The sequence below is a fragment of the Rana temporaria genome, chromosome 13 (genome assembly GCF_905171775.1).
Source record: "Rana temporaria chromosome 13, aRanTem1.1, whole genome shotgun sequence".
NCBI lineage: Eukaryota > Metazoa > Chordata > Amphibia > Anura > Ranidae > Rana > Rana temporaria.
In genome coordinates this window covers 95,577,329-95,638,276 of record NC_053501.1, presented here as the reverse complement: position 1 = coordinate 95,638,276, position 60,948 = coordinate 95,577,329, and the positions used below count along the sequence as shown (strand labels likewise).

General features: G+C 42.5%; 1 protein-coding gene and 1 non-coding gene across 2 annotated transcripts; one reads left to right on the top strand and one right to left on the bottom strand.

The window, feature by feature from the left end:
- Nucleotides 1–1,653: 1,653 nt before the first annotated feature.
- LOC120920324 (NACHT, LRR and PYD domains-containing protein 12-like) lies at nucleotides 1,654–47,261 on the bottom strand. The gene is made up of 12 exons (XM_040332342.1): nucleotides 46,737–47,261; nucleotides 43,329–43,489; nucleotides 35,618–35,795; nucleotides 31,165–31,230; nucleotides 20,191–21,904; nucleotides 19,426–19,512; nucleotides 18,203–18,373; nucleotides 17,321–17,491; nucleotides 12,418–12,591; nucleotides 9,523–9,693; nucleotides 4,876–5,034; nucleotides 1,654–2,138 (listed from the first exon to the last, which is right to left on the bottom strand). The coding sequence occupies exons 1-12, from the start codon at nucleotides 46,750–46,752 to the stop codon at nucleotides 2,069–2,071; spliced, it is 3,138 nt and encodes a 1,045-aa protein (XP_040188276.1). The 5' UTR covers nucleotides 46,753–47,261; the 3' UTR covers nucleotides 1,654–2,068.
- Nucleotides 47,262–48,431: 1,170 nt separating this feature from the next.
- On the top strand, nucleotides 48,432–48,590 carry LOC120921443. Its single transcript, XR_005744877.1, has one exon. It is a non-coding gene; the product is annotated as a U1 spliceosomal RNA (small nuclear RNA).
- The last annotated feature ends 12,358 nt before the right edge of the window (nucleotides 48,591–60,948 follow it).

The following is a 60,948-nucleotide window of genomic DNA, read 5'->3' as shown; positions in this document are numbered from 1 at the left end:
ACATTCTGTGTACTTCAGATCCCTTCCTCCTTTCTTCTCCAGCTTTCCCAGGATTGGCTGCTCCACACCTCAGCATGATTGGGAATGCTGAAGTCATGTGGTGACTTTTCTGGGTTTTGATTGGATGTTAGTGATCATAGCAGAAGTTCAGTGTAAGAAATACACAGGAGAAAATGCATGTTGACAAGGGGAGTGTAGAGGTGGGCGGGGGAGTCTACTGACATCACACCTTTACCCACCGAGCTTCCGGACAGTAGACCCACCCACAGAATCTACAGTTTTTCGGGTCTCATACAGGGGCGGACTGACAACTCATGGGGCCCCCAGGCAATAGGAGATTATGGGGCCCCCAGGCAATAGATTATGGGGCCAAACAGTACACACACACATACATTATACATACACAGTATACACACACAGTATACATACACACACACACACACACACACACACAGTATACACAGTGTCATCTTAAGAGCATTATAGGCCCCCGGGCAATACAGTGCACTGGGGCCCTGTCTACACAATCACGCACGAGAATTTACTGACAAAAATCATAAAATTTACTGGCAGAACCACGTCTTTTACTGCCAGTGCAAAAAAAAGTACCCAAAATTACAGTTTTCAGTGCCGAACAATGCAAATGTCAGTATTTAAACTATAAACATATACAGTAGCTAGTGCTATTAGCAATGTGTTTAAGTTAAACAAAAGGGAAAAAAAAGGAAAAAAAAATGTCTTCATTGACATGAAGGTCAGGTTACTAAAACCCAGCCAGCACAGAGTTTCCTCTTACATCAGAGTCTGCAGGATTCCCCCCTTACAGTGAAAGGGAACTCTTATGTAAAGGGGAACGCTGCAGATCATGATCTAAGGGGGGGAACTCTGATGTGGAGGCGGGCTCTGGTGACCAGAGACCACCTTATATAAGAGTCCACTGCTTTCTCTTTCCCACTTACATCAGGGTCCGCAGACTGAGTTCCCCCTTGCATTGTAAGGGGGAATCCTGCAGACTCTGATGTAAAGGGGAACTCTGATGTGGGGGGCACTCTGGTGACCAGAGACCACCTTCCATAGAGTAAATACACTAAGGTAAAGGCGGTCACTGATATAGGAGGGGGAACCTTTATATCAGTGCCCCCTTACATTTTTGCATTCACTCCCCCATTACATCAGCAACCCCCCGCACTCGTGGAGGATCGGATCTGCTCTGTGATTTCCGCAAACTGGGCATGGGCAGTTCTAACCCGTCACTCTCCACAATTTTTTACTTGCTGGCCCGGTGGGGCCCCCCAGGCAAGCGGGGCCCCCGGGCAACTTCCCAGCGTGCCCAATGGAAAAGATGGCCCTGAGTATACATACACAGAATACACATACACACACTGAAAAGGTATTGGACTGGCGGGCAGCTATAATCTTGGGATTTAAAAAAAAAAAGATTTTTACATACTGTCCCTGGTTTTACTGAGGCTGGCAACCCTAATGGTGCCCCCTAGTGGCATGGGGCCCTCGGGCAGTGACAGACTGCCTGAATGGTCAGTCTGCCCCTGGTCTCATAACAGACAGAGGGGAGACATTTGACAGGAGACGTGTATATCCTTATAGATAACCCGTATGGCAGTAGTTTAGAAAGGATAAGAGTGTATCTGTACGTATCTGAATTTGACCTGGTATCAGCCTCCTGCAGGCTGGAGTGTCGAAGAAAGATGCAGCACAAGGATCCAATCAATGTATGTGCTAACAAAAAGCATGCTGATAGGAGGAGAAAGCAGGGTGATGGAGAGATGAGCTAATTACTTTGCTTTTTCTCCATTCACTGTCCAGTCACAGGGTGGAGGTGAATCCAGGATGACCTGGTCTCAGAGGAAGAGGGTTGGATGATGTTTGCCATCAGACTGGGGACATCTAGTGGCAGACAAAAAAAAATACTGCAGGGGAAATCTCTGGATTGAAGTTGAAAATCGTAACAAAAGTTGGTTTTAATGGGTCATTGTTATCTTTCTATTTTTGGCTGGAGTTCTGCTTTAATGTATTGGCTGCAATAAAGAAAACTGACAGCCTGTCAGTGTTAAAGGAGATCTTCTGTTCCAGTCTGTGGCCTCCCAGCTTTCTTTCCATGCAGTGTACTGAAAGCAATTCTAAAACAGAAAAAAAAAAGCTTGTTATTGTACTTGTTGGGAGAACGAGGTTCATACATGATGGGCACAGCGGCTGCGTTTGATGGGCACATCAGCTGCGTTTGATGGGCACATAGGCTGCGTTTGATGGGCACATCGGCTGCGTTTGATGGGCACATAGGCTGCGTTTGATGGGCACATCGGCTGCGTTTGATGGGCACAGTGGCTGCGTTTGATGGGCACAGCGGCTGCGTTTGATGGGCACAGCGGTTGCGTTTGATGGGCACAGTGGCTGTGTTTGATGGGCACGGCGGCTGCATTTGATGGGCACAGTGGCTGCATTTGATGGGCACATCGGCTGCGTTTGATGGGCACATCGGCTGCATTTGATGGGCACAGCGGCTGCGTTTGATGGGCACAGTGGCTGCGTTTGATGGGCACAGTGGCTGCGTTTGATGGCACAGTGAGACTGCAATTGATGTTTTTTTCCCCAAATTTCTCAGTTTGTTTAGGCCCAATTTAATATATTTTTTTAAATTACAATTTGTTTAGGAGCCCTGTTAGGTATGGGGATCAGGGGTCTAAACAGGGAGAATCTGCACCACACAGGGTGATTAGGGTGTGCCCAGGCACACCTGGCACACCATGTGCGCACGTCTATGATATTATGGTTGCTATGCCGTTCTCTGAGACCACTAGCTACACCAAACATTGCTTCCACTCCTGAAGGTACTAATGTCCAATATGTTGTTTTGTTTTGAAATGTTATATCATATTATTGTTTGCAGGTAAATATGTCTCCCTTGTCACCCCCCCGATGATCAAACGTTACTTGTCTCTCTGTTCGAGCTTGCATTGGGGTTATCAACCACTTGCCAATCGGCGCCTGTATATCTATGTTGGCAGAGTGGCACGGCTCCGAAAGGGACGTACGCAGCGGCACGCGTGCCCCTGTCGCAAGCTCCGTGACCGTGCCCGCAGGACTCAATGTCCACCGGTGTCCCGCGATCGTGTCATGGAGCTGCAGAACGGGGAGATGTTAACAAGGCATTTTCCTGTTCTGCCTAGTGACAGGACAGAGATCTACTGCTCCCTGTCATTGGGAGCAGTGATTAATGTTGTGTCCCTCGTCGCCCATCCCCCCCACAGGTAGAATCACTCCCTAGGACACACTTAACCCCTTCCTCGCCCCCTAGTGGTTAACCCCTCTTCCCTGCCAGTGTAATTTACACAGTAAGCAGTGCATTTTTATAGCACTGATCGCTGTATAAATGACAATGATCCCAAAATTGCATCAAAAGTGTCCGATGTGTCCGCCATAATGTCGCAGTCACGATAAAAATCGCAGATCGCCGATAAAATAATAATAAAAATGCCATAAAACTATCCCCTATTTTGTAGACGCTATAACTTTTGTGAAAAACCAATCAATATACGCTTATTGTAATTTTTTTAACAAATATATGTAAAAGAATACATATCGGTCTAAACTGAGAAAGAAATTAGTTTTTTTATATTTGTTTTGGGGAAATTTATTATAGCAAAAAGTAAAAAATATTGGGCCAGATTCAGAGAGAGAGTACGCCGGCGTATCTACTGATACGCCGGCGTACTTTCAAATTACCCGCGTCGTATCTTTAGTTTGAATCCTCAAACCAAGATACAACGGCATCTGGGTTCGATCCGACAGGCGTACGTCTTCGTATCGTAGATGCAATACTTCGGCGTCCGTTGGGTGGAGTTTGCGTTATTTTCCGCGTCGTGTATGCAAGTGAGCTTTTTCCGACGATCCACGAACGTACGCGTGGCCGTCACATTCTCTTACGTTGTCTGTAGTCGGCTTTTTCCGGCGTAAAGTTAAAGCTGCTATTTTGCGGCGTATAGATAGACTTGCCATGTTAAGTATGGCCATCGTTCCTGCGTCAAAATTTAATTAGTTTTTTTTTTTTGCGTAAGTCGTCCGTGAATAGGGATGGACGTAAGTCACGTCTAAGTTCAAAAAATGACGTCGTTGCGACGTCATTTCGCGCAAAGCACGGCGGGAAATTTCTAAACGGAGCATGCGCAGTACAATTGGCGCGGGGACGCGCTTCATTTAAATGAATCACGCCCCCTAATCGCCAATTTGAATTCCGCCGCCAGAAATGCACTACGCCGCCGTAACTTTCGGCGCTCAATCTCTCAGGATTCGAACCAAAGCCGGAAAAGTTACGGCGGCGTAGCGTATCTCTGATAACGCTGCACCGATCCATTTCTACGCGAATCTGGCCCATTACTTTTTTTTCAAAATTGTCGCTCTATTTTTGTTTATAGCGCAAAAAATAAAAACCGCAGAGGTGATCGAATATCACCAAAAGAAAGCTCTATTTGTGGGAAAAAAGTACGCCAATTTTGTTTGGGAGCCACGTCGCACGACCGCACAATTGTCAGTTAAAGCGACGCAGTGCCGAATCGCAAAAAGGGCCTGGTCCTTTACCTGCATAATGGTCCGGGTCTTAAGTGGTTAAAGATTATTATTTTTTTTTTTTTAGTCAATTTGTTTGGGATCAGTGTCGCACAACCGTGCAATTGTTAGACACAGTGCCGAATCGCAAAAAATGGCCCGGCCATTGGGCAGGCAAATCCTCCGGGGCTGAAGTGGTTAAGCTCTATGCCGGAAAAAAAAAATGTGCAAAAAAACAGACCAATGTGAAGTAATTTATTATAACTGTACACTAAAACAGGTGTGATAGGTCCACTTTAGCGTTGGTCTACCTACCGAAGCTCTTTTAGGTTCCCCAGTAACTGGTCTGCGATTTTGCTGGGCGCATTTTCCCCAAAAGAATTCCGTCCTACGTTCAGGACTGAGAGGCTCTTATTGTTCTTCAGTGAAAGAAGCAATGGGGCGTGTTCATTGGTCATCCCAACCTTCTCCAGCCTATCGGAGAGACACAAATAATCTTTATTCACAAAAGTCAGATATTACCTTATCTTTCAAGCACTAAACCCAAAAGAAAACATTTATTACATAGTACAGTAAGTAACAACAGTAAAATGGGCAAAAATAACCCAAGGTCGGACTTTAGAGGTCCACTGGACAGTAGTAAGTATAACAATTTTTTTATTTATGATACTATATAGTGTACACAGGGCAAAAAAAAAGAAGAATTAAAAACATATAGTACACTTTAAACATACTACAAAATACAAAACATGCATAATATAAATTTAGTTCGAATATTTATTATGTATATTATGCATGTTTTTTTATTATGTTTAGAATTGGGGCCGGATTCAGATACATTGGTGTATCTATCCGTGTGGCGTAACGTATCTCAGATACGTTATGCCGCCGTAAATTAGGGCGCAAGTTCCGTATTCAGAAAGAACTTGCGCCCTTAGTTACGGCGGCGTAACGTCTGTGGTCCGGCGTAAACCCGCCTAATTCAAATTGTGGATGATGTGGGCGTGTTTTATTTAAATTCACTTTGATCCCACGTATTTGAAGTTTTTTACGCATGCGCCGTTCGTGAAAAAATCCCAGTGCGCATGCTCGAAATTACGCCGCAAATCGTCATTGCTTTAGACGTGAACGTAACTTACGTACAGCCCTATTAGCGTATGACTTACGCAAACGACGTAAACTTTTCAAAACTCGACGCGGGAACGACGTCTATACTTAACATAGGATACCCCTCATATAGCAGGGGTAACTTTACGCCGGAAAACGCCCAACGTAAACGACGTAAAAAAATGCGCCGGGCGGACGTACGTTTCTGAATCAGCGTATCTACCTAAATAGCATATTCATCGCGTAAATATACGGAAGCGCCACCTAGCGGCCAGCGTAAATATGCAGCCTAAGACACTTACGCCGGTCGGATCTTAGGGAAATTCTGGGGTATCTAGCTTTCTGAATACAGAAAGAAGATACGCTGGCGCTTTGTAGCACTTACGCGGCGTATCAACAGATACGCCGGCGTAAAGGCTATCTGAATCCGGCCCTTAATGTTTTTCTATTCTTATTCTTCTTATGTATTGTCATAAATAAAATATTTTTTTATACTTAAAACGTGCATAATATACATTTAGTTAGTTAGAATATTTATTGTGATTAATTATGCATGTTTTTCCATGTTATGAATTATGTTTAAAACAAAGTATCATAAATAAAGAACCGTGGTTCAAACGATAAAAACAGCGCTAAAAAAGTTTTAAGGTGATTAGCCCCAGATAAGAGCTTAAAGGAAGAAGCAGGGGTGATGTGTTTGGTGATCAGAAAACAAGGCGTCAGTGCACCCTATACCTTTATTTAAGATTCACCAATAGACGTGATAATGCTCCCTTATGGGGTGCAGGCTTACCACTACCAGCAAGAGAATTAATTATCCCCTTAGGCACATCTTCCACTGTTCTTACACTCTGCGACGGTCATTCATATTGGAGGTGCATGTAAGCAAAATAGAAACACTCAATGGTGAAATATTGTTAACCAATAGTAGCTAAGATGTAAAGGAGAACAATCCCCATATGCAAATGCCCGTACAGAAAATACACAAGGAATGAACAAAAATAGCAAGCCTGTAATTCCTGTCGTCACCGCCGTCCTCTGGACACCAGGGGCCGCACAAGTGCTTGTAACGCTGATGAAGCAATGGATGGCTGTGGAACGCAGGAAGGCTTCCGTGTTGCGCTGTTGTAGCCACGCCCTGACGCGTTTCGTCACTTCCGACTTCGACAGACGCCCTCTGTCGAAGTCGGAAGTGACGAAACGCGTCAGGGCGTGGCTACAACAGCGCAACACGGAAGCCTTCCTGCGTTCCACAGCCATCCATTGCTTCATCAGCGTTACAAGCACTTGTGCGGCCCCTGGTGTCCAGAGGACGGCGGTGACGACAGGAATTACAGGCTTGCTATTTTTGTTCATTCCTTGTGTATTTTCTGTACGGGCATTTGCATATGGGGATTGTTCTCCTTTACATCTTAGCTACTATTGGTTAACAATATTTCACCATTGAGTGTTTCTATTTTGCTTACATGCACCTCCAATATGAATGACCGTCGCAGAGTGTAAGAACAGTGGAAGATGTGCCTAAGGGGATAATTAATTCTCTTGCTGGTAGTGGTAAGCCTGCACCCCATAAGGGAGCATTATCACGTCTATTGGTGAATCTTAAATAAAGGTATAGGGTGCACTGACGCCTTGTTTTCTGATCACCAAACACATCACCCCTGCTTCTTCCTTTAAGCTCTTATCTGGGGCTAATCACCTTAAAACTTTTTTAGCGCTGTTTTTATCGTTTGAACCACGGTTCTTTATTTATGATACTTTGTTTTATATATCTTTTAGTGGGTTTCTTTCCCATTTTTAAAATAGCTGCTTTTTTGGACTTTTTATCAATTTTAATTATTATTGATATTTCCACCACATCCCTTTTACATCTATTTCTTCACTTGGGATCAGTTGATTTATTGATCTCTGGCGCCGGAAGTGCATTTTAGGTTTCGTTTGTCTGGTTTATGCACCTCAAATTTATGAATTATGTTTAGAGTGTACTTTATGTTTTTAATTCTTATTCTTTTTTTGCTCTGTGTACACTATGTACTGTCATAAATAAAATAGTTTTTATACTTACTACTGTCCAATGTGTCTCTAAAGTCCGACCTTGGGTTATTTTTGCCCATTTTTCTGCTGTTACCAAATTTATCATACGGATGTGGCCATAGGAGTGCTTTATTTTGTATTTGACTTGTTATATAGTAGCTTTTCAAGTCTTATGCCCCATACACACGACCGTTATTCATGTCATGGAAAAAAAATAAAAATTCTCGACATGATTCCTCTCAAGCCTGCCTTGCATACACACGCTCGTGAAAAAAAATGCTTGAGCAAAGCGCGGTGACGTACAACGGCACTATAAAGGGGACTGGCGCCACCCTTTGGGCTTCTTTTGCTGATTTTGTGTTACTGTGTGTTAGTAAAAGTTTGGTGAGAGACGATTCGCGCTTTTCAGTCTGTTACAGCGTGACGAATGTGCTATCTCCATTACAAACGCTAGTTTTACCAGAACGAGCGCTCCCGTCTTATAACTTGCTTCTGAGCATGCGCGTTTTTTTCCCCCTCGTTAAAGTGTACACACGACCATTTTTCACGACATGAAAAAAAAACAAAGTGAAAAATGACGAGAAAAAATAGAGCAGGTTCTAAATTTTTAACAAACATTTTTCTTGTTGAGAAAAATGCTCTGGAGCCTACACACGACCATAAAAAATTGTCGTGTGTACGCAGCATGGTGATCCTGCCAGTAAGTTGTTTTTCATAAGAACAAGCTCTCTTGCAGTTACATGAGAAAACCATTTATTACTACTGACAATGACCAGCTTTTATTTATTCATGTAAAATCTGTATCCCAAAAGGAAAGAAAAAGTTTTCTGTAACTGCTTATTAGCTTGAGTTTGGCTTCAAATTGTTAGTGTATTTAACCAGTTCCCTACCGCCATATTGTATAATGACGGCAGCAGGAACCCTCCCTCCCTGCAGGTGGACAACATATGACGTCTTCGTCTTCACGGCATTGTGGAGAGCGCACGTGTGCGCGCTCGCTGCATCACTGGGCACCCGATGCACATGCCCACGGCCGCGATGTCCGCCGGGCACCCGCGATTGCTCATCACAGAGCAGGGACGTGGATCTGTGTGTGTAAACACGCAGATCCATATCCTGTCAGGGGAGAGGAGAACTGATCGTATGTTCCTTGTATATAGTAACACAGATCGGTCTCCTCCCCTCATCAGTCCCCTCCCCCCACAGTTAGAATCACTCCCTGGGCCACACATTTAACACCTCTTGATCGTCTGCTAGTGTTAACCTCTTCCCTGCCAGTCACATTTGCAGAGTAATCAATGCATTTTTATAGCACTGATCACTGAATAGTCCCAAAATAGTGTCAAAAGTGTCCGATATGTCCGCCGCAATGTCACAGTCATGATAAAAATGTTGTTAGTAGTAAAAAAAAAAAAAAAATGCCATAAAACTATCCGCAATTTTGTAGACGCTGTAACTTTTGCGCAAACCAATCAATATGCGCTTATTGAGATTTTTTTACCAACAATATGTAGAAGAATACATACTAAACTGAGGAAAGAAATTTAATAAAAAAAATTGGGCTATTTATTATAGCAAAACGTTATTTTGTTTATAGCGCAAAAAATAAAAAATGCACCAAAAGAAAGCTCTATTTGTGGGGGAAATGACCGCACCATTGTCATTCAAAGTGTGACAGCGCTGAAAGCTGAAAATTGGCCCGCGCAGGAAGGGGGTGAAAATGGCCGGTATTGAAGTGGTTAAATCTGCTAGTATATCTAAAAGTTAATGTAGGAGGTGTGGTACTGGCCAGATCACCCCTATGACTCTAAAATTACTCACTGTAGTTCCTCTATCCTGCATGTCGGACTGGACATAGCTGTTATTAGGTCACTGAAGTGAGGACCAACCAGGTGGTTATAGGACAGGTCAAGTTTCCTGAGAGACTGATTTTGACTTAATGCGGATGCCAGCTGTGAAGAGGACCTGTCTGTTAATTTGCTATCCTTCAATCTGTAAGAAAAAAAAAACATGGTAAGAAAGAAAGGAAAAAAAGAAAAAGAAAGAAAGAAACAAAGAGAGAAAGAAAGAGAGAAAGGGAGGGGGAGAGGCAGGGCCGATCCGCCCTATAGGCTCACTATGCAAGCCGCTTAGGGCCCCGCAAAGCTGCCGAGGGCCCCCCAAATTACTAGAGGCCCCCGCCTGGTGAGAAGTAATTTTCGGCCCCTCTCCCCGCTTCTGCACTGGGGAGAGGGAAGGGAGGAGGAGAGAGAGAGGGGGAGAGCGAGAGAGGGGGGAGAGAGAAGGAAAGAGAGAGAGAGGAGGGAGAAGAGAGAGAGAGAAGGGGAGAAAGAGAGAAGAAAATAAAGAGAGAGAAGAAAAGAGAGGGAGAAGGGGAGAGCAGAGAGAAAGGGAGAGCAGAGAGAGAGGGGGAGAGGGGGGAGAGTGAGAGAGGAGGAGAGGGAGAGATAGAGAAGGAAAGGGAAGGAAAAAGAGAGAGATCGTGAGAGAGAACGAGGAGAGAGAGAGCGTGGGAGAGAACGAGGAGAGAGAGAGCGTGGGAGAGAACGAGGAGAGAGAGAGCGTGGGAGAGAACAAGGAGAGAGAGAGCGTGGGAGAGAACGAGGAGAGAGAGAGTGTGGGAGAGAACAAGGAGAGAGAGAGAGAGCGTGGGAGAGAACGAGGAGAGAGAGCGTGGGAGAGAATGAGGAGAGAGAGAAGGAAAGAGAAAAAGAGGAGAGAGAAAGAGAAGGAAAGAGAGAGGGAGAGAAAGAGAGAGGGAGAGGAGAGAGGGAAAAAAGGGGAGAGAGAGAGGGGGGAGGGGGGAGAGAGAGCAAGAGAGAGAAGGAGAGAGAGAGAAAGAGAAGGAGAGAGAGAGAATATTATGAGTGACAATACCATTGTTTGAACACAAGAGGGCAGTAAAACATTAGAATCACAGTGCAGCTGCGGAGGGCCCCCCAAATTACTAGAGGCCCCGTCTGGTGAGAAGTCATTTTCGGCCCCTCTCCCCGCTTCTCAACTCGCTGGCTGCATGGGAGAAGAGGTAAGAAGTCAGAACCCCCCACTTCTCAATTTAATGTTAAATGTAATTTCCGACAGCAGCAGAACACCCCCTCCATGTCTTTAATGTGACATGTCACTGTACGTAGCGCCCGCCAAGCTTCTCAACTTTTATGTGACATGTCATTTTCGGTAGCCCCCCCCCCCCGCTTCTCTCAACTTTAATGTGACATGTCATTTTGCTTAGGGTCCCAGGGAGGTCAGGATCTGCACTGGGGAGAGGGAGGGGAGGAGGAGAGAGAGAGAGAGAGAGAGGGGAGAGCGAGAGAGGGGGGGAGAGCGAGAGAGAGAAGGAAAGAGAGAGAGAGGAGGGAGGAGAGAGTAAGAGAGAGAGAAGGGGAGAAAGAGAGAAGAAAAGAAAGAGAGAGAAGAAAAGAGAGAGAGAAGGGGAGAGCAGAGAGAGAGAGAGAAAGGGAGAGCAGAGAGAGAGAGGGGGGAGAGGGAGAGAGAGGAGGAGAGGGAGAGATAGAGAAGGAAAGGGAAGGAAAAAGATAAAGATCGTGGGAGAGAACGAGGAGAGAGAGAGCGTGGGAGAGAACAAGGAGAGAGAGAGAGCGTGGGAGAGAACGAGGAGAGAGAGCGTGGGAGAGAATGAGGAGAGAGAGAAGGAGAGAGAGAAAGAGAAGGAGAGAGAAAGAGAAGGAAAGAGGGGGGGAAAGAAAGAGAAGGAAAGGGGGGGGGAGAGGAGGGGGGAAAAAAAGGGGAGGGAGAGGGGGGGGGAGGGGGGAGAGAGAGCAAGAGAGAGAACGAGGAGAAGGAGAGAGAGAAAGAAAGAGAAGGAGAGAGAGAGAGAATATTATGAGTGACAATACCATTGTTTGAACACAAGAGGGCAGTAAAACATTAGAATCACAGTGCAATCATTACATTATTACATTGGTTTCTCTGCATCCAATTCCCATGACAGGAGAGTGTAATCGACTCACAATGGAGTCGGTTTACACATCTCTGGGGCGGCGATCTCCATTGGGAAAGGGTCCTGTGCGTCTTTTGACTCTGATGGGGACACCTTGTGTTAGGTGATTTTTTCGTTTTTTTTCCGAAGACAGAAGTAGATGACAGGCAGGAAGGAGGGGGAGAGGAGAGCAGAGCAATGTATGATGCAGGGACATACTCTGACCACAGTGATCAGGGCTGAGCAGCCCTAATTTTTGTGGTCAGCACAGACAGGGCATACAGGAAGTAGCAGATTCCGTTTTTTCTTTACAGTTTAGAGGGGGGAAAATTACACAGGACAAGCACTGTGATGTGTAATCTGCTTTAAGGGACCAGGATCTGTATTTTTTGGGGTTAACGAACACTTTAATGGCACAACCACACACACCTTGCGTTTGCGCTCATTCATCTGTGGCAAAACTTATGGTAACAAAATACCACACAATTTGGTGCAGCACAATATTTAAAAAGGTTCTACTGCTTTTATATCTATTTGCACTGCCGTGCACCGCTAAAGTGTTTGGGTTTGGCTTGCAGAAAAGGTGGCAACCCTACCAGAGACAAATTATCATACTATGCACAATCACCTGGGGGTGTGGTCACCAGGACTGGAAGTGAAGGGAAATCTCCCCAGGTGCGCTAAAGGCACCATTAAAAAAAAAAAAAAAACACTGAGGGTCAAACTTTTTCCCCTATTTAATATTGAAATAACTCTACAATTGCAACTTTTGCACTTACATTAATTCTTGGAGTTTACACGACGGGCTGGAAAGAGCTTTCATTAAGCTAGTGAACAGAGGACCAATCAGACAGCTTCCTGACAAATTCAGAGACCTCAGAGATTGGCTGGAACATATGGCAGAGTCCAGTTGGATGCAGGAACTGTCCATTTTTTTGCCATCACAGCTCAAACTGCGGAAAAAAACACATAATAATAATAATAATAATAATAATAATAATAATAATAATAATAAAGTGTGAGGTTAGGAAGATTGCCTTGATGCGCATGTCAAGCCAAATCGAAGAAGGGTTAGAACCTCAATCAGGAATTACTCTCACTTTGCCAAGTTAACCTTTGGTAGTGGTTTTGCTTCATACCCCCCATTTGCTTTACTGACCCTAGTTCTTTCATATGGTAGTAACCATCATGCATTACTTTAAATTACTTCAGACCAGGTTTAGAACAGCTGATATAACTTTAATTTGGCATTTTGAGGTACAGTTCAACATGAACAATTTCAGTGGACCATCCCCTTACTAACTCGACTAGGCTGCCCAGGCATACCTCAGCAAGTTGGTAGTCCATAATGGATTTTTTCCCAAAGTCTGGCAAGTCTCCAGCTCCCTGTAATGGATTGCTGGGTGCAGTGTCCCTTGAGAGTCACAACATCTTATTGTGAAGGCAAAACGAGTGTCAAACCCTGCCTTCTCCCTCCTTTATATAACAGGGTGGATAGGCAGCATCCAAATAGCCTGGGAACTGAAGCGAAGAACATTAACCCTTAATCCAACTTGGGTGAGTTACTGCCTAACTAACAAACTGTAGGCAATCTGCCTACACATCGACGCCAGACATTTTTTCCTCCCGTTGACCAACACCAGGCATTTATGTTTTCTGTTGACAACTGAGCTCAATTTTTTTTTACGCCTGCTGACTATAAATCCAAGGCGTTTTTCCTCCACTGACCAGCAGTAGAAGGGGCACTATGACTCATGACTGTTGCACTATATACTGTAGATTGTGTTTTACATTAAATCGTGCTAACTACTCTGCTGTAGACATGTGCATTCGTTTTCGTCCAAATTTATTTTTGTCCGTATTTCAGGGATTTTCGCGTTCGTTTTAACAAACGATAACTAATGTACAGAATCCGAAATACGACATAAAAAATGCTTTATTTTCGTTTTGTTGCGACAACAGTTCGATATAGATGGATCGAAGACTTGACATGACTTTGACAACAGCGATCTGTGTCTATCAAACCTGCGGTTGAATGTGCCTAACCTAACTATTAGTCCAAGATTATTCGACATTGATCGAAAAGATTCGACATAGATCGAAAAGATTCGACATTATAGAGACATGAAGATTTGACGAAGCAGCTAAAAACATACGATCACCGTAAGCGGACATTTACGGTCAAATGCTCTGCCCATAGGCTATAGAAGAATTCTAATGTTGGTTGACTAGTAATAATACCGTATATACTCGAGTATAAGCCGAGTTTTTCAGCACATTGTTTTGTGCTAAAAATGCCCCCCTCGGCTTATACTCAAGATACCTTTTGCGCCTGATCTCCTGGACTTTGGGGACCCGGTACCGGCCGGCCTTAGGTTCCCTGGACCCCAAACTTGGCACACATGTAGCCCCACTCTTCTGTGTAAAGTTTGTTGTCTGGGGGACCTACGGCCAGGGAGCATCGATTTTTCAAAGCCGGGCACCCCTTCCATAGACTCCCATGTTAAACGTCAGTCTAGTCATGGACACAGTGAGGCATGGGCACAGTGAGGCATGGGCACAGGGAGGCAAAGTGAGGCACAGTGAGGCATGCAGATGGACACCCTAGGCTTATACTCGAGTCAATAAGTTTTCCCAGTTTTTTGTGGTAAAATTAGGTGCCTCGGCTTATATTCGGGTCGGCTTATACTCGAGTATATACGGTAATTAATAAATATAATTATCACTAGTCATACAACATTCAAATTCTACTATAGCTTGTGGGCGGAGCTTTCGACCGTAAATGTATGACTGTGGCGTTGTACAGTTTAGCTGCTTCGTCAAATCTTCTTAGAACATTCGACAGACACTATAAGCCTTCAATTTTCAGATTCGACCTCAATTAATTTGGATTTTCAGACAAATGCATTATTTAACGAAACAAAATAAATAAAAACGAATTTCGGGAGTAACTAAATTAATACATTTTTCGGACGAAAACAAAATTACGAAACAAAATATTTCAGTGTGCACATGTCTAATCTACTCTACATTATTCGCCGTGCATTACAATAATGCTGACTATTCTCCGCTTACATGGGCTTTTTGGATGCACAGCAAAAAAAGTCATCCCCGGTATTCTTGGGAAATGTTGCTAACTACAGAATGTAACAGGTGAATATCTTTGCTTTGAAAAATAAATAGATTTGCTGCACATCAAGACAATAAGTAGCATAGTAAAAAGGTGGCTACAATCCTCAGCTCTTGCTCTTTCTCAGTACTTGTTGAGAACCACAAGACAAGATTGGCTGTCAGCTTTGCCAGCTTGCTGATATGATAGCTCAGGTGGGTTTGGTTAAGTATCCAAACATGCCTGAACTCATCCCTACTGACAACCATTGAATCCCTCCCTATCATTTTGGTTATGGGATAGGAAGAGTTGTACCTCTCCCCCCTTACTCTATTCCAAAAAAAAATTGCCTCTAGTTCTACATTAAATACTGCCTTCTGCACCACCAGGTCATTGCTCTGCAGTCACAGAGGGTGTATATTGACCAGTCCTGTTAATGATTGCTGATTACTAATTACATTGGGTCTATAACCTTATGGACTGCACAGTCATTTATATATACCCGGAAACTACTGTCAAGTGGAGATAAGACTTTAAAGATAGAAGTTGTTAGAACAATGTCTATTTCACTGCTTACTGTATCTATTTCTCTGACTGCAATAGGGCTTTAACAAAAGTGGAGTTTTCCTTTAAATCAACTAACAATGCTTTCCATTCAGCACAGCAAAAGAAAATTAACTCAACTTGCCTTTAGGGTTTTAAGCAGCCCATAGAAGATTGTTTTTTCTGTTGAACCAGCATTGATGAAGTTTATTCAATGTAGTTGGCTTCCGACATGGCCCCAGCCCTAAGCCATGGCATGCTGATGCATTTCACAACTGGACTTATTGCTCTTATACCTCTATATAAGCCCAATTTGGATGAAATGCATCAGAGGGGTGTGGCATAGGGTGTGGACTGTGTCGGAAACCAACTAAATTGATTAAACCTTATAGTGTTACTGTAATGGAGTGGGGCTTCTAACAGCCAGTGGAGAACCAAGGAGTATACCGTAACGTGGAACAGTGCAGCTCGTTTTTGCTTCTATTGGGAAGCTGTCAGGGAAACGGGGACCGGGGCAATAACACAAATCTGATACAAATGTTAACCCACCAGGCACCATTCAGAGAACAATTTGCATTTTCTTAACAAATGCAAAGTGCTCTCTAATTGGACAAGGTGGAGAGGTGGCATGGTAACTTCACAATCTCTTCCTCATCCAATCAGACAGTGCTGTGCATTCATTGAGTTAATGCAAAGCGTTCCCTTAAAGAGGAAGTAAACCCTGATGGGTTTTAGTGGAAAAAGATAACTGCGCTTATTCAAAATAAAATTACATATATAAAGCCGCAACCAATTTTTTTATACAACATTAAACATAATAGACAAAAAAGAAAAGCTGCGCTAATAAACGTGATATAAAGATGCACTGAAAACAGAGCAAATAGTGCAAAAAAGTAATGACAAAAAGTGGTCAAAATGTGATCAATAAATAGATTTAATGTGTATGGTGAGCAATCAATAATTGGCCACAATCCACCATAAAGTCCCAATATTGAAGACAGAAAATAATTGATTCCAGTATTCTCCCAGGTGCACATTGATCCACAGCATCCAAGAAGGGGTGATAGTAGAAATACCTCCACCACAATCACACACTGCCTCTTACCAAAGAGCCGTGATCTCTTAATTACAGGAGATCGCGAATGGCATGTAGTAATGATATCCTCAAAGGTGTCTTCAGCGAGGGACAGTCACGATAATGGGTTGCCTTAAGCAATATACCAATGCGGGATGTACCATAAAGGAAAGGAGAACTCGCATAGCATAAAATCCTCAGGGTTTAAAGAATAATAAAAAGATGTGCACTTACATCAATACAGCAAATGCAGACATAAAATCAACAAAAGTCGAGCCGGCCGGCTCCTCGAATATGCAGCCCGTATCTTCCGGGTCTGATCACTTGAGGCAGTGATATTAGAACGTCGGCTCCCAATGTTTCATCTCGATGGGGACGTGGTCACGGGTTTTTACTTCATTTTTAGTTCCCCGCACAGTAAATGCATAATGGGCTTGTGCCACTTACCTGCAAACAAAGCCTGCAATGTCCCCTCTGTCCCTGCTGATGGCTGTGTCCATCTTCACCCCTCTTCTTTCCGGTGCCGTGGACTCTGGCTCTGACTGGCCGGAGTCAAGTGACATCACTCCAGCGCATGCGCCGGGGAGCCGACGGTCACGGCGCGCTGATGAAGAAACGACACGGCCGTGCCCTTTCTTCAGTGCACATGCGCTGATGACATCAGCGCATGTGTATATGGCAAATATCTCCTAAACCGTGCAGGTTTAGGAGATATTTTCAGTACCTACAGATAAGCCTTATTATAGGCTTACCTGTAGGTAAAAGTGGTATGTAAGGGTCTACAACCACTTTAATGGTGCCCAAACTGAGTGAGCAGCCTCCTGGAAGCAAGTGGAGATCACAGTAGTAGCGGTGCCTATACCAATGTAATTACTGTATGTAAAAATTGCCATATATAAACTTAAACTTCAAGTATTTTTTATAATGGAACATGACAAATGTCTATAATACTCACACCAATTCTTCTATCCTGCAGGTGGGACTGGACAGCGCTGTCATCAGGTCTGAGAAATGAGGACCCTCCAATCTGTTATCAGTCAGGTCAAGTTTCCTCAACGATTGGCTTTCTTTTATTGCTGATGCCAGCTGAGAGCATGAAGTGTGAGTTAGGTTGGCACAATTCAGTCTATAAGAAATAAAGCCATTAGTAGATCATATGCAACACATAAAATATAGATGAATGGCTTGAGGTACCTAGAAATTTGTAACCAAACCAATTTTATATCCTAAACCCCATAGAAGCCATCATTTCCATGCACTATATTGATGATAGCCAACAAGCCTAAAAACAACTGTACACAGATTGCAATAAAAAAAGTTATATCTCTACTGTAGCGCTTGGTATACTGTTGACCACTGGGGCATATAGAAATTATCTGCATGCTTCCATCCACCCTATTGTGCTTAGTCTTAGAGTAATGAGGAGACTACGAGGGAGATTTAAATGCTTACACGGTCATTAATGTAACATGGGGATGCCATTTGTCCCTATTTGCCAGGGACGGTCCCTGTTTCCCAAAGTCTTTCGCCTGCATCCTGGCAGCCCTCAGTATAGAATATGCAGCAGGGATGCATGGTCAGCAACCCCTTTGTATAATCCTTCTGCTCCAAATTACAAAATAGTGCCAGAAGTGCCGTCTGCACAAACCACATGGGCCACGAATGCGCATACAGTAAAAGTGGTGCCATTTTCCAATATGGATTAAAGGTTGCACAGGGTGATTGCTAAATGGACACCTGTGCTGTGCATTTGTTTACTGTGGGCTGCTGGGATTCCACGGACTGTTGAGCTAGTCAGGGAGATTGTGAGATAGAAGGAAAGGCCTCTTATACTTACAGTAACTCTTCTATCCTGCAAGATCCACTGGAGAGAGCTGTCATCAGGTCACTGAGTTGAGGTCCATCCATATTGTTATAAGACAGGTCAAGTGACCTCAGGGACTGGTTAATACAGATGGTAGGTGCCAGATGGTCAAAAGAATTCTGTGTTAGGCCATTGCTACTAAGACTGTGGAAGAAATGATTATCATACACTATTTACGTAAATAGCAGTTTCAGGAAAAATAAATGAATGTTCCTTTGAAAATATTAGTTCCCTGGCTGTCAAATTAATGGCTTCAGATCCTTTTGATGTGCTTTCCAGGCTATCCATAACTGCTTTGCTGAAAAGATCTATTGTTAACAGGATACAATAGCTTAAACTCTAATTTAAACAGACAGACAGGTGAATGAGTCAGAGCTCATTTCCCTCTTTGCCTGCCTGTTTAGATGTCTCTATATATAATGTTTCACAAAGAGAGTCTCAAAGAAAACAGCTTCTGCTTTGCTTCCTTTTCAAATGTCAACCATATGTCTTCAGTTTTCCCATTACTTTATATCCCTTTTGTTAACAATCCACAAGGCCTAGATAATGCACTTGCACTGACAATTGTTTATCTTTGTAATTTTTTATTTATTTTTTCACTTGTCATTTTGCAGTTATTTATGTGTTTTCCTTCATTCAGGATGGAGAATGTGGGTCTTTGAACATACTATGAAGTCAAGATGGAGGATGTGTGGTCATCAAGTTCCTTCCTTCCCTGCCTTGGGTGGTACTCTCTTTGGGAGAGCCTCTAAAGTAGTACTCTTTGGCTGGCTTTGGCTGACCACGAGGAGCTGGGCCCTCTGGGCTTTTTGGATAGATAGACCTTAGTGTACCTAACCCCTGCCAGGAGTCTTGTGCCCCGAAGGGTCAGGGAGGGGTCCTTCCTCTTCGGAAGGGGACCCAAAACACACCCTAAGAGCACTTTTTTGTGTGTTCACATGCACTTTTTTTGTTCACTTTTGGTGTTTAACTTTTGTGCAACATACCACGGGGTCAAAACAAAATATAAATTTCACCTTTCTCCAGGAAAAATAAGCATAGTAAAACTCCCCAGATATCAATAAACACCTGATAGGGGTTCTAAGTATTCGCTACTCTATCCAATACTAGAAAACACTTTGCTAGAAATATATAAGTCTGTGTAGCACTAAAAGCTGTGTTGAATAACTAGGTCCATTGAGTAATTTGCTACTTACCATAACTTCTGTATCCTACAACAAGGGTGTTTTAATACTTTGCAGACTGTCCTAATGCCCTCATCCTTCAAATTATTGTCTCGTAGGCTGCAAATATAAAATGTTAAAGGGAACATTATTTGTAACCCTAATACAATCTACAATGATTCAAAAATCTTAAGAACTGGCTCACACCAGTGCGGCTTAGAAATCATGCTACTTAAGCATGATTTCAAAGCCGCAGATCAGTGCGATTTGCCCCTCCGAATTCATTGCGGCTTGCAACTTAATTTAACAGAAGTCGACGCAGGTCACAGTGGAATTGAATGAAATGAAAATGAAAAGTAGTGTAAGAACCTGTTTCAAAGTCGCTGCGTCTTGAGCCGCAACAATTTGAATGGCTCCATTGCCAGAAAACTGTTGAATTTGGGACATGTGAGATTTTCTGTCAACAAACCATTGAGGTTAATTTAAAAAACTGAAAGTTCAGCAGCTCCACTCCTGCACCTACATTAAATTAGTTATTGCATTGAAAGTCCCATGAATAATTAATCACATTGACAGGGACAAAAAGTGGAGAGCATACAAGCAATGAGTGAGCTAACAGTTTTGGCTTTATCTCAGAAAAGACAGAACATAGGTAAGTGTAATTAATGATTAATTAATTGTAATTTACATCTACCTAATGCTGTCCTTTCCAGATATAACTACTGGAGTTTCCTGTTGATAAAAAAAATGTGGGTGAGTTTTGATAATGAAAAAACATGGTTGTGTTATAGCCTTTACCTCAGGTCTTCCACTGTATGTAGAGCTTGCTCAAGTCTCTCCAAACCCTCCTTTTGAATACCACTTGACTCCAGATTAAGCCTTTTTGTTTCTTTGCATGATTCCAAAATGAATGGAAACACGCTACAATCCAAAGGACTAAGCGGGAGATAGGAAAAGTCAAAACTTTTGTTTGATCCAAGAGATTCCAACACAAGAGCTCTATTCCGGGTCTCAGAAAGATACACAAAAGCAGTGAGAAGTTGTCGGTTATCGTCTTTGTACTCATCTAACATCCAAACCTCACGAATGGAATTCTGGAGCCAGTTGATGATCACCTTTGGAGTTGCAGAAGATAGTTCCCCCAGATACGGCTTGAAAATCTTACTAGTGGAGAAGTCCGAAAGACCACAGAGCAAACGAAGAAAAAGGTCAGCGCGGTTGTCCTCAAATGATTTGGCCTCTCTAAGGGATTTCTGTAACTTCTCTGGAGAATGGTCAATATAATGAACCAGAGCAGCAAAAAATTCCTGAATTGTGAGGTGTAAGAAGGAAAATGTCACTCCTGGATGTTGACCAGCTTCTGCCATAAAACTTGATAAAAGTTTTGAGTGGATGTCCACAGAAAATGACTTCAGATGTTTTTCATCAAAAATGACGATGTGGTTCATAACACCGTATTCTGCCATCCGTCCAATGGATGATAAGAGTTGGCGAGCACCACTCCACTCCTGGCTGTGATTGAACAGAATGTTTGCAATATAAGTTACAAAGAGTTGCGTCACGGTTCTGGGCATTGAGGACATGATCTGGTCATTAGCAGCCAGCTTCTTGCCCTTAAAGCAAGCTGATAATACTGTGCAAATAATCCAGCAGTAGGATGGAATGTAACAGAAAGTGTATAGATTGTCATTCTCCTTGACGTATTGAAACATCTTATTGGCTACATTCTTGTCTACACAGAAACGTTCAAAGTACAATTGCCTTTCTTTGGAAAAGAACCCCATGATCTCAGATACTCGCTGAAAAGCCTCCAGATCTATTGAGGCCAGTTTGGTCGGCCGACTAGTCATTAAGACAGAGCAACCCTTGAGAAGTGACTGCCTTACCAGGCTGACCACAAGTACTCCGAGACTTCTGTCAAGTTTTGTGTTGGAGCAAAGTGGAATTGACCTGAAATCCATTTGGTGGACACTCTCATCCAACCCGTCAAAGATAAACAATACATGTTCTGGGTTTTGTAAGATGTTCTCAAGCTGTGGTTGCAGATATGGATATTCATGTAGGATCAGACTTTCCAAGCTGATCTTAGTCATTTCGTTGAGCTCTCGGAATTTGAAAAAGAAGACAAAAGAAAACCTCTGGTAGTGTTTTCCATTTACCCAGTCGTAAACAAATTTCTGCATCAGTGTGGTTTTACCTACTCCCGGTACTCCGCTTATCATTACCATACGAGGCACGCATCCTGACCGATGACACCATCGGAAGAGTCTGTTTGGAGAAATATGCTCTAATCTACATGATGCTGTATACAAACATCTCTCATGCCTTATCCCTGTCTCAATTAGCTCATTCTTGGAATGTTGTCTGAACTGATTGCTGGAGACCACAACTAGGTTTACAAAACGTTCTGAAAAGTTGAAACTTTGCTGCTCAAAAGTAGACCTGGGGGGTTGCTTTTCCACAAGATTCTGATTTGTCCTCAGTAAGCGTTCCTTGTGACATTCATGAATCTCTAAAAAGGAATTAATAACATAATTAAAGGACCAGCACAATGGCACGGCTGGGCAGATGGATGTACCTGTATGTCCCCTTTAAGATGTGGCATTGTGGGCAGGCGCGAGCTCCACGAGTCTGACCGCGGTTCCCGCGGACATCGAATCCCGCGATCATCTCACGGAGAGGAAGAACGGGAAAATGGTAATGTAAACAAGCATTTCCCCATTCTTCCTAGTTACAGGACACTGATCAGTGTCGTGTCACACATAGCCCATCCCCCTACAGTTAAAAGCACTACCTAGGACACACTTAACCCCTTCAGTGCCCCCTACTGGTTAACCCCTTTACTGCCATTTCATTTTTTTACAGTAATCAGTGCATTTTTATAGCACTGATCGGTGTATCAATGACAATGATCCCAAAAACGGCATCAAAAGTGTCCGTCATAATGTCGCCGTCACGATAAAAATCGCTGATCACCGCCATTACTAGTAAAAAAAAAAATGATTACTAAAAATGCATAAAACTACCCCCTATTATCCCCGCTTATTGTGATTTTTTTTAACAAAAAATATGCAGAAGAATACGTATTGGCCTAAACTGAGGAAAAAAATATATTTTTTGGGGATATTTATTATAGCAAAAAGTAAAAAAATATTGCTTTGTTTTTCGAAATTGTTGCTCTATTTTTGTTTATAGCGCAAAAAATAAAAACCGCAGAGGTAATCACATACCACCAAAAGAAAGCTCTATTTGTGGGGGAAAAAGGACGCCAATTTTGTTTGGGAGCCACGTCGCACGACCGCGCAATTGTCAGTTAAAGCGACACAGTGCCGAATCGCAAAAAGTGCTCTGGTCTTTGGCCAAATGGTCCGGGGATTAAGTGGTCAAAGCTGAACTTCAGCCATACCTCCAGCCTAGTATAGTTGTACAAGCTCCTCTTCTGTACTGCATGCTCTAATTTTAATGTACACTGTGACCTGAAGCAAAGTCAGATAGAGCCCACCCGGGTTAAAGCGTAGCTCCACCCTAAAGGGGAACTCCCACTGATCGGAACCCTCCCCCCCTCCGGTGTCACATTTGACACCTTTCAGGGGGGGGGTGCATATACCTGTCTAAAGACAGGTATTTGCACCCACTTCCGGCCACAGCCTGCGGGCAGGACGTCACCCCCCCCCCCCTGTTGTGTTCTGGGAAACACTCGGCTCCCAGAGCACAGCGGGAGCCAGTCAGCAGGCGCAGCGCGACTCACGCATGCGCCGTAGGGAACCGGGCAGTGAAGCCGGAGCGCTTCACTTCCTGGTTCCCTCACCGAGGATGGCGGGGGGCAGCAGAGTGACGATCGATCGCTCGTCCTCTGCTGCAGGCGGCGCTGGACTCCAGGACAGGTAGGTGTGCCGATATTAAAAGTCAGCAGCTGCAGTATTTTTTTTTCAGTGAACATCCGCTTTAAGGACATACAACAACAACAACAACCACAATCACAAAAACAACAACAACCACAATTACAACAACAACAACAACAACCTTTCCCTCCCCTACCTAATTGTCCCTGGCCTACCCCTTTCATTCATTAGGTTTCAGTTCTTTCAGTCATGGAGGCCCAGTATTACATGTGGGTGTTACCAAGGGCAGTCCACATGCAAATGCAGTCAAATAGAGCCCACCCTGGCTTGAGGACATACAACAACAACCCTTCCCTCTCCTACCTTATTGTCCCTGGCCTACCCCTTTCATTCATTAGTTTTCAATTCTTTCAATCTTTCAATCATCAAAGTATTACATGTGGGTGTTACCAAGGGCAGTCCACATGCAAATGCAGTCTGTCCAGGAACACCCACCCATCCAGACTGATATCCACCCATAAAGGCATTTTAAAATTTACATAACATCTACCAAGAACGAGCCCGTTGACAGGACAAAGGATTGTTCAGAGGAGTACAGAAGCAGTCTGTGATGTTTTCAGGAAGCTATGTAAAGCACCCTGCCAGCTTTTCCCACTAGCCATAATCTGCCTGCATTGCATTGAAGGGTACCAAGACTCAGTGATGAGATCATTGGGTATTAAAAAAAAAAAAGTTGCAACAAAAGTGTGAAAGTTTTATTTAAAAATTTCATTTGCATGTTGAGGAGGGTCAGGGAGGGCAAAATAAAAAACTAAAAGTGGGGGTGCGAATACCCAAGCAACAATAGCCAATGAGTAATAGACTTTTCCTTCATTAGGTTTTTTTAACAAATTATGAGAAACAAGTGTGTTTTAGTGTGTATAGTTTTAGGCACCCAGGGCCGTCTTTAATATGGTTTGGGCCCTGGGCAAACATTTTTTTGGGCCCCCCTCCAGCTTATTTTGGGCCTGGCTGGTTCACATGTATGTGTTTTGGCGGTCCTCATTTGTGCAGGCACAGCAGCCCATTGATTTAAATGGGCTGCCATGCCTTTGTTTCCTGCAGAAAAAAGGTGCATTCAGCATTTTAAAAATACAGTTGCCTTGAAATCCATTCTGCTTTTGCACCATGCTACTTACCTGCAGTTCTTGCACACACAAACGCACTGTGTTTTTAAAAGCGTGACCTAAACGTCTAAAAATGCAGCAAGTTTGACAGTGCGGGAACTGCAGATAAGTCACAGCAGACAGCAGAATGGACAGACAGTGCTGTATTTCAGTGCTTGATGGGCATAGGTGTGCCATGTGCGCAGCCTATTACATGAGGCATGCGCTTTTCTCTGCAGGAAACGCAGGCATGGCGGCCCATTCAAATGAATGGGCAGCTGTGCCTGCGCAAATGTGGCCCGCCAAAACACATACATGTGAACCAGCCAGGCCCAAAATAAGCCCATCAAGCAGTTAAATACAGACAGTAATGCCATGTGCTCTGAGGCCTTACTCAGCCTGGACTGCAGGTCTGGTCTGTGATTTAAAGAGTTCCTCTATTTTACACATGGCATGGCATGGGGTCCCATGGTGCTAAAGCAGAATGGACAGACGGTGCTGTGACCCCCATGCCATGCCATGTGTAAAATAGAGGAACTTTTTAAAACACTGACCAGACCTGCAGTGAATCATCAAATATTATAAAGACTTTGGGCACACTCTACAGAAAACTTATATTTACAATATAGATTAGCAAACAGTGACATACCTTGAGGAGCAGGACATGAAGAAGTCAGCCTCGGGAAGAGCAAACTGGGGATGTTATAAAATCACATTCTAATTCACTTTTATATACAAGCAGCACCCAGTGGCAGGAAGGGAGAAGTGCACGTCTAAAGGGAAGCCAGGGGTGCTGTACATTTTAAAACACTGGGAAGGGAAGCAGTACTGTCACTGGCTGCGTGCCGCTGATGATTTTCAGCCTGATTTGTGGGCAGCACAGAAGCTTAACGGGCGGCAGGGATCAGGAATTATGGGGCCACTTACACAGCTTCAGGCATATGGGCCCCCTGGAGCAGAGAACCGGGGGGGGGGGTGCTGCCGCCTGAAATTGAAAAGCAGGGGGGGGGGGGTTCCGCGAATTTAGGAGCGGGGGGTCCTTTACAAAAAAGAAATAAAAAATAAAGAAAAATATATATAAAAAAAGGGGTGTCATTGTATTTGCAATCGTTACGACTACATAGATCACCTACAGGGATTAGAACCCCACATATTCCATTTACCGCTCAATTTGAGCACTTGCCTACGCATTTTTACGTTTTCCCTTTGAAATCTTTACATACCTTTATTTTGATTCTCTGAACACTTTTGCTATGTGCTATGTTCCACCCATGTTTTTGAGACTACTCTATATGGGAGTCTCTATTTTCATAAAAGGGTGTTTGCCACATGGGGCCCTCTGAGCCCTTTAATAATAAAATTTATATTTATATATATATATATATATATATATATATATATATATATATATATATATATATATATATATATATATATATATATATATATATAAGAAATAAAATAATATGAAAAAATATATATAAAAAAAGGGGGGTTGCCATCCGGGGCCCTGGGGACCTCTGGGTCCTTTAATAATAATAATAATAATAATAATAATAATAATGATATATTATATACATATATATATATATATATATATATATATATATATATATATATATATATTATACATATATATATATATATATATATATATATATATATATATATATATATATATACACACACATGTGTATATATATATATATATATATATATATATATATATATATATATATAAAAGAAAGAAAGAAATATATAAAAAAATATGTTTTTTATAAAAAAGGGGGGTTGTCATCAGGGGCCCTGGGGAACTATGGGCCCCTGGGGACCCCCAGACCTCTAAAAAAAATGGCTCTTTAATAAAAAATAAAATAAAAATATATTAAAAAAATATATATTTTTTTTATGTAAAAATAAATAAAAAAAGGGGGGTTGCCATCTGGGGCCCTGGGGACCCCCTAAAAAAATGGTCCCTTTAATAAAAAAAACTCTAAAAAAAAAATTGGCCCTTTAATAAAAAATAAAATAAAAATATATTAAAAAAATATATTTTTTTTTATAAAGAAAAAAAAAAAAGGGGGGGTTGCCATCTGGGGCCCTAGGGGCCTCCGGGCCCCTGGGGACCTCCGGGCCCCTAAAAAAAAAAAAAAAATACAAAAAAAATGTTTGTTTTTTTTTTTTTAAAGGGGGTTGCTTTGGGCCCCCAACAGTGACAGGGCCCTGGGCAGCTGCTCCATTTGCCCTGTGGTAAAGACGGCCCTGGATAGGTGACATGTGCATTAAAGAAAAAATAATTGATGAATAATTTTATCTCCACTACTACAAGGATGGAGGTGGAGATCCAACCCAGAAGGAAGTTCCCTCTCCACAATGTTACAAAGACAGTGGAAGTTACTAGCACTGTCCAACCATAAACAGCATGACCACCTACTATAAAGTAACAACAATGTATGGACTGGCCAATGGCCTGTAATAATGTGCTAGACGTGTATATATTTTCTTTGATCAAAGTCCATAATGATACTGTGAGGCCGCGTACACACGATCGGTCCAAACCGATGAAAAAGGACTGAAGTTCAGTTTCATCTGTCCAAACCGCCCGTGTGTACCCCCCATCGGTCTGTTGTCCTTTGTTCAAAAAAAGAGAACTTGCTTTAAAATCGAACCGATGGTTAGTACGCAAAAGCATTGGTTCAAAACCCGCGCATGCTCAGAATCAAGTCGACGCATGCTTGGAAGCATTTAACTTCGTTTTTTTCAGCAAGTCGTGTGTTTTACGTCACCGCGTTCTGACCCGATCGGTTTTGAAAACGATGGTTTGTACGCACATCAGACTATCAGTCTGCTTCAGCTGTGAACCGATGAAAACGGTCCATTGGACCTTTCTCATCGGATGGACTGATCGTGTGTACGCGGCCTAAGAGAGAGAAGGGGGGAATTAAAGGTAAACTCAAAATATATCCTAAATCTACCTTCCTACTGCAATTTGTAACTATGCAATTGACTGACCAGTCCCTATAATGTAAAGTTGTCTACCAGGTGCCTCCTTGGTCTATGTCTACAATTATGTCACGCATTTAAGCCACTAGTTGGTCTCTGTCAAAAATGCATCAAATCAAACTCCAATACCGTCATTGTAAAATGCTACTCAGTCCCCATCCTTGTAAAACCATGCTTTACCCCAAATTAAAGTAAAAATAAAATAAATAAGGTGCAGTGAACTAACTCAACTCAACATGTTTTGCTGATAAAACATAGTTACATAGTCGTTAAGGTTGAGAATTCCACATCCTTACCGCTCTGACAGTAAAGAACCCTCTACGAAGATTAAGGTTAAACCGCTTCTCTTCCAATTTCACTGAATGCCCGCTTGTCTTTTTAAACTTCCTTTCACTGAAAAGTTTTTTCTCTATGCTAGGATCCCCAGTAAGGTATTTGTATATCACTATCATGTCCACTCTCAAGCTTCATATCACCAGAGAGAATAAGTTCAATGCTTGTAGAGATCCTCTAGTCCAGGGGTGTCAAACTCAATTTCATTGTGGGCCGCATCAGCATTATGATTGCCATTATGATTGCCCTCAAGAGCCACCCCACTGTCAAAAGTTGAGTCCCCCACTCTCCCTTACATCACAATGTACCCCCCCTTTCCTTATGCTGCTGCTAAAAAAAAAGGATGCATTGCTTGAAAGCATAAAGTAAGGGTCTGGAGTAGGACCAGAGGAAGGCTGGAGCTCTCCTGCAGCTGCGGCAGAGGTGCGAGGGCCACATGAAATGGCCTGGAGGGCCGGATTCGGCTCGCGGGCCTTGTGTTTGACACCTGTGCTCTAGTCCCTTTATTAGCTTTGTTGTCCTTCTCTGAACGCTTTCCAGTTCTAGTACATCCTTCTTGAGGACTGGTGCCCAAAACTGGACAGCGTACTCAAGATGCAGCCAGACCAGAGCCTTGTAGAGTGGGATAACTATCATTTTATCTTGGGAGTAAATTCCCTTTTTAATGCATGCCAATATTCTGCTGGCTTTGTTAGCACCAGATTGGGCATTGCATACCATTGTTGAGCCTGTCATCTACTTGGACCCCCAGGTCCTTTTCCATTCTAGATTCTCACAAATGTTCTCCCCTTAGTGAGTAATGCCTCGTACACACGATCAGTCCATCCGATGAGAACGGACCGATGGACCGTTTTCATCAGTTAACCGATGAATCTGACTGATGGTCCGTCGCGCCTACACACCATCGGTTAAAAAAAGATTGTGTCAGAACGCGGTGACGTAAAACACACGACGTGCTGAAAAAAACGAAGTTCAATGCTTCCAAGCATGCGTCGACTTGATTCTGAGCATGCGCGGGTTTTTAACCGATGGTTGTGCTTACTAACGATCGGTTTTGTTCTATCAGTTAGGAATCCATTGGTTAAATTTAAAACAAGTTGGCTTTTTTTTAACCGATGGTTAAATAACCGATGGCGCCCACACACGATCGGTTTTGACCGATGAAAACGGTTCATCAGACCATTCTCATCGGTTTAACCGATCGTGTGTACGCGGCATAACTTGCATTCATATTTTTAGCACCCAAATGCATTATTTTACATTTTTAAACATTAAACCTCATTTGCCATGTAGTTGCCCACCCCATTATTTTATTTAGGTCTTCTTGTAAGGTTACCACATCCTGCGCAGAAGTTATTGCCCTGCTTAGCTTTGTATCATCCTGAGATAAATACTGAGATTGAGCTACTTATACCAACTTCTATATCATTTATGAATAAATTAAACAGAATTGGTCCCAGGAAATATCACAGGGGGACCCCCATTTACTACACTGAACCATTCCGAGTACTCTCTATTTATCACCACCCTTTGGACCAGCCCCTGTAGCCAGTTTTAAACCCAGGTACTTACCCTGTGGTCCATGCCAAAAGACTTCAGTTTGTAAAGTAAACGTTTGTCGCGAATTGTATCAAATGCCTTTGCAAAATCCAGATACACCACATCCACAGGCCTTCCTTTATCTAGATGGCAGCTCACTTCCTCATAGAAGGTTAATAGATTGGTCTGGAAAGAACGATCCTTTATGAATCACTGCTAATTACTACTAATGATACCGTTTTCATTACTAAAATCTTGGCTATACTATAGTCCCTTATCATTTCCTCCAATAGCTTACAGACTATTGATGTTAGGCTGACTGGACTGAAGTTTCCAGGGACATATCTCTGCCACTACATTGGCTTTTCTCCAATCAGCTGGTACCATTCCAGTCAGTAAACTGGCCATAAAATAAGCAATGGTCTAGCCCAGGGGTGGCCAACCAGTGGCCCGGGGGCCATATGTGGCCCGCGGAGCCCTCTGATGTGGCCCCCGACCTCCTGCTCTGGAATAGCGGGTTGGCAAGGCCAAATCGCAGGTTGCCGATCTGCCATACCACAGCATCAGTGTTGTGAATGAAGCTGGTGGTAGAGGAAGAAAGCGAGTCTGGACCAGAGCCCCATAAGCTGATGTTTCCTCTACAGCGCCGGCTTTGCCACAGAAGGAGTCAATGGCAATGTTCAGCTAACCCGCAGGATAGACACAGGTGCACTACGCTGCACCCGTGGTGTGGGTAAACCATCAGTTGAAAACAGTCTTAGGCCCTTTTCACATCATCAGCCCGACTAAATGGAAACCTCATTTCACCTTTACAGAGCAGCAGATGTCCATTTACACTCGCCTACCTCCAATCCCAAAAAAAGATGGGAATTCGTCCCCTTCCATCTTGGCAGATCGGAGGGGCCATAGAGCAGCCGTGACCTGTCATCCGCCCGCTCCGCTCATTGTGGCCCACGACTGGTTACCAAGTTGCTTAAATGGCCCTTGCTATTCAAAAGGTTGGGCATTCCTGGTCTAGCCATTACCTGAGCTTCGTCAGGAGTACAAAAAACAATTTGTGCACCAAGTCAAACTAGCTAACATAATGCATGGTCTACATTTTACAATGGATGTATTGGAGTTTAATCTGATCCACTTTTGACTGAGACCAACGAGTGGCTTGGATGCATCACACCATACCACAGTAATTGGCCAGTCAAATTGATACTGTTATGCCGCGTACACACGGTAATTTTTCGGCATGAAAAAAAAAAAGTTTTTAAAAAAATGTCATTTAAAATGATAGTGTGTGGTCTTCACATCATTTTTTGGGTTCTGAAAAACGACAACATTTTTTTTTCCGAACATGCTGCATTTTTTAACAACGTTTTTCGGGTTGTAAAAAATGATCATGGGTGGGCTAAAACGACGTTAAAAACCCGCGGGCATTACAGTAACATTGTGGACTTGGATCAATGAATGGATCTAGAAGTCTGGCACATTATTACAGGCCCTTGGCCAGTCCATCCATTTTTGTTACTTTATAGTAGGTGGTCATATTGTTTATGGTTGGATGTTGCTAGTAGCTTCCACTGTGTTTGTAACATTGTAGAGTGGAAACTCTCTTGACAAACATACTGTATAGATACCTTTCGGATTGGATCTTCATCTCCATCCCAGTAGTGGAGATACATTATTCATCAATTATTGCCTCACGTCCCCTATCCTAAAAGTATACACACACTTGTTTCCCATCATTTATTAAAAAAAATTAAAAATAAAGTTGAAGTCTTTTACTCTCTCATTGGCCATTGGTGCGTGGGTATACGCACCCCTGTTTTTAGTCTTTTAGAGTTTTTGCTTGCCAGTTTAGGAGAGTTGGTGTAATATAGAAGCCAGTCTATTAAGTACAAATTCAGTTAACTATTTACCTCTAATTTCCGGAATAAAGGTGTGGCCACACTCATCCAATAATATTTGCTGTACCAGATTTTCACCTAAACACAAAATATCAATCTATGATGCAAACATTAACCTTTAGTGGTTGCTAAGTTCATAATATATTTATGTGGCAATTACCGTACATGTATGTCACATATTTTTTCAGAAACATAAGGTTAGGAAAATATTGCTATGCATTTTTACACATCGTATTGGAACATTAAAGGAAATCTATAATCACAGCGTACATTTTCATTTTATAATATCAGCATTGTAATTGCAGTACAAAACAACAGGTATATTTGACACTCCAATATAAGCTTACATAATAAATACAATTTCATGTTGTGAGTGCTGCCTGTCTGCTGGCCATCTCTTTCCACAACTTCTTGTATTTTCTGCATGCTTTGGAGCTTCTCCTCTGCTATTACTTTCAATTTCTAGGACTATATATCCCATGGTACCTTGTGCCTTCAAGCAGTGGTTTCTTTACTGACACCGCCTCCTGAAACTCCTCCTCTCAGCACCTCTGTAGTTCAGTAGGCAGGCTCTAGTAAATGTGTGACACAGCAGGGCCTACTCACATGGTATAGTGCAGTGGCAGATGGTGTTTTTTTTGGGGGGGGGGGGGGGTAGAAAGCAACCACCCATCTAGGTAGTGGGCGGGCAGCACTCCTACACTTTGATAATGCACCACCATGCAATGTGCTAACTTTTAATTGAGTGGGTAAAAATATCAGAACGTCTGTGAGGGTATTCTTGTTGTCTGTGCTCTCATTTGGGAAAATTCCCATTACCTTCCTGATGACTCCATGACAAAAATATAAAGGGCCAGATTCAGAAAGATCAGCGGATCTTTCTGCTGGCGTAACATATCTTATTTACGTTACGCCGCCGCAAGTTTTTCAGGCAAGTGCTTTATTCACAAAGCACTTGCCTGTAAAGTTGCGGCGGCGTAGCGTAAATCGCCCGGCGGAATCCAAATTTGGCGGGTAGGGGGCGTGTATCATTTAAATGATGCGTGTCCCCGCGCCGAACGAACTGCGCATGCACCGGCCGCGACTGAATCCCAGTGCGCATGCTCCAAATGACGTCGGCAATTCGTCATGCTTTCGACGTGTACGTAAATTACGTCCATCCGTATTCGCAAACGACTTACGCAAACAACGTAAAAAATTCAAATTTTGTCGCCGGAACGACGACCATACTTAACATTGCTCTACTCCAGCGGCATATAGTGTTGTTTATCTTTTTCAGGTAAATCCTTGTTCACCTTTTTTATTCAATTTGGGTTGGTCTCTGTTTTGGTTGGGGTGTCTTTCTCTCCCTCTGCCCTCTAAGCTTTAGCTGGTGCTGCTAGCTTGGTGTCAAAATTGAAAGTCACACCATGTCACAACATTATAAATATGCAGCTTTTTATTTTATTTTATTTTAATTTATTCTATTTTGTTATCACTAGCTCTTTTGGCTCAGGGAGGTTTTATTGCTGCCCCCTCCACTAAGACCTTTTCCCATAAGGGACCAGCTGTACTGACACAAGATATTAGCCGGGCTACTCTACCAATATAAATTGAATTCCATTCTAATTATTCACCTTAACCAAATTATCCACCATTATATTATTTTTGCCATCTTTTGATTTTCTTTTTCTTGTTCTGCATAGTCCCATGCACAGGATTTTCTTGCCAGTGTGTATATTTTTATCATGAGTACTACTTTGGGTATTTTTTCCTTTCCCTACAGTACCAGTGGTCCCCCCTAGGTTAATCCAGGATTGGTCCGAAGGGTGCCATTGGCGCTTGCCACATAGGATCCCTTATCCGTGTTTTGACCCGGCTGGGTCATTCAGGAGGTGGATTCCTCCGCAGGGCGGTGCCTCTATACATAAAGCTCCTCATTTGAACTATCAACCATTTTATATGGTGAGTAAATTTTACGTGGAACACGTTATGTCCTGTCCAGATATCCTGGTTTTTGGACACTCAGTGTTCTGGTTTAATACAATGTTAATTGATGTAATTTATGATTCATTTATTTCTTATGTTGCAGTTCCAAGCTCCCGATGAAGCGGAATTTATCCGTGAAACTAGTAGAGCACTATCTGGAACTATTATACACGGTTTAAGGATTGAACAAAGAGTGGACCAACGTGCCAATTGAAGGCCTTCAGAGTTTCATACCAAGAGAATCACTCAGCACGGCCCACTCCTTTTGTATTTCAATACCCTATACTGTGTTCAATATTAATCTAATCTTTTTTCTTTATTTGTATTTAATTTCTATGTACTATTAAATTTTTGTATTTTTATAAATAAGTGCCTATAAAGTCCATTCTTTCATTCCCCCCTCTCTTCCATACTTAACATTGGCTGCGCCTCATAGACCCAGGGGTAACTATACGCCGGAAAAAGCCGAACGCAAACGACGTAAAAAAAAAAACGTCGGGCGGTCGTTCGTTTCTGAATCCGCGTAAATCCTCATTTGCATATTCCTTGCGTAAAAATACGGAAGCGCCACCTAGCGACCAGCCTGAAATTGCAGCCTAAGATCCGACGGTGTAAGTTACTTACACCTGTCGGATCTTAGGGATATCTATGCGTATCTATGAATCAGGCGCATAGATACGACCGGCCGAACTCAGAGATACGAAGGCGTATCAGGAGATATGCCGTCGTATCTCTTTCTGAATCTGGCCCAGAGTGTTTGGGTGTCAGAGAAATATCCTACAACATTCTGTTTTTGAGACCCCTGTTGACTGGGACAGGAAGTTACAGCAAATCTCTCCCCAGGGCCAGCAATAAAAATCTCAAAGATGTTTAAAAAAAAATTATTGTCGGATTCTGAACTCTCCTTTCATCCCCACATCCAATCACTGTGCAAAGCTTGCTGTCTCAACCTCCGCAAAATCTCTAAAATACGCCCCTTCCTAACCAATGACACCACAAATAAATCCACTCTCTGGTCATCACTTACCTTGACTACTGCAACTCCCTCCTCTTTGGATTAACCTTGCATAGGCTATCCCTCCTTCAGTCCATTATGAATGCTGCTGCCAGGTTCATCCACCTTACCAACCGTTCCGTGTCTAGTACTTCTCTCTGCCAATCCCTCCACTGGCTTCCACTCACCCAACATATTAAATTCAAAATACTAATAACTTACAAAGCCATCCTCAAATCTGCCCCCAGCTACATCACTAACCTAGTCTCAAAATACCAACCAAATCGATCTTTTCGTTCCTCCCAAGACCCCCTGCTCTCTAGTTCCCCTTTCACCTCCCCTCTTGCTCACCTGTGGGACTTTTCCTGAGCCCCTCACATCCTATGGAACTCACTACCCCAATCTGTCCAACTATCTCACACTCTGCTTTTAGACGATCCCTGAAAACCCATCTCTTCATAGAAGCCTATCCAGCCTCCACCTAAAAACTGTGGCCCGGATTCAGAGAGCAATTGCGCCTGCGTAACCATAGTTACGCAGCGCAATTGCTGACTTGCTCCGGCGTTACGAATGCTCCTGATTCAGGAACATCGTAACGCCGACTGCAGCCTAAAATCTGCATGGCATAAGGCTCTTATGCCACGCAGATTTTAGGCTGCATTCTTGCGATGACCGCTAGGGGGCGCTCCCATTGTGCTCAGTGTATAGTATGCAAATTGCATACTAACACCGATTCACAATGTTGCGCGGGCCCTGCGTACGCAAGTTACGGAGTTTCCGTACGGCGTCTTTAGCGTAAAGGCTGCCCCTTCTAATAGTAGGGGCAGCCAATGCTAAAGTATACCCGCCGTTCCCGCGTCGTGAAATTTAAATTTCACATCATTTGCGTAAGTGATTTGTGAATGGCGCTGGACACCATTCACGTTCACTTGGAAGCAAATAACGTCCTTGCGACATCATTTGCCGCAATGCACGTCGGGAAAGTTTCCCGACGGAGCATGCGCTCTACGCTCTGCACGGGAGCGCGCCTAATTTAAATGATTCCCGCCCCCTACGGGATCATTTACATTAGGCGCTCTTACGCAGGGCAATTTTAAAGAGCGCACACGCAATTTACGGAGCTACTGCTCCGTGAATCGCGGGGGAGCAGGGCAAAAACGCTGCCCTGTGCTTCCGTAAAAAAGGGGCAAATTCTACCTGAATCTGGGCCCGTATTTCCACTATCTCCATCAGCCCCCCCCCCCCCTCCCTGTTATTACCTTTTGTTTCACTTGACCCTCCCTTTTAGATTGTAAGCTCTAACGGGCAAGGCCCTCTGATTGAATTGTATTGTACTTCTAGTATCTGCCCCAATGTTGTAAAGTGCTTTGCTAACTGTTGGTGCTGTATAAATCCTGTATAATAATAATAATAATGTTGCAGTTGGTCAAGTCAGTGAGGCTATTATATAAATCATGAATTTTACAGGTACGCTGCTGCTAGACAAAGATCTCTCTACATTACCTGTCTTAATGATCTCATCCAGTACTGAGGATAAATTAGGGGATGGAGAGTCAGTGCATAGTACATGGAGACTTTCCCAGAATCCCAGTATAGCCTCTTTTCCTGCATGAAGAATGTCCTGAACTAACTTCACCGAGAATTCAGAAGCTCCAATATCTTCTTTCATTTTCACATAATCCTAAAGAAGAGTTATAGTAGACCATTAAAAATAATTATTATATACTGTATATATATATATATATATATATATATATATATATATATATATATATATATATATATATATATACACACATACATACATAGTGCCGATCCGCCCTATAGGCTCACTATGCAAGCCGCTTAGGGCCCCGCAAAGCTGCGGAGGGCCCCCCAAATTACTAGAGACCCCGCCTGGTGAGAAGTCTTTCTCGGCCCCTCATCCCACTTCTCAACTCGCTGGCTGTATGGGAGGAGAAGTAATAAGTCAGCACCCCCCACTTCTCACTTTAATGTAAGATGTAATTTCCGACAGCAGAATACTCCCTCCCCCCCGCTTCTCAACTTTAATCTTTAATGTGACATGTCACTGTCGGCTGCGCCCCCCCTTCTCAACTTTAATGTGACATGTAATTTTGCTTAGGGCCCCAGGGAGGTCAGGATCGGCACTATATATATATATATATATATATATATATATATATATATATATATATATATATATATATATATATATATATATATATATATATATATATATATATACACACACACACACACAGGTGATACTCGAAAAATTAGAATATCGTGCGAAAGTTCATTTATTACACTAATGCAACTTAAAAGGGGAGACTTATATATGAGAGAGACTCATTACATGCAAGATAGTTCAAGCCGTGATTTGTCACATTGTGATGATTTTGGCTTATAGCGCATGAAAACCCCAAATCCACAATCTCAGAAAATTAGAATATTTCATGTAATCAATAAAACAAGGTTTGCACATAGAACAATATCAAACCTCTGAAAAGTATAAGGCCGCGTACACACGATTGGTCAAAACCGATGAAAACGGACTGAAGGACCGTTTCATCGGTTAACCGATGAAGCTGACTGATGGTCTGATGTGCCTACACACCATCGGTTAAAAAAACGATCGTGTCAGAATGCGGTGACGTAAAACACACAACGTGCTGAAAAAAACTAAGTTCAATGCTAACAAGCATGCGTCGACTTGATTCTGAGCATGCGCTGCTTTTTGACCGATGCTTTTGCATACTAACGATCGTTTTTGACCTATCGGTTAGGCGTCCATCGGTTAAATTTTAAAGCAAGTTCTCTTTTTTTTGACCGAAGGATAACTGACCAATAGGGCCCACACACGATCGGTTTGGACCGATGAAATGGTCCTTCAGTCCGTTTTCATCGGTTTTGACCGATCGTGTGTACGCGGCCTGAGTATGCATAAGTACTCAGTACTTGGTTTGGGCCCCTTTTGCAGCAATTACTGGCTCAATGTGGCGTGGCATGGAAGCTATCAGCCTTTGGCACTGCTGAGGTGTTATGGAAGACCAGGATGCTTCAATAGCGGTCTTCAGCTCTTCTGCATTGTTGGGTCTCATGAAAACAAAAAGCGGCGCCCTCTAAGCGTAGTATGGAGTTTAATAAAAAGGACAAACAACAATAATTCTTATGAGAGGTTACTCACAAGAATGCGGGGGGTACAGGTATTGAAATACTGATGTCATCTGTGGCTGGCGTCTGGAGTGCATAGACTCTGCTGGGAAGATCTTCTCACAGGCTTCAGGCAGCGTGATGGTTAATCCACAAGGTAAGGGCCGAGTGCGGTGTCTCTGGAGGTCCCTAGATGGTAACACAGCGCTGGTACGGGGGGAAGCAGGAACGCCACATTCGGCGTGGTGGAACGCAGCCGTGGAGCGCAAGCAGCAGAGCGTCACTTCCGGATTCAGTCTCAGGGCGGTGCACGCGTTCGAGACATGCGTGTCTCTTCGTCAGGCTCTATGGGGGCCATCTTGGATGAGGGACAGAAGAACAGCTCAAGCGGAGCTGATTGGTTCATGCTACAAAACCCGGAAATCAACTTAACATAGCGGGGAATCGAAAAGCAATGAGGAGATACATTCTAGCGAATCTCACAAGGGACTAATAAAGAAGGGCATAAAGCTACAAATGTTAATCAATAAAAATTATACGTATTACACGATTATTGCACAACCAATAGAGTGTATATATATGGGATTTATAATGTTAAAACAAACAAAGGGAACATTTAATATGTGACTAACAGAGTCATTTTTGTTGATGATAAAATCAAGAAGGGATTATAATAAAGTTAAAAGTTTGATTGGACAAAAGTGATGTTCTTAATCGACAATAGTTTCAACACTAGTTTTAGGAGGATAGGTATATGGGGTAGACTACCATTAGGTAGATTAATGCTGAGAACAGAAAAGTCTATTCAGTGGGTACAAAAAATGGAATGGATATGAGATGTGCACGGCTAGCATATGCCTCTACCATATGGTAAGCGCACATGTAAAAGGCACAAGTAGATGCGTACGCATATACAAAACTTGCTGATGGATAAATATCAATATGTATAATACACTGAAAAATGTGAAAATTAATGGAATATGTAGTCTAGAATAAGAGAAAGAAAGAAAGAATTGCTATAATCCAGACCTGGTTTTAAGGGGATTATTACATCAGAATGAGATCATATATTGGTCAGGAACTACAGTGAATTATCAAATTGCAGTGAGATACTACAATAGAATAAAGTACTATATTACATTGTTAAAATGATGAAAAAGATTAAAATGTATATTATTATAATATAATAATATAATATAATATACATTTTAATCTTTTTCATGAGCCGTGCACATCTCACATTTTTCAGTGTATTATACATATTGATATTTATCCATCAGCAAGTTTTGTATATGCGTACGCATCTACTTGTGCCTTTTACATGTGCGCTTACCATATGGTAGAGGCATATGCTAGCCGTGCACATCTCATATCCATTCCATTTTTTGTACCCACTGAATAGACTTTTCTGTTCTCAGCATTAATCTACCTAATGGTAGTCTACCCCATATACCTATCCTCCTAAAACTAGTGTTGAAACTATTGTCGATTAAGAACATCACTTTTGTCCAATCAAACTTTTAACTTTATTATAATCCCTTCTTGATTTTATCATCAACAAAAATGACTCTGTTAGTCACATATTAAATTTTCCCTTTGTTTGTTTTAACATTATAAATCCCATATATATACACTCTATTGGTTGTGCAATAATCGTGTAATACATATAATTTTTATTGATTAACATTTGTAGCTTTATGCCCTTCTTTATTAGTCCCTTGTGAGATTCGCTAGAATGTATCTCCTCATTGCTTTTCGATTCCCCGCTATGTTAAGTTGATTTCCGGGTTTTGTAGCATGAACCAATCAGCTCCGCTTGAGCTGTTCTTCTGTCCCTCATCCAAGATGGCCCCCATAGAGCCTGACGAAGAATCACGCATGTCTCGAACGCGTGCACCGCCCTGAGACTGAATCCGGAAGTGACGCTCTGCTGCTTGCGCTCCACGGCTGCATTCCACCACGCCGAATGTGGCGTTCCTGCTTCCCCCCGTACCAGCGCTGTGTTACCATCTAGGGACCTCCAGAGACACCGCACTCGGCCCTTACCTTGTGGATTAACCATCACGCTGCCTGAAGCCTGTGAGAAGATCTTCCCAGCAGAGTCTATGCACTCCAGACGCCAGCCACAGATGACATCAGTATTTCAATACCTGTACCCCCCGCATTCCTGTGAGTAACCTCTCATAAGAATTATTGTTGTTTGTCCTTTTTATTAAACTCCATACTACGCTTAGAGGGCGCCGCTTTTTGTTTTCTTGTTGTTGTTTCAGAATTGCTTCTTCTTGACAGCTGCCAGCCCTCCAAGCAAGAGTGTATATTTAATATAATTTGTGTTACTGCTCCATGAACTTTCCATGGACTGAACTTTTACCACAAATAATTTTAATTTTTTGACTATATTTTTAACAACTCTCTCATGGACAGCTGAATTTGATCACCGCCCCACTCCTTATATCCTCCTTTTTCATTTTTTCATATTTTCAGCTATCACATGAATCTCACCTTTCCACCATTCCCTTCCTTTAGCGTGTATTCTTATCTTTTTCATTTCATTTTGGTGAGCGCTTGATTTTATTTGTTTATTGTTGGGTCTCATGTCTCTCATCTTTCTCTTGGCAATGCCCCATAGATTCTTTATGGGGTTCAGGTCAGGCGAGTTTGCTGGCGAATCAAGCACAGTAATCCCACGGTCATTGAACCTGGTGTTGGTGCTTTTGGCAGTGTGGGCAGGTGCCAAATCCTGCTAGAAAATTAAGTCAGCATCCCCATAGACCTCGTCTGTGGAAGGAAACATGAAGTGCTCCAAAATCTCCTGGTAGAAGGCTGCGGTGACCCCGGACTTAATGAATCACATTGGACCATGAAGCATGAGATATGAAAATAATTTCAAGGGTTTCTCTGTGTTAATAAGGTCGAGAAAGGTTGTTCTAATAATGCTTCGACCTGGACTTCAGATCCTGAGAACACAGACCAGCAGTGGACCAGTCTGTCGAACACATCTACAACTCTGCCCAGGAGGCGTGCTGGATCCATCAGGTAACCAAACTGGACTCCGTCAAACAAAGTCTATCCCAAGCTGCACTACACTGTAAATTGACACCCCAACCAGAATCCTGTCTACTATCTTTCTTTATTGCATAAGGCAATAATAAAGTCTATTGGGGAAAGATCCACAGAGCGAGTATGCCGGCGTATCTACTGATACGCCGGCGTACTTTCAAATTACCCGCGTCGTATCGTTGTTTTGAATCCTCAAAGCAAGATACGACGGCATCTGGGTTAGATCCGACAGGTGTACGTCTTCATAAGCCTTCGGATCTAAGATGCAATTCTTCGGCGTCCGCTGGGTGGCGTTCACGTCGTTTTCCACGTCGGGTATGCAAATTAGCTATTTCCAACGATCCACGAACGTACGAGCCGTCGTTCCCGCGTTTAATTTGAATTTTTTTTTTGTTTGCGTAAGTCGTCCGTGAAACGGGATGGACGTAAAGCTCATCTATGTTAAAAAAAATTACGTCCTTGCGACGTCATTTAACGCAATGCACTGCGGGAAATTTAGGGACGGCGCAAGCGCAGTTCTTTCGGCGCGGGGACGCGCTTCATTTAAATGAAACACGCCCCCTAATCGCCGATTTGAATTCCGCACCCTTACGCCGCCAGAGATAGACTACGCCGCCGTAACTTACGGCGCAAAATCTTAAAAAATTTGAACTAAAGCCGGGTAAGTTACGGCGGCATAGCGTATCTCTGATACGCTGCGCGGGTGCAGATCTCTGTGGATCTGCCCCTATATTTGCTAAAGTAGAAGGAACGTCTACACAAAGACCTACCTGTTAAATGTTGCTACCCCATTGCTCTGATACATTTTCTTATAATTCACTATCGTAATACCTTTTTTCTGTGGTCACGTGACGCAAAGCTACAGCTTATTTTATTTTCTCTGCAGTGTTCTTCCTATCCAGCTAACAACACCTTGAAGTTTTGGACACTGACGGGATGGTCACATGACCACATGACCACATAGCAACACTTAAAAAAAGGTATTTAGATAGCAGCAAAAGCAACATTAGGAGTGGGTAATGGTGTAACATTTCTTTCTACTTTAAACAATTGTTCTTTAGCTCCAGTCAAGTTACTTTGCATAGCCATAGACTGAGATGATGCCATTAGTCTGCTGCAGGCAGAAAAAAGCAGTTCCTTAGTCTCCTCTTCCCAAGTGATCTTGCTGCAATTGCATAGCATTGTCTGGCAGAGCAGGAGACCTGATTTTTTATTTATGTTTTGCTGCTGCAGTTAAAGTGATGCTATAGGTTCGATTTAACCACTTGCCGACTGCCTCGCGTAGATATACGTCAGCAGAATGGCACGGGCAGGCAAAGCAACGTACCTGTACGTTGCTTTGAATCTGCCGCCTAGCGGGCACGTGTGGCACAAGCGGCACGCTCATGCGCTCACCGCAAACTCTGTGACCGTGCCCAAGGGACCCGTGGACTTGACATCCGTTGGTGTCGTGTCACGGAGAGGCAGGATGGGAAGATGCCTATGTAAACAAGGCATTTCCCTGTTTTGCCTAGCAACAGGACAGTGATCTATTGCTCCCTGTGATCGGGAGCAGTGATCACTGTTGTGTCACTTGCAGGCCAGCCCCCACACAATTAGAATCACTCCCTAGGACACACTTAACCCCTTCCTTGCCCCCTAGTGGTTAACCCCTTCCCTGACCGTGTCATTTACACAGTAATCAGTGCATTTTTATAGCACTGATCGCTGTATAAATAACAATGGTCCCAAAATAGTGTCAAAAGTGTCCAATGTGTCCAACGCAATATCGCAGTCACGATAAAAATCGCAGATCACCGCCATTACTAGTAAAAAAAAAAAATAATAATAATAAAAGTGCCATAAAACTATCCCCTATTTTGTAGGTGCTATAATTTTTGCGCAATCCAATCAATATACACTTATTGCGATTTTTTTTTTTTACCAAAAATATGTCGAAGAATACATATCAGCCTAAAGTCAGAATTTTTTTAATATGTTTTTTGGGGATATTTATTATAGTAAAAAATTGCTTTTTTCAAAATTGTTGCTCTTTTTTTATTTATAGTACAAAAAATAAAAACCGCAGAGGTGATCAAATACCACCAAAAGAAAGCTCTATTTGTGGGGAAAAAAGGACATCAATTTTGTTTGGGTGCAACGTCGCACGACCGCTCAATTGTCAGTTAAATCGACACAGCGACGAATCGCAAAAAATGGCCCAGTCATTGGGCAGCCAATTCTTCTAGAGCTGAAGTGGTTAAAAAACAAAAAACAAAAAACATATCATACTTACCTCCACTGTGCAGTTCGTTTTGCCCCGAACATCCTCTTCTGGGGTCTCATGGTGGTTGTATTGGCTCCTCCCCTCATCAGATAACCCCCTCTCTCAGAAACGCGCTCCCAGCATTCAGCGTTCATAGCTGCCCACGCACCCGCGTCATTGGATTTGATTGACAGCAGCGGGAGCCAATGGCTGCGCTTCTATCAATCTAACGAATGAAGAGCCAAGAAGTCGTGGAGAGAGCGACGGCGGGATCGCTCCCACGGAAATTCGGGGCTCAGGTAAGTAAAATGGGGGGGGGGGGGGGTTGGACACTGCAAGGTGTTTTTTCATCTTAATGCATAGGATGCATTAAGGTGAAAAAAAAACACAAAGGTTTACAACCCCTTTAACACTTACAGCTCATTCACCTCCCCCACCCACACTGGATAGTGAAAGGAGAAGTAGGAGACTGATAAGCTCATCTCTCTGCCCTTATGTTATCTCCTCTAATCAGCAAGTTCCTTGTTATCAGCAGTGTAGAAGAACTAATTGGGCACTTCTGCTTCTTTCTTCCCCAGTCTGAACTCTGTTGTACAGGGACTGCAAGAGGCTGATTCCAGGTACAATTCAGGGCCTTCCACTGCATGCATTTAACAAAATACATTTAACAATGTATTATTGCATACATGACTACATTACTTTGTGCCTTTTATACCTGCCTGCAGTTCAGCTGTAACTGTTGTGTCCACCTACCTCCCAATTTTGGGGTGTCCGAGACTGCAGTTCAGCAACGAGTTGGGTAATGTTCAACGATTCCACAATGAAATTAAGATCTTCTCTGAAGTACTCATATATCTTACCAAGCTCCCAATCCTCATATGCAGATAACTGCTGACGGAACTCCCACTTGTCACCTGAATAATAGACGCAACCAGAGAAATGTTAAAGTGGATGTAAACCCACTCTCATCCTTTCTAAACTACTGCCATAGTGCTGATCTAAAAGGATATACATTCCTCCTGCATGTATCCTTACCTGTCAAATGTTTCCCCTCTGTCTGTTATAAGAACTGAAAAAAAATGCAGATTATGTGGGTGGATCTGTTGACTGGAGCTCTGTGGGTGGAGTCATGATGTCAGTAGACTCCCCACCCTCCTCTACACTCCCCTTGTCAACATACATTTTTTCCTGTGTATTCCTTACACTAAATTCTGCTATGATCACTAACATCCAGTCAAAATCCAGAAAATTAACCACATGACTACAGAAAAGGAATGGGGGTGGGAATTAAAAAATAATGCCTGTCTCCAGGCTAGTGCATGAGATATGTAAATAAACTGTCACTCAGGCCCCGTACACACGTCCGAGGAACTCGACGTGCCAAACACATCGAGTTCCTCGTCAAGTTCAGTGTTGAAGCCGCCGAGGATCTCGGCGGGCCGACTTTCCTCATTGAACAACGAGGAAATAGAGAACATGTTCTCTATTTGGCCCGACGAGTTCCTCGTCGGCTTCCTCGCTGAAAAGTGTACACACGACCGAGTTTCTCGGCAGAATCCAGCTCCGATCGAGTTTCTGGCTAAATTCTGCCGAGAAACTCGGTCGTGTGTACGGGGCCTCACAGCAATTGGGCGGAACGGACTAAGGTTTTTCTCTGTAAGTCCGTTTTATTTCACTGAACAATAAAATAGGATTGCTCAGAGCTGGATTAACTCTGTGTGGCAAGACTGGGCACAGATGATAGGACATCTCATACTCTACATTGTGACATCAAAAAAATAAAAATAAAAATTTCAGGTTTACATCCACTTTAAGACTGCAGGAAACCAACCATGTATGTTGTCTCCCCACCAAGTCATGAATATACAGAACATTTGATGGCTCTTCTGGACTGGAAGGGCCACAAGGCAGGAAAGAAAATATGAACTGAACAGAAAGGTTGCATATTTTCTTCTGTGGTCTACTGTGATAAGTTACATTTGAGCCATGGACAATATGATGTAGTATACTGCCACTTATTTGCCAAATTGCTCTTCCTTCAAAAAACTCTTTGTAAGAAAAAATATATATTTTTACCATAGGAGAAATAACCAGTCCACTAGAAGTGTGAAAGGCTCTCGTGATGTACTTACAGTGCCAGGAGCTTGCATATTTTATTTATACTGTAAGTGCCTCTGGTTGCAAAAGTGGATTTCCAGTTTAACCCTAACTACTCTTAAAGCTGCCTTCCTCCCCAACACTTATGCTTACTGTCAGGAGCATGTGTGATCCTGCTCCAAAATAGCTGCTGGTCCAGTATCATGGTTATGGCCATGATGCATTTTCCATGTCTGCCTGTCCATCTGCAAGGTGATTAACATAGCCAATCTCTGATTGGAAACCAAACCTGATTTAAGCCAGCCAAACCTGCAGTCCCATGCTTGTGATATTGCGTTTGTAACACATGCTCCAAGCTCTCTGTTTTTCTGGCATGCTCTGCTTTTTGGATTCCCTTGTTGACAACCTCGGATTGGATTGACTATTCTCTGAACTTTGCCTGCCTTTTGACTATGGATTTGACCTTGACTATCCTGAACCTTGGCTTCTTTGTACCTGGACTGTCATTAAACCACTCTGCCTATCTGCCAACCGCAAGTACATTTGCTTTGCTCAGTTTGTGCCTGCCCCGACGTGGTGGCTAAGCACTATAACATTGTGTATAAATCCTGGGAGCAACTGAGTACCGGTAGGCCTACTTGCCTTATTGGAAAGGGGCTGCTATAGGTAAAGAACACAGAAGCTAGCTAATGTATAGTGCCTGAGCACCTGTGTTAGGGGTAAGGGTGACATTAACTTGCATATGAAAGATCTGTACAAGAGGCTGGAACATGCATGAGCACACCCTAATCACCCTTTGTGGTGCAGATTCCCCCTGTTTAAACCCCTGATATTTCACCAAAGCCCCCGAACGGGGCTCCTAAAAAATTGTAAAACAAATAATTAAATAACATTGTAAAAAATAATAAAAAATAAATGATACAAATAAAAACGACTGACACGTCCACTGCCCTACTGACACCAACCTCTACCTGACTGACACCTCCACTGCTCTACTGACTGTCGGTATACAGCATCTTACAAAAGTGAGTACACCCCTCACATTTTTGTAAATATTTTATTATATCTTTTCATGTGACAACACTGAAGAAATGACACTTTGCCACAATGTAAAGTAGTGAGTGAACAGCCTGTATAACAGTGTAAATTTGCTGTTCCCTCAAAATAACTCAACATACAGCCATTAATGTCTAAACCTCTAGTATATCTTTACGTTTCTGTTACAATGTATAGGGAGACAGTAAAGTTACATACAATATATACTGTTAAATACAATTCCATGCATGAGGGTTTGGAGGGCTCATGAGAGCTTGCAATCTAAAGGGAGGGGCAAGTTTTAACAACGGTAATAACTATGAGGGATGAGTTGATGAAGAATGAGGTTTGGCTAGGCTTGCCCGAAGGGATGAGTTTTCAGGCATGGCCTAAAGGCAGACAAAGTAGGAGATAGCCGGACAGAGTGGGGTAGGGAGTTCCAATAGATGGGAGAGGCTCTGAAGAAGATGTTGAGTGAGCTCAAAAGCAGAAGGTCCTGGGAGAAACACAGAGAAAATGAAGGCTGCAACATAGACAGCCAGCCTCCTGCACTCTGTGTAGGCCACCGTTGGCACTCCTGTTAAAGAGTGGGGGGCAAAATGCACGGACAGTGAGGTACAATTGATTATACTAGGAGTTCTGCTCCCTCTGTGTATTCTGCAGGGCTGGGCTATCATGTCTTATGTTAGAAGGAATGTTCTGAGGTGAGCCAGAGGCAGGAGAGGCTCAGTGGCACCCATTTCAGAACCCTAATAAGAAGACTCACTTGGCCATGTGTACACGGGGCAACAAAGACCTAAGATGCCAAGCAAACTATAAAAAATCTAAACTGGAGACATGAAAAGAATGCTGTTTTTTTCCATTCAAAGAAGTGCTAATGACATAAACAAAATCTTTCACAGAATTTGGGAACAAGTATCTTCTAGCTACCAATGACCCTATGATTATTCCATTTGAACAATGATAGAGGAAAGAGACACACTTTCTAGAATGAAGAACATATACCACTGCATTCAGTTCATGACTTACCTGCTAAGGTGTCCATGACTTAGGTTGTACAGAGGATACAACTGGCCTTATCTGCCTCATATCCTGGCAGCCACTCGGAACTGCCTCCTTAGAATCATTGAGTATGATCCAACACTTCTCAACCGATAGTTTTAAGGCAATTTTTTAGCAGTGTAATTGTTTTATTTTTTTCAAAATAAAAGCTTGTTTCACCTGCTGAATACAGTTACAAAAAACAAAGGTCACAAACTGCGGTGATAAGATCTAATTTGGATTCTTCAACTTATTTTCAGTCTCCTCTACACCTTCTGTGGTCTCACTACCGCGACACATTCTAGTTCCAGAAGTCCATTTCCACTAAGTAATAGGCGTATATCAGTTGATCTTCTATGTAATCTTACGTCGATTCCTGTTGGTGTTTTCTGCTACTACAGTCTTTAAGATCACTCTTTGACCTTCGCCTGATTAATGACAGTAATTCATCTTTACGTCAGTGTGAAATATAACAACCTTTGTGCCATGCCTGCAGACAAAGGAATTCCTGCACTTGTGAACACCACTAATAATTAGTGTGAAAGACCCAGGTAGAAATAAAACATAACTGAATTGTTCTATGGACTTCAAAGTACAATTATTAATGTAGTGCCAGGTTTCTAAAGAATAGGCGCTATAATGTAAATTTAGTTGGTTATCTGAATTATAAAAAGTTCAGATAAATTGTGTAAATTTAAGTTCAATTAGCTTCTGTTCCAACTTGGTTGTGTTGTGCGCATTTCCCTATGTTGCCAGTAGGTGTGAGGCCCCGTACACACGACCGAGTTTCTCGGCAGAATTCAGGCAGAAACTCGATCGGAGCTGGATTCTGCCGAGAAACTCGGTCGTGTGTACACTTTTCAGCAAGGAAGCCGACGAGGAACTCGTCGGGCCAAATAGAGAACATGCTCTCTATTTCCTCGTTGTTCAATGAGGAAAGTTGGCCCGCTGAGATCCTCGGCAGCTTCAACACTGAACTCGACGAGGAAATCGATGTGTTTGGCACGTCGAGTTCCTCGGACGTGTGTACGGGGCCTCACTGTTACCACCGGCCAGTGTGAGAAATACAGCAAGCTAAAGTGTATTGGATAATCTTATCCAGAAACAGCCCAATCAGGAGTTTCTTTGTAGCTGGGCATGCTGGGAAGGGATATTTAAGGGGCAGAAGCCTTGTGATCTCTCTCTTCCCTCGTGGCCCTTCTGGCCAGAGGCTGTGCTAGCTTGGCTCTCTTACCTCATGGCCCTGCGGGCCTGGGGATGTGCTAATTCTCTCTTTACCTCAGGGCCTGCTGGCCCGAGGCTGTGTTGCTGCGAGTAGGCCCAGAAGTTTGTCTGGGGTCTACTTAACTGAAGGTGGTCCTGTGCTGTCTTGCCTGCGTAGATTCTGAGTTAGGTCGACTTATCTACTGATAAGTCGGCCTAACTCTTACTGAATCTACCTATAAGTGATTGGCGCTCACACCTGTCTGACATTTCCTAACATAGACTCTAAGTTCTGGGACAGTGAAAGGTGGGGTAACGGCATGACCCGGAAATGTATCCAGCGGCCCTCTAGGGGGTAAAGCTAAATTAATGTATTAAAATTTACAAACTTCCATGGCTCAAGTGCTGAAAGGATACAATAAATCTTGTAAAACTTTCATATCCAAAATGTATTCCAGTAATCCTGAAGGAGTGCAGAATCTACTTACCTGGCAGGGGAGACACCATGATCATGAAGGTGGTTCTCCCAGGGCGAGGCACGGCTATTGCACACTCTAGGCCGTGCTGATCGTGGTTGTCTTCCCTGCCGCTTCTCGGCCTTTTGGCTGGGACTGGGTGTGGTATCTGTCCTCATCAGTTGTCAGCGGAGCGCTGAAGCACCTCCTACATGGGGAGGGTGGATGCAATCCAATGACGTCATTGCACCTGGAAGGATGGTTTCAGCAGGGACTACGCCGTGCTGCCCGACAGAATACTGGGGGCCGGCCCATGGTTGAGTCTGAGCCATCTGGAAGGGTGCTCCTGGTGAGGATGGGTGCTGTGCTTGGTCTTGGTCTTTTTGCCGAGTTCTAGTCTGGCCTTCTGGCTGGCTGGTGTAAGTGCCATCTCTGTCAGCGATCCGGTTGGAGGAGCTGGTAATGCCCTGTGGTAGGACGGGGCAGAGCCATGCAAATTCGCTGGGTTGACGGAGGGTCTGGAGGGGCTAGTATTGGTGGAGGCTGTTACCTGAGCGGCAGTTCTCCCCAAGAAAACCTTGAAGGGCTCTCTAGCTGGCAGGGGTGGAGGGCTGCACTGGCCGGTCGGGGGGTCGGATATGGAACGAAAAGCCTATGGTGCATGTGTCCCTGGAGTGGCAGTCCAGGGGTATCTGAAGATCACTGTGTGTGAGGGACACATTGATCGAAGGATACCACGGTCACTGCACCAGATACACGCTTTTTTTAGCACCTGCCTCCTGGGCCGGGCCTTTTGGCTAGGACCGGAGGAATTTTTTATTCCTGGCCGGAGGGCCTGGTCATTGTTTCACCACAATGGCCACTTCTTTCACTCTCCTCTCCACTATCCCTTCCCCCACTTTATTTTATTTAAGCCTGTGTTTGTCACTTTTTTGTCTTTTTTTGTTGTGCACGTTTTGTCACTGTGTGATTAGTAGGGTGCGGGTCCTCGGGCCAGCCCTGAACGTCTTGGGAGTGGGTGGACATGGCCTTCTGGCTTAGTTCGCCTGCTCTCATGGGGTCTCCCTTCGGGGGAGCCCCACCTAGTACTGGGAGGGTTCTGTTTCGGCAGTCCCTCCGAGGAAGTTGGGTCCGTGTCGGCTTCGGTTGCTCGGACCACAGTACCTCAGTCCCCGTCTGGAGCCTAACGCCCCGGGGGATCAGGGTTATGGGTCCCTCTTCACAGGAGGACCACTTGACGTTGCACCCGTCTGCACGTTTTTGTGAACACTCTTTATGTGTGTGCACATTTTTTCTGCACCGGGTGGAGTTTTTTGGGTGTGTTCACACGCCATAGGCTTTTCAAAAAAATTAAAATAAAATAAAAATGTGCCTTAGTGATCCGTCCTGCCTTCCATGTGCCATAGTGATCCTTACACAAATGATACCTAAAATACCTTGGATGGATTAAATCCAATTGGAACACCTCAATTTGACAACTAAAATAAATTAAATAACATCCTAATAGTTAGAGGAAAAACTAACTAATACCTGCAGGATAGAGCGTATTTAATTCAAAAATCCACTCTGTTTAATTTTTTTTTAATTCTTTGGGAACCCTTTCCTTATTGAGATGCTCATTGATTCCAGTTCCCAAAGTCCTCGTACACCCAACATATTGCAGCCCACAAGGGCAGGTAATCAAATAGGTTACATTAGTTGATTTACATGTAATGAAATTCTCAATACTAAATTCCCTTCCTGTATGGAATGATTTAAATGTATCTATTTTCCTTGTATTCTTCCTTGTGGTTTTACATGCTTTACATTTTCAGCAATAACAGAAACCAGTTTGATCCAAGAAAGTAACTCTTTTGGGGGGTCATAAATTTTGGGGGCTAGTCTGTTCCTTAGGTTAGGTGCTTGGCGATAGATAAATAAATTGGGGATGACTATGGATACATTTAGATAATGTCTTGTGTCTCTTAGTATTATTGCCCAATGTTCGTTAAAGATACGTTACAATGTTTTATAATCTCAATTAAAGTTTGTTAGAAAAGCCAGGTGCTCTTGGGACCTTTTCTTCTTTGGTTTATCCTTCAATAATTTCTTTCAATCCATTTCCATAACTTGTTTTTGTATAGATACCAAAATATGGTCATGATAAACCTTTTCTTATTAACAACAATATCAGGCTGTTGCAGGAAGTCACCTAGGCTATCACAATTGCCTCAAATGAGCATCAGCTGACCTTTTGGGATCCCCCCAGCCACTTAGGATGATGACAACTGCCTGTGGGGATGTAGCTGTTCCTATTGTTTTTCTTTAAAAAAAGGTTTTAGTAGTAATTTGCCCTCTACATTTCATCAAAACCGGGTCCAAGAAGCTAAGTTCTTTCAGGTCCCAAACAGGGCCGCTGATATGGGGGGGACCACCAGTCCTCCTGTAGGGGGGCCCGGTCCACAGGGGGGCACAAACAGAAGGCGGAATTAGTGTGGTTTGGTGGAGGGGCAGTTACAGAAGGATGCCCTGTGCAGCTCTCTGCAGCAGCTGAAAGCCAATTACTCTCCCTCCTGACAGCTTTTTAGCTGTTACAGAAAGAGACATAGGGCATCTTTCCTGTAATTGTTTCCCCAACACTGATTCCCCTCCCTGTTCTGCCTGCTTCTGAAGAAACAAATAAAAAAGGGCTAATTCACACAGGTTCTAACAATGATTTTAGTGTCTTTTTTGTAAAAATATGGTCTTGATATATTGGGAGGGCCCTGCCGGGTAGGCTGTACGGGGCCCCGTGATTTCTAACAGCAGCCCTGGTCCCAACTACCAGTAAACTTGAGTTCATAGCAGTTATTGTTGATGTTAGCTAGAAATGCTCTTAAATTTTCTTCTGTACCATCCCATAATATAATTTTGTCATCATAATATCATTTGTACAAAGATATATCTGGTATGTTTTTCCCAAAAATATTATGTTCTTCCCATTGGCTCATTAGTATGTTGGCCACACTGAAAGCATACTTCGCTCCCATGGCGACTCCCCTGATCTGGTTATAATGAGAGCCCTTGTGTCAGAAATAATTATTTGACATGGCCAGGTGTAAAGCTTCCACCAAAAATTATTTTTGTTCCCTCCTAAGGTCAGACCTAAGATCTAAAGCCTTTCTGGTGGTGGATATAACATCCTGTTGCCCCAAATTTGTGTACTCAACGTCAATCGTAACAATCAACATGTTGGAATTGATTGGGATGTCTCTTTAGATATTCATGAGATGTTTACTATCTTTTAAATAGGATAGATAGGTTTGTACAATGGGTTGTAAGAAACAGTCCACGTATTCGCCTATGTGAAAGAACACAGAATTGATGCTACTTATGATATGTCTCCCAGGTGGACATTCCTTGTTCTGGTGAATTTTGGGTATATGGTATATCACTGGTATTCTAAGGGCATCTGGGACAAGATCCCTAGCTTCTTTTTTTAAGATCCCTTTATGTTGTCTGCTTACCAATTCTTTTCAGAGATACTTTAAGCTTCTTTTGTAGGGTTACCTCTGGGTTTTTTGTATGTATTGGTGTCTCCAACCAATCTATATAACTATTGTATTCCTCTCTCTTAAGTAACACAATTCCTCCCCCTTTGTCGGCCATTGCTATATTCTTCCTTTTCTCCAAAGCCTCTATGCCTGTTTGTATGTTACCCTTTTCTCCTTCCCACCTTGGTTGTAATTAGTTTAATGTCCTGCTCTACCATAGATTTGCAAACTTCCAGAAAATTATTGGACAATTTTATAAGGATGAATGTGGATTAATTCCTCACACCACTATCCTTATAACCACTCTTGTTGACATTTTCAATTATAAAGAGAAAAGATTTGACATAGAGAGAAAAGATTCGACATTATAGAGACATGAAGAAGAGTCGACATAGAGAGAAAAGATTTGACATAGAGAGAAAATATTTGACATAGAGAGAAAAGATTCAACATTATAGAGACATGAAGAAGAGTCGACATAGAGAGAAAAGATTCGACATAGAGAGAAAAGATTTGACATAGAGAGACATGAAGATTCAACATAGAGAGACATGAAGATTCGACATAGAGAGACATGAAGATTCGACATAGAGAGACATGAAGATTCGACATAGAGAGACATGAAGATTCGACAGAGAGAGACATGAAGATTTGACATAGAGAGACCTGAAGAGTCAAATTTTTTTTTTTTTTTTTAAAGATTCTATCGAATCTTCTTCTCTTTTTTTTTCTTAGAACATTTGACAGACACCATAAGCCTTCAATGACAAATTCGACCTTAAGTGTGCCTAACCTTAACTCTATTAGTCCAATATTATTCTACATAAAGAGAAAAGATTCGACATAGAGAGAAAATATTCGACAATATAGAGACATGAAGAAGAGTCGACATAGAGAGAAAAGATTCGACATAGAGAGAAAAGATTTGACATAGAGAGAAAAGATTCGACATAGAGAGACATGAAGATTCGACATAGAGAGACATGAAGATTCGACATAGAGAGACATGAAGAGTCAAAATGTTTTTTTTTTTTTAAGATTCTGTCGAATCTTCTTTTTTTTTTTTTTTTTTAGAACTTTCGACAGACACCATAAGCCTTCAATGACAGATTCGACCTTAATTTGGATTTTCGGAAAGGAATGCATTTTTTTTACGAAAAACCAAATAAATGAAAACGAATTTCGGGAGTAACTAAATAAATGTATTTTTCAGACGAAAACAAAATTACGAAACAAAATATTTCAGTGTGCACATGTCTATTAGTTAGTGATGACGTTTTCATTACTAATGAATTGAAAGTTTTAGAATTGGGCCTTAAATATGCCCAAGATAAAGGGTTCAACAAGTTTGATGCTTTCATTGACACTGAGAAATTTATCAGGAAACTAAACATTAAAAAACATTTTGTACATAAACCCATAATTGAAAATGTCAACATGAGTGGATATAAGGATAGTGGTTTGAGGAATCAATCCACATTCAACCCTTTATAAATCGCTGAATTATATTATTTTGCGCAGGTAAGAGAGTAACAGTAAGTTTGCTTTTCCCCATTTTCCAAATTATACCTCTCCATGTACATACAGTTATTCATAGCATTTCTCGCCTGTCATGTTCAGACAGTTCTTATCACAGCTTTTCTAACAATACACAGGCTGACACATCACTTTGACCCAGGCGTTAGTTTTGTGGTGAACACAAACCTAAACAAGACTTCCATTTTTTTCTATATAAACATCTGTCTCTTACTTGCCAATTCACACTGGGGCGGCACGACTTCGGGGGCGACTCGGCAAGGCGTCCTGAAGACGACTTCAGAGCCGACTTGCAAAATGACTTCTGTATAGAAGTCAATGCAAGTCGCCCCGAGTCGCCCCCAAAGTCGTACAAGAACCTTTTTCTAAGTTGCGCTCCTATTAGAATGGTTCTATTGAATAGAATGGGACGCAACTTGTCAGGCCTGACGAGTCGCCCCAGTGTGAACCGGCTCTAACTTCAGAGCAACAATATATTTAAAGGAGTAATAACCCAAAACAATAAATATATATTAGGGGGGCTCTCAACCACCTCTTTCACCCCATAGATTGTAGATGCGATAACTTTTGCGCAAACCAATCAATATACGCTTATTGGAATGTATTTTACTAAAAATATTTAGCAGAATAAAAATTTGCCTAAATCGATGAAGAAATCTGAGTTTTACATTTCTTATTGGATATGTTTTATATCAGAAAGTTGAAAATATTTTCTTTTTTTTCAAAATTTACGCTTTTTTTTATTTATAGCGCACAAAATAAAAACTGCAGAGGTGATCAAATACCACCAAAAGAAAGCTCTATTTGTGGGAAAACAGGAATACATTTTATTTGGGTAGAGCATCGTACGACCGCTCAATTGTCAGTTAAAGTAACCCAGTGCCGTATCGCAAAAAATAGCCTGGTCATAAGGAAGGAAGTTTAACAAAACACGTGGCCACTCATTAAAATGAGAAGAAAAGAGGATTAACCATAAACTACGTAGAGGGTTCTTTACTGTAATGCCGCATACACACGATCGGAGAATCCGATGGTCTAAAATCTGATGGATTTTTTCATTGAAATTCCGATCAAGCCGTCTTGCATACATACTGTCAGACTAAATTCCGACCGTCCAAAACGCAGTGACATAAAACACTACGACAAGCCGAGAAAAATTGAGTTCAATGCTTCCGATCATGCATCGACTTGATTCTGAGCATGCATGGATTTTTCTCCGACAGAATTCCACACAGACGATCGGAATTTCCCATTGGATTTTTTTCCATCAGAAGAATTTAAAACATGTTCTATTTTTTTACTCCGATGGAAACAAGTCTGATGGGGCCCACACACGATTGGAAATTTCCGATAAAACAAGACATTTTTCATCGGAAAATCCGATCGTGTGTACGTGGCATAAGAGCCGCAAGGATGTGGAATTCCCTTCCACAGGCGGTGGTCTCACTACTATTAAGGGGGAGAGGGTTAAATTTTTCAGGGGTCAAGTGGTAATGGGGTTGTAAAGGTACAAATTTTTTCCTTAAATAGCTTCCTTTACCTTAGTGCAGTCCTCCTTCACTTACCTCATCCTTCCATTTTGATTTTAAATGTCCTTATTTCTTCTGAGAAATCCTCACTTCCTGTTCTTCTGTCTGTAACTCCACACAGTAATGCAAGGCTTTCTCCCTGGTGTGGAGTGTCGTGCTCGCCCCCTTCCTTGGACTACAGGAGAGTCAGGATGCTCTCTACGTTGCAGATAGAGAAAGAAGCTGTGTGTTAGTGGGCGTCCTGACTCTCCTGTAGTCCAAGGGAGGGGGTGAGCACAACACTCCACACCAGGGAGAAAGCCTTGCATTACTGTGTGGAGTTACATACAGAAGAACAGGAAGTGAGGATTTCTCAGAAATAAGGACATTTAAAAGCAAAATGGAAGGATGAGGTAAGTGAAGGAGGACTGCACTAAGGTAAAGGAAGCTATTTAGGAAAAGAAAATTGTACCTTTACAACCCCTTTAAGCTTTATGCCGTGTGTAGGTTCTCTTTAACTGCTCACATTAGAGGTATTACATATAACAGAACTTATATATTAGACAGTATAAAACTAATTGTCAGTTAAGTTAACGTAGTGCTGTGTCACAAAAAATGGCCTGGTCAAAACCTTTCGGAGCTAAAGCGTTTAAAAGGCTTTGGAAGGTATGTGCCTTCAGGTACCCGCACAATGATAATTTTCTCCCCTTTTGCCCGCTTAAAAAATGTCCACACATGTTAAAATTTACTTCCGAAAGCAGAATCCCCTATCTTCTCCCCTCAATCTTCCTTAATGCACATCCCCAACCACCCTCTCCCCCCATCATTTGCCTTTTATCCAGAGGTGGCATGTTCCACCATTAGTAGTCCCATATGGGTCTGATCTGTCAGACCATAACATGACTTAGCTGTGTGCCCATCATATTCTACACACAGATATACCTGCTGGTAGGAGCCAACTACTTGCAGCACAGGACCATTTATGCATAGCTCCTGTCATGACCTTGCACTAATACTTTCATGACCTCTTACCTTGTCTGTGTATCAGCCTTAGGGCTTGCTCTCTCACACCTGCATGGTTAAGTAATCTTCCCTCAGTGTGGCTCCACCCTAGCCTCAACAGGAACCACTATTTAACACCGTGTTCTCCAAGCCTGCCTTGCCGTGCAATATTGTGTGTTTTGTTTCCTGTTTCCTGCTTGCCGTGTGCTCTACATTTGTCTCTGTTACCGAACTTGGAGTGTCCAGGACCATCCCCACCTGCTTGTGACCCTGACCTTTGGCGCATTCTCAACTATCCCTGCCTGCTTGTGACCCTTGACCTTTGGCGCGTTCTCTGTTTATCCTTGTCTGCTAGTCGCCCCGACCTTTAGCTTATCCTCCCATAGCCTACCGTGAGTGTGAGCTGGGAGCCGCGACCTGGAGTCAGCTGCAGCAAAGTCCATCCTCACCACTTGAGGCTCTGATGAACACCTGCTGGCTCCGCGTCCTGGGGAATCTTATGTTCTAGCTCCATGTGGGATCCGTGTTGGTGCTCCAGTAGACCTGCCTTCCTGCACCACCCAGGGTTCCATCTGCAGCAGTCAGCTGTAGAGTCCACTATCATAGCGGTGCACTCCTGACCCCAACGGTGTGCATCTGGCCTCAGGTGACCTGACAGCTCCCAACTGTCCCTGATTTCAAAGGACTGTCCCTGATTTGGAGCAATTTCCCTCTGTCCCTCATTCCTCCTTATTTGTCCCTTATTTTGGTCTGATCCATATAGTTGTATATAAAATGCACTTTTTATCCTCCAAAAAGGTTTCTCAGTGCTAAACCTTTCATCTGATTTCTAAATTGCTGCATTAGTACATTTTAAAAGCCAATATAAAGGAATAGTAATGGTAAAAAATAGTCCTTGTGGATTTAAATAACCTTTTTTTTTGTTAATTCTCCTTCAAGGGGGTGTGGCAGGGGGCGTGTCCTATGCCCACATATGTTTGTTAGTAGGTGTCCCTCATTCCCATCTCAAAATGTTGGGAGGTATGTTCGTGCACCCATTAAACATCCAGAACCTTTACAGGGACCCTCACCTTTCCTCTGTTCATGTGTTTATAAGTTATTGTGTCTGTATGCATTCCTTACCAACAACTGTTCATCTGTAGTACAGTTTTACTAACGCATGTCAAAGCTGCAAAATTGTGTTCAGGTTTTAAGGCCTGGTTCACACCTATGTGTTTTTTGGTGCTTTTTGCATGGCATCATGGCTTCCTATGGGACACGTTCACATCTGTGATTTTTTCAGCCACTGTGTTTTTGGAACGGGTTGGGGATTTTTTATAAACGCAAAACTGTGCTTTTAATTTTTGCGTCTTTAGTTCTATAGACTTCAATGGAGGAGCTGCAGAAAGGCATATAGTGCGTTTTTCCATGACTTTGGTGCGATTTGCATTTAAAGGCTCCATTCACACCAATGCGTTTTTTCATGCTTTTCAGGAGATTTTTAAGTACCGTAGTTTGTCGCCATTCCATGAGTGCGTGCAATTTTAAAACATGACATGTTAAGTATCTATTTACTTGGTGTAACATCATCTTTCACATTCTAGAAAAAAAATCGGGCTAACTTTACTGTTTGTTTGTTTGTTTTTTTATTCATGTTTTCTTTTTTTTTTTAAATGCATTTGAAAGGCAGCTGCGCAAATGCAGCGTGACATAAACAATTGCAACAACTGTCATTTTATTTTCTAGGATCTCTGCTAATATATATATATATATATAAATGTTTGGGGGTTCTAAGTAATTTTCTAGCAAAAAAATACAGATTTTTACTTGTAAATAACTAATGCCAGAAAAAGCCCTGGTCATTAAGTTGTTAATCTGCCCAACAACAAATAAGCCCAAAAAAAGCACTGCTCTTTAATTAGGCGGTCGCCTAAGACCTTGCACTCACAGGGCCCCGCGGCCACCTAACTTGCCCAATGCATGGCCCCGGTTTAGAGGGACAGGGGACCTTAACGCTGCTGTGCTCATGCTGCGTTAAGAGCCCTGACTCAAGAGCGGGGCCGGCAGCATCCCTAACAACCAGTGAATATCGGTGACACCACCCCTTGTGACGTCAATGACCCAGTATTCCCTTCAGTTAACAACGTCACAAGGGGGTGGATTCACCAGGTGACCAAACCAGGTGGCCCCCACCACTTAGTTAATAAAGAGCAGGATCTGGGGGCCGCCTTGTTAAAGGGAGCTTCCAGATTCTGATAAGCCCCCTGCCCGCAGACCCCAACCACCGGCCAGGGTTGTGGGGAAGAGGCTCTTGTCCTTGAATTATTTTTCCCATTATGGGTGCGAGTGGGGGCCCCATGTCAAGTTTTGCCTAAGGCCTCACAAAGCCCAGAGCTGCCTCTGTATGATTTTCTGCCATTTATTTATGCTTTGGAAAGGTTATAATTTGTTTATTTTTTATTTTTTTTAAATTACAGGCAGGAATCAGTGTTCCTTTTCAATCTATGAATCTATCACCACCTAATGGGTATCTCTGGAACTTTTTCTAGCAAATATACTTCATGTTTTTAATACAAAAATAAATAAATAAATTCATATCTTCTTTAAAGTTTTCCAAATAATCATATATTCTGTTAGTACTATCCACCCTCCAAAACTTTGGGGTCTAATTCCAGAACATGACATTTGCCAAATTCCCCTGTATTAATCCAAGAAAAATAGTACAGTACCTATATCGTCAGCTCCATCTAGTGGTCAAAATAGAGTATACATTTCTGAAATGTCTCAATGAAAAGCAGTGCTTTTTTAAACCGACTTAAAATCACTTTAACATTTTGGAATTACATCAGTTCAGATACAGCTCAATTAGCTTCACTGTCTGGCTTTCTCCAGCACTTACACAATAAAACCCATTATAAGTGGACACCTATGTGGGTGCTCGGTGTAGGATTGGTGTATCTGGTAAGGAGTGGTGTGAACACAATTTAAACGCAATTAAACCTCTACCAAATTTTCTTGGACCCCCAGAGTTTTTAGCCATAATGTGCTGGTATGCACAGCATATGAGCACATTATCACAGACTTACCTGGAAAGTGATCCTCTGCACCACTACACTGTCAGTGCCCCAGAACGACGTCAGATTAGTGACGAAACGCACTGGGGGTGCGATGTGCTGACATCACCGCTATTTTCACTGCTATTTTGTGTGTATTACATTTTTAGTTGCAGCTAAATTATTAGGTTTGTTTCCAGCACAGTTTTTTTCTTTACACGTTCAAGGACATTGCCATCTTACCAGCCTTCCTTCTGGGTTCTGACTCTTTGACCTCTTGGTTGACTAGGCTGTGATGGCATCACTTCCATACATGAACAGGGGATTCACAGCATCATGCCACACAGAGTGGTGCTGTAAATGTCGAGATGCGCATGCGTGGCTCAGTGTATGTACAGTACATGCTGACAGACAGGGAAAAAACATTTATGACAGAAGAGACCAAAGGGTCTCTTTTGTCATAAAAATTGTGCCTGTCAGCATGTTTTAATCTTCTTTTCATTTTAAATTCCACTATAAGAACTTAGGTTTGCTATAAGTCTAAGAAACCACAGCCAAGGGACAACAGGGAAAAAAGAAGGTGCAAAAAAAGGGATGAGTGCACATCAATATCTTACATACACATACCTCCCAAATTTTTGAGATGGGAATGAGGGACACCTATCAGCAAAAGTATGTAGGCATAGGACACACCCCTTGCCACACCCCCTTACAGAAGAATTGTACAAAAAACAAGATTGGTTAAATCCACAAGTGCTCTTTTTTTACCACTGCCATTCCTTTATATTGGCTTTTGGAATTTACAAATGCAGCAATTTAGAAATCAGGTGAAAGGTTTAGTGCTCGAAAACACTTTTTGATTGATAAAAAGTGCATTTTATATACAACTATATCAGACCAAAATGAGGGACAAATGAGGAGGAAAGAGGGACATTGCTCCAAATCAGGGACAGTCCCTCGAAATCAGGGACAGTTGGGAGCTATGCATACAAGAGATTGGTGCTAAGAGCATAAAAAGTGCATGGGGCCACACTGAAAGAAGAACAGATAGCAAAGTGATGCAAGATCTCTCCACAAGCCTGTAAGGAGTTGGTCTTTAAATCAGTAAAAATATATTTTTTCATTTGTGTTTTCCCTATTTCCTTGGAAATACTATGAAGTAAGACAAAAAGCTGCCTAACATTACAACAGCACATTCCCTGCATTATTATTGTATATCTCTGCAGATCCACCCCATTTCACTGCATGTTACCACATTGGGACTTTCCTAACAAAGTCAAGAGGATTCATATAGGAATTCTCCTTTATATATATATATTTTTCAATATTCTTTAATTTTTATTATCTGTTGTGATTTATGACATAATAGCTGTTTTTGTGAAACCCGTAATAGGGTAATACACGTTTCTGAAGATTTAAAGAGCACTTTTTTTGATATACTAAACACGCGCATGTTATATTTATGTGTTTATATAAATGAATAGCCTTTATAGAAGGATATCTGTATATAAGAAGGACTGTTATTTGTTTATACACACGTTTGGTGGATTGTTATCTAGTTGTAAAAATTGTGGTGGAACAGCACAAGGTGAGACACATATATTTATTTATTGATTAGGTGGATGTAAGCCACCTACCAGGGTAGCGCAATCCTTACATTATACTAAATTACAGTAAAACCTTGGATTGTGAGCACAATTCATTCCAGAAACATGATTGTAATCCAAAGCACTTGTATATCAAAGCAAATTTCCTCATAAGAAATAATATAAACTCAGATGATTCGTTCCACAACCATTTATTCGTAAGTCCTTCAGTCTATAGTCCATATAAAAAGATTATAGTAATGTGATAGGTTGTATAACCATAAAATGTCCATTTGGAAGCCTTCACTAGGGGATTAGAAGCAAAATCCAGCAGAAGCTACAGAGTATAAAAGAGAAGTGAGGCGC

What these genes read in the sequence shown, in the direction of transcription:
- LOC120920324 (XM_040332342.1), bottom strand. An exon ending in GGATGAGATCATTAAGACAG is followed by an intron (nt 31,231 to 35,617) that starts GTAATGTAGAGA and finishes TTTTGTGTTTAG; the next exon opens with GTGAAAATCTGGTACAGCAA. An exon ending in TGTAGGATACAGAAGTTATG is followed by an intron (nt 18,374 to 19,425) that starts GTAAGTAGCAAA and finishes TTTCTTCCACAG; the next exon opens with TCTTAGTAGCAATGGCCTAA.